The following is a 70,001-nucleotide window of genomic DNA, read 5'->3' as shown; positions in this document are numbered from 1 at the left end:
TTGAATCCTCACTGAGAGGCTGTAGCCACTTTTCATTGCCACTGCACACAACAATATACAAATAGTCCTTTCCTGTACCTGCAAACACCTGAGTACAACTGAACACCCTGCCCACCAAGATATAAAAAAGAAAAATCACGGAACTAACATGACATTGGCAAATTGTCACATTGTTCATTCTGTTTGTAGTATCCGTTCCTCCAGCCCCTTGTCTGTCTTTTCTATTCAGATAGTAAGCTCATCAGGACTGTCTCTTACGCTGTACGGTGCCCAGCACAGGGAGGCCCCAGTTCTGGTTGGGGCCTTCAGGTGCTATTGTAATACAAGTAATGGACAGGAATGTGGGAGGGTCCAGTGTTCTCGAGAGATAAACGCTTTGCTTGTAGTAGAACAGGCGAAATGCTAGGAAACTCTCTGGAGCTGGGAGAAACTGTTTAGAACTGTCTTTCTCCTCCACAGATCCCCTGATGCTAAGAAACGGAAGGCTGTTCCCAATGGACCCCCTGCAAAGAAGTCCAAGAAAGAATCTTCCTCGAGCAGTGATGAGAGCTCCAGTGAAGAAGATGAGAAAACCACAGCCAAGAAGCCAGGTGGGGTTTGCAAAAGGGCGTTGGGCTGGGCAAGTGGGCATGGTAAACTTGGGAAAAGTTCTGAGGTTGGATTCAGAGCTTTGCAGGTTGTGTTTAAGGCTTTGAACAGCAGTCATGAACTGCAGGATCTCAGTTCTGGTAAGATCTGTACCTATCCCCGATCACTTGCACTTTTCACTTTACATACTCATCCTTCATAATGTTTTTTTTCTCAGTTTGATTATAAGTAAAGTACTAAGCTTGCTGTGAGTATAAATCAGGCTTTGTAGCAGCTGGAGGCATATTATATCTGCACATTGGCTGACGCTGGATAGGTGCTTTAACTGCAGTTGTCCTGTGAGCTGCCGGATACCAGAACTGATTACCTATCATGGGGCTTTCTATAGCACTCATCACTGAAGTATGTAGGTAGAATTAGATTCGTGACTGCTCCAATGAGTTCTTCCTGGTAGTTGGTCATGGTAGAACGATCTAAATCATGATTTAAATCACTTGATTTTTGAAAATTTATGTAAATCAGGTCGAGACTTTGTAAAACTAATGGGAAAATTTGGCCTATTGCAATTTTAGTCAAAAATGTATAATGAACTAAATCAGGGGTTCTCAACCTTTTTCTTTCTGAGGCCCCTACAACATACTATAAATACTCCACAGCCCACCTGTGCCACAATAACTAGTTTTCTGCATAGAAAAAGCAGGGCTGGCATTAGGGAGTAGCAAAGAGGGCAGTTGCCTGGGACCCCATGCTGTAGGGGCCACTGCAAAGCTACATTGTTCAGGTTTCAGCTCCAGCCCCAGGTGTCGGGGCTCATGGCCCCCAGCTTCCGCCCTATGAGGTGGAGCTTTGGCTTTCTACACTGGGCCCCAGCGAGTCTAATGTTGGCCCTGCTTGGTGGCCTCCCTGAAGCCTGCTCGCAGCTTCAGGGACCCTGGACTCCTGGTTGAGAACCACTGAACTAAACTATAAATGGTTTTAAATGCCTTTTAAAAATGCCTTTTAAAAGGGTATTTTACATGAGCTGCTATAGGCAAAATACTAAAAATAAAAACCTTGATCTTGCAAATACTTAGGCAGGTACTAACTTTTCTCACATGAAGGGTCCCATTCACTTAACCAGGACTACTCATGCTCCAAGTCAGAGATTCTAAAACTTCATTGCACCACGACCCCCTCTGACAAAAAAAAATTACTACATAACCCAGGACGGAACTGAAGCCTGAGCCCACCCGATCCCTGCCACCCCGAGTGGGGGTGCCAAAGCCCCACTGCCCGGAGGTGGCAGGAAAACGTGCATGAGTATTTGCAGCATTAGAGATTAAAACTGCAACCCTTAGTGGTCTGAAGTCTGTCACTTTAAAACAATTGCTTTATTGTTAATGAAAAGTTTAGATTTCCAGTACACTAACAAAGTTACTTTGAGCTTATCCACAGTCCAGAATTTTCAAAAATAGCTTATTTAGGCTCCTGTGCTCATATTTAGGCACCTAAATGATGCAGGAACACAAGTCCTGTTGATTTCAAACCCTAATGGAGGTGAATAGCAAAGAATTTCACTTGGGGAAGTTTAATGTGTGGGAAGGTGGTGTGATTTGCACCACCTTGCTTTTTAAAATTGCTTATCAATTTTGAGTTGGTGTTCTCACAGTATAGATATTAATGAGGCCCCGGACTTGTCTTTTTCAGCATAGATGAGCATCCACTGTGAAACTTCTTAGCAGAAAACCTTTGGGTTGGGCAAATGACACACCAAGTAACTTGGGAAAAGTTCTTAGGCTGGATTCAGAGCTGGTGCTTTGCAGTTGGTGTTTGGGTCTTTGAATAGCAGTCATGAACTGGCTGATCTCAGTTCTGGTAGGATCTGTGCCATCCACCAACATTTGCACTTTTCACTGTACGTGCTCATGCTGCTAATGTAAAATCTGAAATGTAATTAACAATTAGGAAACTAAAGAAATAAATACAAAACATCAGCTTCAGAAATAGGATCATAAAATGGGAAGAAAGTGAAGAACTAGCATTGTATATAAATAAAAAGCTGATTTAAATTAAAATCATAATTAAGAATTTTTTTTATTTTAAGTTTTGTTATCCAGCTTGCTGGTGCTGGAGTACCAGTTCTTCACTACCCTGAACCTCATTGTGTTTGGACATGCTATTTCAGTCTTCTCCATCCCCTGCCACTGCCCAGTGCTCCTAGGTGCGCTTTCCTCAACTCCTTTTCATGTCTAACTTACTAGGTTTATGATATGAGAGGGAGAATTCCCCTGGTGCTTAAAGTATGCTGTCTTGTTCTGCTGTTGTATAGTGGGTCCAATTCAGCCCTGGCTTAAGTTTTTGCCGGTTAATTGAAGTGAAGAGAAATGTGCCTGCTTATGCTAGGGCTGAGCTGAATTTAAGCCATATCTACACTAGCACTTATGTGGGCAAACCTTATGTTGCTCAGGAGTGTGAAAAAACATACCCCTGAGCAACATAAAGTTTGCCAGCATGAGCACTTGTGTGCACAACATTATGTCAGCAGGAGATGCTCTCCCACCAACATAGCTACCACCACTAGTTGAGCTAGTTTTATTATGTCAAGGGAAGAGCTCTCTCCTGTCAGCATAAGGCGGATAAACAAGCAATCTTAGTTATCTCGGTACAGCTGTGCCGCTGTAAGCTTGTAAGTGTAAACATGGCCTTAGTAACTGCAGTGAGGGCCCTCAAGGAAAGGATTAAATGATCTGAAAATCGGGGAAAAAAAATCTCAAAAGAGGAGAATTGGGCCACAGAGCAGCCAGTCAGGAAGTATTTAGTGAAATTTCCTGCATTAGCTTCCATTGATCAGGCTTGTCTTTGTATTGGCCTGCCTCAAGACCTCCTGGTGGATGGAGGACAGCTGGCGGTCAGCTAAGGAAAACGAAAGCACTGGTGCCTGATGTGTATTCTGTCAAGGATGTGCGACTTCCCCCTCTCTCAAGGTCCTGTGTCCCCTCCAGTGCCCCCCTGGGTTAGGCCCCTCACTTGTAACATGTAGAGTGCTTCCCTTTTCAGCTTTGCTTGGTGTTGCGCCCATATTCTGTCCAGCTCACGGGATGCTCACATTGGTTGTTGCTGTGAACAGATTCACAGGAGATGAGGAGCAGACAGCAAACTCATAGGAGTCGGGGAGGAAGGAATGAAGCAACAGGAAACTGAGCTGAGACTTAATTTGGCCCTTCCCAATCCTGAATTTGACCAAGGCTTTGCTCTTGATCTTCTAAAGAAAGTTAGGAACATGATTTCTAGCTAGACAATTTACACACCGTATCCAGCAGAGGAAGAAAGCACTGGCCAGGAAGGAGTGGATTTGGCTAAAGCAGGTTAAGCCAATGGGCCTGGCAGTTCCATAGGGCCCAGCAATTCAGTGAAGCAGTTTTCATAGAATCATAGAATATCAGGGTTGGAAGGGACCTCAGGATGTCATCTAGTCCAACCCCCTGCTCAAGCAGGACCAATTCCCAACTAAATCATCCCAGCCAGGGCTTTGTCAAGCCTGACCTTAAAAACCTCTAAGGAAGGAGATTCCACCATCTCCCTAGGTAACCCATTCCAGTGCTTCACCACCCTCCTAGTGAAAAAGTTTTTCCTAATATCCAACCTAAACCTCCCCAGCTGCAACTTGAAACAGTTGCTCCTTGTTCTGTCATCAGGTACCACTGAGAACAGTCTAGATCCATCCTCTTTCAGGTAGTTGAAGGCAGCTATCAAATCCCCCCTCATTCTTCTCTTCTGCAGATTAAACAATCCCAGTTCCCTCAGCCTCTCCTCATAAGTCATGTGTTCCAGCCCCCTAATCATTTTTGTTGCCCTCCGCTGGTCTCTTTCCAATTTTTCCACATCCTTCTTGTAGTGTGGGGCCCAAAACTGGACACAGTACTCCAGATGAGGCCTCACCAATGTCGAATAGAAGGGGAATGATCACGTTCCTTGATCTGCTGGCAATGCCCCTACTTATACAGCCCAAAATGCCGTTAGACTTATTGGCAACAAGGGCACACTGTTGACTCATATCTAGCTTCTCATCCACTGTAAACCCTAGGTCCTTTTCTGCAGAACTGCTGCCTAGCCATTCAGTCCCTAGTCTGTAACAGTGCATGGGATTCTTCCGTTCTAAGTGCAGGACTCTGCACTTGTCCTTGTTGAACCTCATCAGGTTTCTTTTGGCCCAATCCTCTAATTTATCTAGGTCCCTCTGTATCCTATCCCTACCCTCCAGCGTATCTACCACTCTTCCCAGTTTAGTGTCATCTGCAAACTTGCTGAGAGTGCAGTCCACGCCATCCTCCACATTATTAATGAAGATATTGAACAAAACCGGCCCCAGGAACCAACCCCTGGGGCACTCCACTTGAAACCAGCTGCCGACTAGACATGGAGCCGTTGATCATTACCTGTTGAGCCTGACGATCTAGCCAGCTTTCTATCCACCTTATAGTCCATTCATCCAGCCCATACTTTTCTTTGGAAACCCATCATCAAAAAGCAGCTCTCTTGGTTTTAAATGATGTGATAAAATACCTGGATCCTGTAATGACCACTCAGTGCAGGGAGTGTCCTTTTCAGTGGCACAGCTTGTGCATGGCAAGAAAGGAGTGGTTTCTGTCCCTTGGCTAGTCATTGTGGAGGCCTCTGCTGCACTCTGTGGGAAGCTGAAGTATATGCCTGAGTCTCTGAACAGGACATGACAGCTGCAGTGAGGCTGGGAATGAATTTGTCATCAGTGTCTGCTCTCCCCAACACAGCAGCTAAGTCAGCGCCTGTGCCGAAGGTGATAGCAAAGGCAGCAGCTCCTGCCAAAAAAGCAGAGAGCAGCAGTGAGGACTCCAGCGATGATTCGGACTCTGAGGAGGAAGAAAAGAAGCCAGCACAGGTCAGCTTTTCCTTCCTGTCCTTTCCAATGCACGTTCCACAGTAATGGAGAATCTTAAATGTGACCAACACTGTGTGGGGACTGGAACTGCTCTTGGGGCTGGGGGTTGGCTACAGAGCATGGGTCCTGGATCACTTATTCTATTTTTCAGGCCTTAATCCAGACTCAGGGTGATTTTTGCTTACACACTAAGCTCTTTGAGGTAGAGGACATGTGTTCTTAGCTCTCTATAAAGCTCTCAGCATGTGACTAGAGCTCTACGAATAAGTTAGTCCTGTAACATGCAATCTGCTGGTGGACTGGTTCTAATGAAAGCAGAGGCAGATCTATAGGGTGCATTTCCCATCTAGTATTGCAATCTGCTTCTCTCCCATGAGACTGAGACAGACTGCTGTGGCCTGCTCCTTTAACCCGAGGGGAAGTGTGCATTTGTTTACACTGCCACCAGAGTAATCAGTGTATAAAATGCTCAGGAGAAAGAGGGTGTTATCCCTAATCACCATCTGTAAATGAAATAGTAGCATGTAACTAGTGCGGGGGGGAGAGTAGTAGTATTTCCTCCCTTTTCCCTTTGTGCTGATGCCACCAAGCTGAGAATTAATATCTGGAGCTGTGTTCTTCATGAGCAAGACACGGAGCTGAGGTACCAGTACCCAATTAAGGCTGAGGACAAGGGCCAAGGTGCCCAGCCAGCACTGTTGAGCCCTCAGACTAGCGCTTTCTCATAGGGAAGGGGACCACCAGGCAGCTACGAACCCCAAATCCATCCCTGTTTGATGGCTCTGGGTTGGGTTCTGAAAATTCACGTGCATGGAAGAGACCCTGGGTGGATTCCAATGGGCCATCTAGGATAATCATCCATGTGTTGGGATTTTCAGACCCAACTTGGAGCCATGCCTTTCTGGTGGTGGTCTTCCCTCTGGGATAGTCACTAGTCTGAGGGCTTAGTGCCCTCTTTGGGCACCCTGACTCTTCGCTCTCCTCATCCTCAAGTCTCTGTTGGGTACATCTGCTCCCTTTCCTGTTAAGTGGGAGAGAGATCATTCCAGCTTGGAAGTGTCGGGGTGCAGAGAAAAGTGTCTCCTGCTGTTGAAACTTGGGGAATTTTCTGTACATTTGGGGTTATGCACCTAAAATAAAGCATCAGCTCTACAGATTAAGAACCCCCAACTCAAGGTTGTCTAACATTTGACTGGAAGTCCGTACAGATAATCGGTATAGAATGGGTGTGCCAGCTGGACTGTTGTCCTGTCTCTCACTCCTCTGGCCCTTTAGGCCTTGTTGACTAGAAAGGTCTCTGATTAGTTTTTCCTCTCTCGATAGAAGGTAACCAAAGCCCAGGCCAAGCCAGCTGCCACCAAAACCCAGCCCCAGAAGACAGCTAAGAGCTCCTCCAGCTCAGACTCCAGCAGTTCAGAGGATGAAAGACCAAAGAAACAGCCGCAGAAGCAAGTGGCAGCCAAAACAGCAGCAAAATCAGGTACCTGGCTGCACTGAGCAGATGTGTGTGAATTGGAAACCCCGGGGAAGAACCTGGGGTCTAGGTGACCAAACAACCCAGTAGAGAAGATACCATCCTAGTATGGCCACTCAGGTGACCCAGTCCAACTTGCTGTTTGGCTAGGATCACTGATGATGGGGACCTGGGGCTGCACTAGCAGCATATATTAGGCTTTGATTTCTGGAAATCCAGATATAAATCTGATCACAGGTTAATTGAATTTGGTCCTAAATGGATAGTTATCTCATGGCCTAACTAGATCCAGTGGTTGTCACCAATCCCTGACTAATTGCTTGGGCCATGTGCTGCTTGTTAATGCTTTCCACTCTTTGAGCCAACACTAACTTAAGTTAAACTTAACCCTCAACCTATAGTTATGGGACTTGGAATCAGTGGTGTCACAATAACTTCCCCCAACTGGTACTAGCCTAGTCGGGTTGTCAGAAAAGTTAACGGTAAGAGACATTTTTTGTTTAAAGTTGGCAGTAGTCTTTTTAAGAAAATTAGGTTGTACAGAATCCAAATATGGTTGTTCCAAAGCTGTATGTTGTGTATAAAGGCCTCTACAGAGAGAACAAAGTAACACGTGGAAATCACTTAAGTCATCTTTATTTACTTTTAGTTTAGGATCAACATATTTTTGTTGGATCTTAATGAGTTGTGGGATGTAATAAGTGATTAAATATGCACAACCTTTTTATAAAGCTATTGAATTTTAGTTTATTTGCAAGAGGTACTGGACATATTTTAATACATTAAACAACCATGAAAGGGCTTGTTTACATGGCTTTTATAACCTGAGCATTCGCACCTTAAAAGAAAAGTGTACAAATAGAACACATAATCTCAAAACATCTGTTTTTAAAAAGTGAAAATATTTTCATGACAAAACATTAGTAAACATTTTAATTCACACAAGTTAAGCACACATGTTAAAGTTGTACAGGCGATCTACAATGCAAGCGGCTGCATCATCCTTGCTGATACTGAGATCTTTGTGGCCAGTGTGTGACAAAGCATCTCCCTGAATTTTCAGTGCAACATATTACCTGTGACAGAAATAGGTCATCTTGGGGGTAGCCATCTGGTCATCTTGGCAAGAATCCATTGTTTGTGAGATGGGTACATATTTATACTTGATTCAAACTAAGAGTTTGTCTCAGCAGCCAATTGATCAGGCAATAAAATGACATAAATCCCTAATAAGAGCTTGGAGTTTTCCAGTGTATGATGATCTACAGCAGATGTAGGAGTGTGGAATTTCCACGCCAGTTTTCTTTGCAAGATTGCAGTAATATTGCCAAGCCATGACCTTGATTGGTTGCATGCTGAAGCTCATTTTGAAGCCAAAGCATTGCTGTGTCAGTAATTTTGGTGCCCTCACTCTTTTTCATCACGGACTTCATAAATGGGATGTAACAAGTCAGGTAGTACTTGCCTTCAGGAGCTATGAGGTCACTTACTCCAGCTAAACAAACACTCATTTTGTGGTCAAATACAGCTGCCTTCATTATCTGTTCATTCATCTTGAGTGTAGTTACAGAAATGAGTCTGTTTAGAGTGCACTTCTTGACAAAGCATACAGCATCTCCAGGCCATGAGTTTCAAAGCATGGGACTGTCTTGTATTTGTTGGGATCACTACAGCTTGCCACATGTGATTATTTCAGTTGCAGATGTTCTTGTTTTCTATAACCTCTCGATTTTGCCTTTGTCAGTGTAATGGGCATAGCAATTTCTGTCTCACATGACTGATATGCTGTTCTGAATGAAAGATGCACTCAATTCTGTCAATGGCCTCTATTTGCTATCTTATTTTTTCTTTGTAATGGCTGTTGCCTCCCTTACTCTGTGCAATCCTTGTTCACCTGCTTCATGCAGGTTTTCTTCACTTGATTCTTGGCAAATAATGCTGAGATTGTAGGAAGCTGGCATGGAGCTCTTGAGACTCCTTCAACTGTAACCAACATGAGTGTCATAAACCACCACCTCATCTAACTAGTGTTGCTCTCTTTATTTGTAAAATACACCCATACCCATACCCATACCCATCACCTCTGTTAACTCTGCTCTAACTTCAGAGTATTATGTATATTAAAACAAGTACTAAGCATGCAAGAAAATGAGCATTATTTCACGTTACAGGAAAAATAACTTATGATTAACTTATTTCTAATATAAGACAAGATGGGTCAGGTAATATCTTTTATTAGACCAATATTACCTCACCCTCCTTGTCTCTCATATCCTGGGACTAACGCGTCTACAACTAGACTGCACACAACTTATTTCTAGTATGATAAAGTGATTACTAAATGCTCTACAGAATTGAATATTAGGGAGCAATAGATGTTAAAACCATAATGTATGTCTCTTCATTTCTGTACTTAGTCGACTGAAAAGGAATTATGCCAAACTGATTTTTGCTCACAAGTTCATGCACATGCTGTTGGTATAGCAAACATTTCTGAGGAATTTTGGTGGCGATCAAGTGTGAGGGTCTAAATGTCAAAATTCAGTTTAGTAACAACCCATTTCTGAAAATAGCAGGTTCAAATTGTGTTGCCGATTTATAATAAAAAATGCCTCTAATCCTCTTTAGAGGTCTATTTGGTCTATAATGAAAAAAGCAGTCTGCAGAGAGGCTGTTTAGAGCTGTCCTGATAAACAGGAGGAGAATGAGTGGCTTCCCAGGAGAGGGCTAGAGAGTCTTGCCTTGTGCAGAGTGGGGAGCTGGTGCTGTCCAGGACATTTTTTGCGTTGAGCGTGATTACCATTCCTTACCTCTCATGTTTTCTAAACCCTTTCTTTGCCTTATCTCCAGCAGGAAGTAAAGCTGCCCGCAAAGCAGCCAATGGCAAGGCAGAAAGCAGCAGCAGCAGTAGCAGTAGTGTGGATTCTGACAAGGAAAAGGCTGCATCAGCAAAGGTAAACGGTGACAAGCATGGATGACTCCATTGGTGTGAGAGAAATCGAAGAGTCCAAGGGTTGTGTAAAGTAACCCCAAAACTGCACAGCAGCTGAGTGCACGCTCATGCAGTCATTGTAGGTTTTTGCAACATCTTGCTGGGGCTTTGTGTCTTAGGAACCCCACCAACAGTCTTCTCTGCTACTGGGTGATCCGTTCCTCTTTTCTGAGCCAGGAATCCCTTTTAGCTTCTGCATGTTGCACCCTCTGTATGGCTTGCTTTCCTGTTGCCAGATGTGCTACTCTACCAGCCTTACAAATTCCTGCACTGCTTCTGCAGTCCCACTGGGGAGAGTGTTAGAGCAACTTCCCTGAAATAGAGCTGGACCCCAACAGGGGGAGCTCTTAGAAACCTCCCCCAGAGAGCTCTGACTTCTCCCAGATACCTCATTGCTAATGTCTCAGCACCCCTGACAGTGAGTGGTGGTGCCCCATCTCTCTTGTTCTCTAGCTACTAATGTTCTGTCTCGCCTCTTCTCAGCCAAAGAGTCTCCCGTGTAGGAATTTAATGTGAAGTAAGAAATCCTGATGCTCTGATGGTGAGGCCTGTAATGTGCTTCCTGGCATTTGAGAAATTTCCCTAGTTCCTGGCTCTATCCTGCAAATCTGATGTCCAGTGAAGAGGGGACTCTCTTAACACAGAGTAGGGGTGATGTCTGGGCAGCACCTATCTCTCAAAGCTCAGTCTCCTTAACGAGGAAGGTATTTGTCTGTCTTCCTTGCAATAAGGCTGTTCCCAAGAAAACACCACTGCCCAAACCTGCAGCCACCCTGGCACCCCCAGGTAAAGCAAGAGCCCCTGCCAAAGAGAGCTCCAGCAGTGAGGACTCTTCTGACAGCTCGGAGGATGAAAAGCCAGCCTCAAAATCAAAGCCGAAGCCCGGTGAGTACCAAAAACCATTGCTGGTACTGTGGAGAGGAGGCCTTCTGCCACTGCTAGCCCTAGAGAGGTTTAGCTGCCCATCTCTGCTTGGTGTGGCCCAGAAGACTGAGTGGTGGTGGCGGCAGCAAGCACAGAACTGCAGGGGCTGTGTTCTAGCTGCAGCCAGGTGAGACATGGCTTAAACCTCAAATCCAGACCTTCTCTTGAGGTGAAAACTATGTTGGTTGCATCTCTTATGTGGTCATTGTCTCTGAGCATCCTGCTCTTCAGAGAGCTATTAGAGGCTGTTCTCGTGCATGATTCCCAGCCTGCCTAGAGTTGGGAAGAAAATTCCCTATGGGTAGATCAGTCCATAATTGTGCATTATAGGGCTTCATGCACCTTACTCTGAAGCATGTAGTGCTGGCCAGTATTAGGCTGGGTAATGAACTAGGTGGACCCCATGCCCTGGTCTAGTATAACAGTTCCTAGGACTCCAGTAAACGGAGAGAAGCAAGCGTGAAATGTAGATGGGTTTCTTTACCTGGCGGGGAGGGGGGTAGTTGAGGCGCAGAGCAGTAAATGAACAATGCACAGTTATCTCTGTTCTTTACCGGACCTAACAGAATAATAACACAAATATGGTGCTCTGCACATTCTTGTCTTTGTTTGTTTCTTTTGCTTTTTTGGTAAAAGTGGTTATCTGTACAACAATTCTGTTATGTCAAAGCATTTTTAAATTTACTTCAGAAGTCCAAATAATGAAAAACATATCTGGGCGGCTTGGGTCTGGGTCTTCACTCCCCTGCCCCACACACCCCCTCTGCCCACCATGAGAACCCCCACTCACTGGGTGACTCACTGCTCACCTCCTCACTCCCCCACTCGTAGCCAGACCCCTGCCCGCCTCCTCACCCTGCTGCTGGCTTGCCGCTCACCTTCTTACTCTCCCGCCACACCTACCCCTGCTTCCTCTCTCACACCCCACTCACCCCCCACTGCTCGCTTCTTCACACACACACCCCACTCACTTCCACATCTTGTTCCGTGTGTTCCACGGTCCACCTGTCTCTCCAGAGAGGTGGCACATGCAGGAACAACAGGGATGCTTTCCCTCCCCTCCACTGCCCAGGAAACTGCTGTGACTGTAGGGAAACCCCCTGGTGGCCGCATGCGGCCTTGGTGCCCGCATTTGAGAAACTGGATTAGGCCACCCAAATCTAAAAGGGAGGAATGCTACGGTGACACCACAGCAAAGGGGAGTGGTGCTGTTGCTGGAGGAGTCAGGAGTGGCAATACTCCGGGGATGTCCCCTCCCACCATACTGAATATAAAACCATTGATCACAACTGTGCAAGTGATTAGGAGCAAGTAGCATAACTGGCTTGTTTTATATCGTTGCCTGGCTAAAACAGAGAAGTCCAGCATGACGCATGCCGTATTTGCCAATGTGCAGGGCTGGTGTGTCTGCATTGGTGCCCCCGCTGATCCTGTGTCTTTGTAGGTCCATACAGTGCGGTGCCACCCCCAAAGGTCTCAGAGCCAAGAAAGGGCAAAGCAAAGCCCTCTCTTGCAAAGGCTCCTGGGAAAAAGGCCGAGAGCAGTGACTCCTCAGACAGCAGCTCAGACAGCAGCGATGAAATGGAGCAGGCGCCCAAGAAGGGAACGACAGGTGGGTAGTGGGGAGAGGGAGGCTAGGAAGGGGTCATATTAGATTGTGCAGGAAGTGTCTGTGTGGGGTGCAGTCAGTTCCTGGCCACAGAGTGGCTTCTGAAATTACCTGACAATTGTGGATTACGCTGCTGTTTTTGCCTTTTTAAAGGTCTCAGAGCAGCTAATATCTGTCCCAAAACAGGCTCCAGGAGCTGAGCTTGAGTTCCCATCTCTAATTTGGACACGAGGTCAAATAAACCGTACTGGAATTCCATTTACTTCGGTGGAGTTATGCCAGGGATGAGTCTGGCCCATTATTGAAGTTGGCAGAGGCCTTGCATTGGGTTAATGTATTGGGTTATGTGAATGAAAATCCCTTCTGTATCTGATCCCCCCGCGTATGTTGAGTAGGGGAGCATGTGCTCATATGCAATGCTGCATTCTCAGCCCAAGAATGGGCTGCAAGTTAGGCCTGGTCTGTAGTGTGCCATGCAAGGGGATAAGGAGCCCTGACATCTGCCTACTCCAGGTGGTTAGGAATCTCAGGGGCTGGGAATCTAGAGTCCTGAGTTCTTTGCAATGCTGCCCACTGGTGAATTGCCTGTCTTTTCTGTCCAAGAGGCTAATAACCCACCCTCTTTTTTTTTTTTTTTTTTTTAGGAGTCCAGTGGCACCTTAAAGATTAACTGATTTATTTGGGCATAAGCTTTCATGGGTAAAAAAACTCACTTCTTCAGATGCATGGAGTGAAAGTTACAGATGCAGGCCCCTGCCTCCCCTGGCAGCCGGAGCCCTGAGACCCCCCACCTCTCCTGTGGCTGGAGCTACGACTCCTTCCCCCCGCCCCCCTCCCTGGTCATTCTATAACAGATTTAAAAGTCGCTATTCTTGAACAAAAAACTTCAGAAACAGACTTCAAAGAGAAACAGCAGAACTAAAATTCATTTGCAAATTGAACACCATTAATCTGGACTTGAATAGGGACTGGGAGTGGCTGGCTCATTACAGAAACAGCTTTGCCTCTCCTGGAATTGACACCTCCTCATCTATCAGGGGGTAGCAGTGTTAGTCTGTATCTACAAAAACAACAAGGAGTCTGGTGGCACCTTAAAGACTCATCTATTATTGGCAGTGGACCACATCCACCCTGATTGAATTGGCCCTGTCAACACTGGTTCTCCACTTGCAAGGTACTCCCTTCTCTTCATGTGTCATTATATAATGCCTGCATCTGTAACTTTCACTCCATGCATCTGAAGAAGTGATTGGGTTTTTTTTACCCACGAAAGCTTATGCCCAAATAAATCTGTTAGTCTTTAAGGTGCCACCGGACTCCTTGTTGTTTTTGCGGATACAGACTAACACGGCTCCCCCCTGATACTTGCTACCCTCCTTTGTAAAGCTCTTGCAGATCCCTGGATGAAAAGTGCTGTGTGAGATTCATGGTAATTATTTCTCTTGCAGCCAAAGCAAGTCTGGCTAAAAAAAAACCTGCCCCAACACCCACTGTGACCATCAAGAAGGGTGGATCCAGTTCGGACAGTGACTCCGGTAAGTGAGGGAGCAGGGATTTGAACTTTTGATGCAGTGACTGCACATGTCCCCTTTCAGCCCAGGGTCACTCAGCAAGGACCCAACCACCTCTTTGCTAGGACTCTTAGTGAGAGTGAGTCTGAGCTCCCTGCAGTGTCCATGGTAAGGTAAAGGGCTGCCTCTGAAAACTGCAGCCTCCTGTATTGATGTGGTGGGAAGCACAAGTGAGTGGGCACAGACAAGAACAGTGACTAGTCCAGGAAGGTCTGCAGATTGCAGGGTGGTGAAGGGTATTCCCTAACAAGTACCTATGGTGGGATTAGGAGTTTTTTTTTTTTGGATCCATTTTTGGGCTTTTCAGGTCCTCCATAAGAGTCATGGCTGGAACCAGGTGTCAATTCTCTAGGTGAAAAATATCCCCCTTATGCCAGGTCCAAGGTGGGGAGAAAGGGGAACCTTTTTAAAATAAATCTTCAATTCCATTTGGACCGCTGCTAAAACACAGTCTGGAGTGTGGAACAGAAAACTCAAATGGTGTCCTTTCCATCTTCCCAAGTTCACTCCAGTCTGTTCCCCTGTTCTTTTTGTCATTGATTCCCTTCTCTCTGTTTCATTCTGTTCTTTGATCCCCACTACACACTTTTTCTTTTCTCTCCGTTATTTCCTTCCTGGCTCTCTCCTTCCTCTTTGCTCTTTCTTTAGTGAAGCCAATACTCTTTCTTCAATCCCCTAGTTTCTACACCACTCCATCCACTCAGCGCCCTCTCACTGCACGCACTCTTACGAAGGGGTGGGCCTACCTCCTGCTGCTGTTCCTCATTCTCCCAGCAAAGAAGAAACATGGAAATCTTTAGGGCACATTCTCAGCCCTAAGTCCTCCAGCTCCTGTTGCCTCCATTCCCTGGGACGGGGGCAGGAACATAGGCAGGAATACATGCTGTGGTGCTCTATTCTGGCCATTCAGAGTGCTTATCGGACTTCTCTGCCCACCCTGCCCCTTCTCTGGCTCTGCTGTTGGCCTCGCCTCACCTCACTTGACGATAGTAGTCCGGTGAGTGGCAGTGGTGCCTCCGTAAAGTGTGAGGCTCAAGGCCACAGCTTTGCCTAAAATGACCACTGTCTGGGGTCCCTGGTGGACTCACTTGGTGGTATGCCCCTGAAACGCACTGACACTTGCGGATGTGCTTCTCTTGTCTAGATTCCAGTTCTGAGGAAGAGAAGGTAGTGACCAAGCTCACTGCCAAATCACTTGCAGCGAAGGGTCCTGCCAAACCGGCGAAGGGTCCTGCCAAGCCAGGACAAGCAAAGAAAGGCTCCAGCTCCTCCTCGGACAGCTCAGGTATCAGGACAGGAAGGGATGGGGATCTCACCCCCACCACTACTGAGCAGGTGTGAGTGCCGTGCCTACCCTCCTAGTCTGTGTTCCCAGCTGTGGTACCAAGAATACAGAGGCACAGGGACACTGTCTAATCAACAGACTTGATATTTGCTGACCAATTCCTGGTGATAAAAGCTAAGCATGCAAAACCAACCCCATGCAAAGTGCCATTCTCTTGGGCATGAAGTGTGGGGAAACAGGTACCCGCTAATGCTTCATCACTCACAACTCCTACACCTCTGCCGCATAGCTGAAATACAGGGTACTGGGGAGCTGTTCGGCATGTATTTTTGTTTGTTGGATGAAAAGCCACAAGGGGGCTGAACTTTATTCTCCAGTGGGAAGCATACAAGGGAAGGAGGAGGACAGTCCCATCTCTAACCCATTTCTCCAACAGCCACTGTCCATAAGAGTGCTTGTAAACCACACTAAAGAGCTGCAGCACTGTTTAAGAGCAGCTAGTGCAGTGTGCTGCCTTGAAATTGTAAACCACCCTTCTGAGGGGTGGGAACAGGAATGGCCCCAACTCAGCTCTGATTTTTAGTGCCATTTGATTCTGTGCTAGTGGCAAGTTCCCAGGGCTCTTCAGCCATGTTGCTAGGGCCCAAAAGTCATTCTTGTTTGGCAGTATGTGTGGTTAAGTCCAGTTCCTAGTGGGCAGGTGTCTGCCACAACCGCTTGTCCCCCTGTGGTTGTCTCAGCAGAGGTAAAGCATCACTTGGAACATGGAGACTGAGCTCCCCGTTGACTTGGAAGAGCCACTTCTGAGGGTCAGAGTTGAGATGTGCTTGTGGGGGGGAAGAGATGGCGGCTGCCCATGCTACACCTGCTCTAAGCAGATCCCATAAATCTCTAAGGCTGATATTCTGTACCTTTCACAGAGTCCCAAACCAAACAGGTTTTGCTTAGGTACTAGTGTGGAAGTTGTCTATTTTGGTCTGGCTGAACAAGTCTGTTCAGTACTTGGCTATTCTCACTGGCATCTTCTTGTATTGGAAACTTCCCTCCCAGATTCTGACAGCTCTGAGGATGAGACCCCTGCAAAGCCTTCAGTCAAACCAGCTCCACCTGCAGCCAAGAAGCCTCCTGCTGTGGCAAAGAAAGCCCAGAGCAGCTCTGACTCAGATAGCAGCTCTGAGGAAGAGAAGAAAGCCCCTCCAGCTAAGCCAGCCAGCAAGACAGCTAAGCCAGGGTCCAAACCCTGCACCCTGGGCCCCAAAGACAGCAGCTCAGATTCTGACAGCTCAAGCAGTGAGGAGGAGCAGAGCAAACCAGCAGTGAAACCAGCCAGCAAATCACCAGGGGGCACTAAAGCTGCTGCAGGGAAGAAAGCAACTGCCGCTAACAGTAGCAGCAGCTCGTCTGACAGTTTCAGTGATGATGACGAGAAGCCCAGAACAGCAGGGACTCCAGTCGCCGGGTTGAAGTCAGGGAATGGGGCACAGAACAGCTCCAGCTTGGTGAAAGAGAAACCAAAGGCTTCATCCACACCTGCAGCCAAATCGCCAGCTACAAAGAAGCCAGAGCCCAAGCCAGCTGGTGGCAGTGAGAGTAGCTCCGAGAGCTCCAGCGAGGAGAAGGGAAAAGCAAATGGAGGTAATCTGTGCCAGCCAGGAAGGGTGTCTGTCAGGCAGTGGGTGTTGGAGGGCAGAGCTTATGTGGAGCCGTCTTCCAGAAGCGGTTTCCTAAACAAAACTCTGCACGTAACCAGCAGCACCTCCACACACTAGAGGATGGTTGCCCAAGAGTTCCTTATCCAGTGCTGCTGCTCTAGATTGGCCATTAGTGGAGTGTCTGTCATTGTTCCTGTACCACCCTACTCCAGACAGCACATGCTCACAGTGTCAGCATACCTCAGTCTGACTTGTGTCCCAGTGGAGAGAGACGCTGCTCCCCTTCCCCAGGTGGAGGCTGGTCCCATTGAAGTCTAACTGCTATTGTTTTTAGTAGGTTCGATTAAGAAGAAGCGGAAGAGCGAAGATGACCAGGAATTGGAGACACCAGACAGTAAGAAGATTAAGACCAAGACCAGAACGCCACACTCATTTCCCAAGGTGAAGCAGGTGAGTGAGGAGAAAACGTGCTGAATCTTTCTTGTCTCTCAGTCCCAGAAATCTGCACTGCTTTCCCTGGTGGTCGAGGCTGCAGGAGATAGTCTCCCCCTCCTCAGCCAGCCTAAGTGCCCCTTATGTGGAGCCCACAGAAGATGCACATTGTGACCCCAGCATCTTTCTGGGTGAGGATGACTGTATAGACTCCCTCTGGATCCCCTCTGTACTGCCCTTACTGTCAAAGGGAAGGATCACAATTTCATGTGGCCTGGAAAACTGGACCAGGGAGCAACTAGAATTTCCCCCAGTTTAGTGTCCTGCATTGTTATGTGGGCCAGCCAAGAGAAGGCCATGTGCAGGTATTGACTTAAGGTGACCTATGTTTTTCTCTAACAGACAGCTGTTCCATTCCGACGAGTAAGAGAGGAAGAGATCGAGGTGGATTCCCGTGTAGCTAACAACTCATTCGATGCAAAGGTAGGGACGAGTCCATCCAGAGCAACAAACTGGCATGTTTTGCCCCTAGAACGCAGGTCATCTGGGAAAGGGTTTTCATGGTGCTTGTGGGGAGCTCTCCAATCTGAATCTCTCCCACCAGGAGGCTCTACTGGGAAATACATGGGCTCTGGCTGTGAGGAGCTGGGTGAAAACTCCTTTAGCCCTTGGAAGTCATTACTGGGTAGTATACAAAGCAGGACGTAGTGTTTGCCATGTTGGCTGTTGAGTGCTGACCTGGCCCCCCCTCTTCCTTATCTCACAGAAAGGAGCTGCAGGCGACTGGGGAGAAAAGGCCCACAACGTACTGAAATTCACCAAAGGCAAATCCTTCCGCCATGAGAAGACAAAGAAGAAAAGAGGCAGTTACTGCGGAGGTGCTATTTCTACCCAGGTCAATTCCATCAAGTTTGAAAGTGACTGAGCTGCAGTTGGCTTGGGAGTCCATACCCCATCCGTCCCCCAAAGCCAGCTGGATGGGCATGTGAACAGAATGGACATGGTAGACCCCAATCCTGCCTGGAACTTAATCCTCCCCGCTCTCTTGTGGGGAGAAGGTAGCCCTTGCCATAGAATGTGGAAGAGTGGCTCGATGCTCCCACGTTATTTCTGACTAATTCTGGCATAGCGCCTGGTAAGAGCCTTCTTAGAGCTGGTGACACCAGATCCTACCCGAGTGTCCTAATTTTGTACAGTTTTATTTTAAAAGGCTGGTGGTGCCATGGAGTTCAGGTTCCCGCCCACCTTGTAAAGCAAAGAAAATTTATATTTTCAATGAATCCGTTTCTTTCTTTTCTAGCCAGTTTAACTGTTGAGACCTGTGAAATTTAAAGTACTGTAGCTTGTTTGGGCTAGGTCTGAGTGACCTGCGGTTACAGCTCCCTCGCTGTGCACCTCCAGCTTTACAAAGCACAGCTCTAGAGGGGCAGAGTTTCTTCTACTTCCCTCTCTTTAAGGCCCCCTCTTTCAGCGACTGTCTCTTCACCCAGGGCAGACCCTGCTGGTGCCATTAGGCAGGGTCGCTAGAGAAGCAAAGTGCTTTTCAGCCAAGAGCATGTTGCCAGCAGCGTGAGAAGCTCAGGGTTCAGGTTGCTAGGACTTCCCTCTCCCTCCTGCACCTTTGGCACTGATGTCAGAAGCTCAAAGCCCCAAACTCTGGGGGAGTTTCAGATGTGGTGTTCTTTCATAGGGAAGGCACAGGCTATGGAAGAAGTGGGGACACTCCTGGCTGCTTGGCCACTTTGGGGTTTGGAGAATCCCTTGGCCCAATAGAAAGGTTAAAGAGGCAGGACAGATAAAGCCTCTGCCCCCAGCCCCCTTCCTCACCTAGCTCTCCACTCCCTTAACTCAGGGATGTTCTGACATCAATGATTTCCCCAAGTCCTCTCTAGGAATCTGACTCCCCAACACATGCTTTGTCCTAGCCATGTGCAATGCAGCTGGTGGGAGGTTGAGATGAATGTAACACGATTTGCCTTAAACTTCTCCCCTTGGCTGGATCAGTTGCCCTTTTCCTGCCTGAGGAGCCCCTTTGCAGAAGTAAAATGCCTGTTGCCCTCTGTGCTTTAGTGTCTGAAAGACCTGGTGCCAGAATGGAGACAGCAAGCAGAAGTTAGTCCTGGCTTTAAATACAAGACAGGCAAGTTGCTGCAGCCTGATCTCCAGCATGGTTGAGAGCCTGAGGGCCAGGTAACCCAGAGCCTCATTTCCATCCTCCCTTTCCCTCCCAGCAGGATGGAGCCCTACAGATCTTAGACAGCTCTGCCCCCAGCGAAGGGCCCTGCTATGGTATGTGTGAGAAGCAGTGCCAGATAATTGAGTGTTGGAGGTGACTAACAAGCCACCCCCGTGCACATTAACTTACTGCAACTTGTTGGAAGGAGTATCCCAGCACCGCACCTTCATGCTTGCATAATAAGCCTCATCACTGGCTTCTTTCCATGCAGCAATGCACATGCTCAGGAAACCAGGGCTATTCTGGAGAGTTGGAGGGTGGGAAGAAAATACCCTCTGCCTTCCTGGGTAGGCTTTTGGAGCAGAGTCCCAGCTGGGACCTGTCAAATACCCTTCTCTGTCCTCCTCACCTGGCACGTGAATGACTGAACTGTCAACATTTTAAAGAGTTTTAAGTTTTGGGGGCGGGGGTTTGATGTGTGAGCACACAAGTGTCTCCTACAATAAAGAAGCTTGTGTTTGTAAGTTATGTGCATTTCACTGATAGGTTTTGACACTCGGAATGGGGGCGGGAAAAGGAGGGGGAAGCTATTTATCTGCGACAAGGTGCACCACCTTGTCTGAGGTGTGGTCAATAGGTCTAACTGCATTTATCTGGATTAGGTAGTGGTTAGTCAGCCTCTAATAGCAGTGTTCTTACCCAAAGGTGGCACTGGACAATGTGAGATAAGGGATGGCCCATGCAGCTGAGAGCTAAGGAAAATAGGTGAGTGGAGGATATCAAGAACAGAAGGATGGGAAAGAATAGAAATGTGTAGGAGTATGCTCTTTGCAGGAATATGAACAGGTGTAATGAGAGTGCACAAGAAGCCTGGGCGCTGGTGAGTGGAGTGAGGAGCCCCTGTGCTATTTGTCTTTACGTAGTGCTGGGACCCCCATTCATGTTCCTGGAGCCCATGGTGCTAGGTGCTGTACAAAGAACAAAAAGGCAGCCCCTGCCCCAAGGGGCTTACTGTCTAAGTAATGCAGGTTATGTCAACGGATCTGGTCAGATACTGGTTCTAACTAACCTTTTATGCAGCGGTGACGTCTCTCTGCTAAATCTGGCTTCCTATGTGCCGCAGTGGAGCAAAACCTGTGTGCAAAGAACATAATGGGGGAAAAAATCCTTAGGTAAATACCCATGTAAAGAAGTTGTCTGCGTGCTTCACCTGCTATCTGAACACATGTGCAGGGAAGAGAAGTTCTTATGCCTGCATTAATTCAAGGGACTGACCAAGGTCTTATGTACTGTGGGTTTGCTGTGCAACAAAAAAGCATCACTACAAGAAGTGCTGCCAGGTGGTGGTGATGGCAACATTCCCTGTAAAGCAGCAATTTTCAATATACTGGGCATGTCACAAACATGCTGCTTGCGACTTTCTCTATTCCCAGGGCAGGAGTGGTGAGGGCTGGGCAGTGACTTAGGCAGAATGGGGCTCTGTGGCTGCTGAGACAAGAGTGGGATCAGAAAGGGCTGAAGCAGCTCCTGAGGAGCAGGTGGGAAACAGGGTGGTCAGGCTAGGGCCAGGCGTAGTGACCCATGGTGAGAGACATGAGCCACCAGGACCTACCTTCCCAGCCTGGAGCCACCCCCACTGCCAAGTCTCAGTACCTCTCCTTGCTCCCCCTCCTATCTGACACCCCAACTGTCCCCTGCTCCCCATTATAGTGCAGCCACCTCTACATCCCCTCTGCTCCAGCCTCCCTGTACTCCCCATTCAGAGCAGCCAGCCTGACTTCACCCCTGCTGCCCTTGACTCTCCCATTGGGCACAGGCTCTGGCCTGGTGGCTGCATCACTTAGCAGCTCCCTGTGATGGAAGTGTTGGTGCAGGGCACCTGTTTGTGCCCTCCCTCTGGGGCTAAGCTGGCCATACTCAGTCCCATCTGGGGCAGGGGAGCAGGGCAGCCAGTAAGCCCCCTCAGTGACCCTCTCCCTTTGTCCACAGTCCAGAAATGGATGTATGGGGGCCTGGACACCAGTCTTCCTAAGGCATGTGGCCTGGGTCCAAAGTTCCCTGTAATCTGCATGCACATCGTGTCCACTTTTGTCTGGTCACCTATGCAGTTGTAGTGTGCTATAGAGGGGTGAAAACACTATCTACTATAGGATAACTACAGGTGTTTTCTTCTCACTTGTAGCCACACCGCAGTAAGTGAGTCCTCGGTAAGACCACATTGGGTGGTGAGGTTAAGGGAATTGGTAAGCCATTTTGGGGTAACACACTTCTAGAGCCCTTTACCTCTGCAGCAGGTTCAGCCCTCTCACATCTCTTAATTTTGGTGTGAAGTCATTAGGGGAGCTGGTCCAATAACACCAGCTGAAGGGCCAGCAGTACATGTCATGTACTGCAATGCCTGGAGATCAGTACCAGGTCAAGCTGAACACATGCAAGACAGCCTTGATGCAGAGGGGAAGAGGGTACTGCTAATTCATCTGTGACAGGTATGGCAATTTCTTGCGATATCTTAGACAAACCTTATTGAACTATGTTTCAGTATCCTAGGAGCTCATTGCATTAAAACTGCAAATGTTTCTTTGAGGTTGTGTGTAACTTGCTTAGGAGCCATGATTAATGCAAGCCTTGGGCAGTGCTACCGGCTGTAAAGGACTCTCTTAAACAATGGGCTAAAGTAAAGAATAAACTGTTAGTTGTTAGGAAATACTTGGGAAGAGGGGAATGTAAAGGTCTGGAGGAGGGCATGATCTTCTAAAGCTTCACCCTTGGGGTGGGACCTTGGTCTAGGAAGTATCTACTCCCTGGAACAAGAGGCCCAAACTGCATAGAGGAGTAACTTCCAGCTTGTAGTGACAGGAAGACACTGTGTGGGGTTTGAAAGACATTCACTGCCACAGCACTTGTTGGGGATGATCTCTGGTGAGCTTATTAGCATGTGTGTAGGTTTTGATTGTTTTCTCTGTAATGCTTTTACAATAAACTCAAATAACTAGAAAGCTGTGTGGTAACTTAACTGTGTCAATGACACAATTAGCTGACTCTGCTTAGGCAGTCTGACTTTGTTGAGGAGCTCACTGTTTGGCAGGGAGCAGTGCAACCTGAAAATACCCTGTTCAGGAGGGGAAGAAAGGTGGGACTTCACCCAAGAGAGGTGATGGTTGGAGAGCCAGAAGACTAAGTGCCTTGGCTGGAGCATAGAAGGGAAATGCAGGTGCCCTGAACTGTAACAGTATCCCTGGCTGGAGGTTTTTGCCCACACCCTTGAGGCACGTTTGGACTCAATGCTTTTTGATCACCAAAAAGCCATCAGTGTGGGGGAAAACCACCACTTGCATGCGTGGCTGGCTGGCTGGAACACTGCTCTGTTGTAGAGGCTGCAGAATTTAGCCACTTGTATATGCATGTTGTGATCAGTCTTGTTCAGCGCACCTAAGAGTGGAGTCACACCCCCTTCAGGAGCACATCGGTTTACAGAAGGAAGCAGCCTGTCTACTAAGTTGTGTACAGTGTAGTGCATTTAGACCCTAGCTTTGCCCTGGTTTCCTGGGGAGCAGAGAACAGTTCTATTTAAAAATCTTTAGTGGCTGTCCCTAATTCTGGAGCTATGCGGGTGGGTGGCTGCAGGACTGGCCTAAGCAGAGCAGGGATCAACTCTACCAGCGCGTGGCCCCTACTGGTGCCCTACCCCGTATCCCCGCCCATGGCCGGAGCTAGCGCCAGACTTCATCTCCACCAGGGTGCTGCTCTGTGCAGCTGCCCAACCAGCATACGATTAACGCCTAAACTCCAGCGCCGCCGTTTCCTCCTCCCGTCGGGCAAAGGGCCGAGCCAGACCTGCCCTTCTTCTCTTCCAAAGGGTGCAGGCAGGGCCGGCTCCAGCATTTCTGCCGCCCCAAGCGCAAAAAAAAAAAAAAAAAAAAAAAAGCCATGATCGGCGGCGGCAATTGGCAAGGGAAAAAAAAGCCGCAATCAGCGGCAGGTCCTTCGCTCCTAGAGGGAGTGAGGGACCTGCCGCCCGAATTGCCGCAGGTGCCGCCCCTCTCCCTTGGCTGCCCCTAAGCACCTGCTTGTTAAACTGGTGACTGGAGCCGGCCCTGGGTGCAGGCGCTGGGCGACCGTAACACACCCCCTGGCCCTAGGGCTGCGCCTGGCTCCCCCTTCCTGCCGAGCTAGTGCCCGAGGCGCTGGGGCAGGGGAAGGGAGGCGCCACCTCCCAGTCCTGTCTCGCCTGATCCCGCCAACGCTGCATCCCCGTGGGCCCTGGCCGCCCCCTAGCGAGGCCCGTGGGCGGGAGGCTCCCAGCTGGGGGCCCGCGGTGTGCGGGGATTCCGGAGCGCGGAGAGGCCGGGCCGCTCCGCTTGCCAATGGGAGCCGGGCGTGTGGGCTGAGAGGCGGGCTCCGCCTGTGCCGGCCGGCCGGGCTGAAAGGGGCCCGAGGGGGAGGCCAATGCCAGTACTAGCCGCCGCATCGCTGCGCGACTCCCTGCTGCTGCACCTGTCCCGGCTGGGTGGAGGGAGGCGGCCGGGACTTGTCTAGTGCCGCGGCCGCCTTTGGAGACGCACAGGTGGGTGAGAGGCGCTGCGGGCTGGTGTATGGCCGGGCCGGGGGGCTGTTCTCTCTCTGGGCCCGGGCCGGTGTTGGGGGGCAGCTTCTCCGTCTCTAGGTCCCCCTGCGGGCCCCGATCGCCCGGCTCTGCGCTAGCCTCCCGGGGACCCGAACAGGCTAGTGGGCTCCACCCCGGACCCCCTCCCCGTCACCCCGGCCGCAGCAAGGGAGCGCCCCCCAGCCCATCAAAGCGGGGGTCGTGATCCGACCGCCTGGCTAATCGCGGCCCCAGGGCTGGGATCGCCCCGGCTCTGGACGGGATCTCAGAGCGCTCCAGATGTTGGAAGGGAAGCCCAGCTCCTGGAGCGGGCTGCAGGGTAGTAGCGAGCTCGGAGCACGTGGGCGAGGTGTGAGCTGGATGAGCTACAGCTTGGGATGTGGCTGTCTGCTCTAGCTGAATTTGCAAACGGCTCGCCCTCCTCAGAGCCCATGTAAAGTAATTCAGCCAATGGTGTTCCCTGTGTTGGCAGGCGTGCCTTTGGCAGCATTGCCCAGGAAATAGGACCTCCATATACGTGCTACCCTTAGCTGGCAAACTGTGCTCTTTTGCTACTGCAGTGAACCAACTAGTACAGTAGCTGGTCCTGTTTTACAAGCCTTAGCCTGGAATCTTACCCTGCTGCTGCAGAGGGGCGGAAGCAGCTCCCTGTCCCCATGGCCTTTCGTTTCCTCTGCAAATGTCTCCTCTCCTGCTGTTGACTGCCTCCTCTGTCTTAATCAAGATGTTAAAATAAATCTGGGCAAATTCCTGCTGAATAACTTGGAAAACTTGGCCCTGTTTTCAGTTTGCAAGTTTTTCCGCAGAGGTGTTGTGAAATTCTCAAATCGGCTAATCAAGATTATTCACCAACTTCTTCCATTAATTCTTCTTGGTGTGAAGTGCCAGGTTTATAATCAAATATATGATTAGAAATGTTCTCACCCTTGGCTGGTTACATAACGGGTGTGGTTTAAGAGCCTAGATGGATAAAGTAGGCAGGGTTGTTTCTCTTCTCTATATGGACTCCTTGCCTAACTAGCTGTGTGTAAACTTTAGTTGTGAATTTAATTCTAAAATTCACAACCTTTGTTGTGGTGTTTGCATCACTTATGAATGTCCCAATGAGACTCTCTTGTGACTAATACTCGTGCACTAAATTTAACATCCTGTAAATTAATAGTAGTAAAAAGTAACCAGAAAAATACTGTTAACATTCAGACTGAAACTCATCTAGACCCTGAGTCTGCAAAGATTATGCCTGAGAGTAGTCTCATTAACTTCAGTGGAACTAAACATGTGCATGAGTCTTTGCAGGACCCGACCCATAGACCATAGTGATCAATGGCTCCATGTCTAGTTGGCAGCCGGTTTCAAGTGAAGTGCCCCAAGGGTCACTCCTGGGGCCAGTTTTGTTCAATATCTTCATTAATGATCTGGAGGATGGCGTGGACTGCACTCTCAGCAAGTTTGCAGCTGACACTAAACTGGGAGGAGTGGTAGATACGCTGGAGGGTAGGGATAGCATACAGAGGGTCCTAGACAAATGAGAAGATTGAGCCAAAAGAAATCTGATGAGGTTCAGCAAGGACAAGTGCCGAGTCCCGCACTTAGGACGGAAGAATCCCATGCACTGCTACAGACTAGGGACCGAATGGCTAGTTCTGCAGAAAAGGACCTAGGGGTTACAGTGGACGAGAAGCTGGATATATGAGTCAACAGTGTGCCCTTGTTGCCAAGAAGGCTAACGGCATTTTGGGCTGTATAAGTAGGAGCATTGCCAGCAGATCGAGGGATGTGAGCATTCCCCTTTATTCAGCACTGGTGAGGCCTCATCTGGAGTACAGTGTCCAGTTTTGGGCCCCACGCTAGAAGAAGGATGTGAAAAAATTGGAAAGAGTCCAACAGAGGGCAACAAAAAGGATTAGGGGGCTGGAGCACATGATTTATGAGGAGAGTCTGAGGGAACTGGGATTATTTAGTCTGCGGAAGAGAAGAAATGGGGGGGGATTCGATAGCTGCTTTCAATAGGGTAACTGTCCCGATATTTAGGTGTTTGTCCCGATATTTCGCTGCATTGCTTTTTTTTTTTGCTCCGCTGATGACGCCCTCCCTCCCCATGTGTCCCGATATTTTCTTCCTCTCATCTGGTCACCCTAGCTTTCAACTACTTGAAAGGGGGTTCCAAAAAGGATGGATCCAGACTGTTCTCAGTGGTAGCAGATGACAGAACAAGGAGTAATGGTCTCAAGTTGCTGTAGGGGAGGTTTAGGTTGGATATTAGGAAAAACTTTTTCACTAGGAGGGTGGTGAAGCACTAGAATGGGTTACCTAGGGAGGTGGTGGAATCTCCTTCCTTAGAGGTTTTTAAGTCCTGGCTTGACACAGCCCTGGCTGAGATGATTTAGTTGGGAATTGGTCCTGCTTTGAACAGGGAGTTGGATTAGATGACCTCCTGAGGTCCCTTCCAACCCTGATATTCTATGATTCTATGAATTTGAACCAATATTCACCAACATTCTTCTTCTATAATTGACAGCTCTACTAAATAAGATTAGGTCTTATCATCCATAGGGTATCCCCTGGACAGTGGCTCCCTATTCAGACCATTTTTCTTTAACCTTTGTTTATGGTAGTTCAGCCAGTTTTCAAGACTGGTGAGCTAATTTGAATAAGCCTTTCTGAGACACAGTATTAACTGCTTTACTAAAATTCAGCTATATCTACTGTTGCCCTAATGTTGTAATGTTCTGTCAAGAGCAATCAAGCTTGTCTGGCAAGTATTATTCTTTATAAATTCTCAGTGCTTCCTACTCATGGTTTCATAACCTTGTAGGATGTTTAATTACTTTTTTTAAAATACACTGTGTTACTACAGAGAAAAGCTGTAATTACAGGGCAGTAATAGATAGGATTGCTTCTTTCCTTTGTTGAAGCTGGACACTCTGGTATCTCCTTAGTTCTTTATGGATTCTAAAAAAAAATATTGTTAGTAATCCAGTAACTTAAATTCTTGAACCCCTTTACTATCCTAGCATACATTTCAGCTGAGCCTGTTGCTTGGATGTGTGAACTTCCAAGTATTCTATTAACTTGCTCTCTATCAAGAGATGTGTTTTCAAGGCTTTTGTCCCTTCCTGTCTTTCTAGACCTTTTTGTCTCTGAGTCCAATATCTCACCTGATTGGTCATTTAATCCCTTTTTTGTTTATTTGACCTACTAGTATCCCCAAGCCAGGTGTAATTTGTAAAATCACGTGTTTGTTAAAAAAAGAAAAAGCCAAAAATATCTGAGCACTTAAAACTGGACAGTATCAGACTGCAAATCCCTGTGATGATTAAACTTGATGATACTCTAAATAAAAAGTGCTTTCAACCATGCTTGTAGCAGTTTCCATCGCCTCACACTGACTCTACAGGCATTCTAGACTTCGGAGTGATGTGTGGTGGGTTTGTTGATTTGTGTGTTGTTATGTTGTGCTGGGAGATTTGTGTGGGTGGCAAATAAGGGTGTGCGCTGCAGTGAAGGGCCTTATGTTTTTGGAGTTGTGTATACTGGTTGTGGTGGGGGACAGGTGGCTGTTGATTTGTATCTAGGGGTGTGTGCTGTGAGACTTGTGCAGATTGCAGTTGGGTTCACAAGTGTGGCACTATCCCTCATACAACCAATGAAACTGTTGCATGCAAATTAGCTGTCGAGAGGAAGGGTGGTGAATGGTTGATTACCTCTGATATCACAATGGTCTAGGTACACGCATGTCTTACTGTAGCTGTACACCACATGCATGTAATTTGTCAAGTAAAAGCGGATGAGAACCTAAAAATTGGATGGTGGTAGACTGTGAAACCCAGTGATGTTTGAAACTGGTCATATTCTGAATAAAAAGAACTCTCGACCATGCTTGTAGTTGCTTCCATCCCTTCACATTGGTTCTACAGACATTTTAGGCTTTAGAATGACACACACAGTGACCTTCTGGAATATTATTCTATAGATTCTCTCTAGTACTTCATTTTTTTTCTGTTCTGCATAAGAAAACGACTATATCTGTGACAGTTTTGTGTTTAAAATCTCCCCCTGCTGCTAGGGTAAATCTAGCCTTGCTTTGCTATAGACCTTTTGCAGGAATGGTTTGTGCAGAATGCTACAGGAGCGTGGGTTCGAGTCTCACATAAGAATCTCGTAAAGTAGTGTCACTGACCGGGTGACTAAGCCAGCCTTGTAAAACGATGGCCTGGAACCAGTGGCAATGAAGTCCACCGAAATATAAAAACATTTGTTCAAAAAGTGAACGTGGGTTACACTTTCCTGCCTGAGAATGTGCTCTGTATGGTATTTTGTCCTGGAGGCTTTTTACTACAGTTTCCTCTTAGTTCCAGAAGTGCCTGTCTGAAGTGAAATATTAGCCTTTTGCCTGTTTATACAGCAGAATTACCCATATTGCTTCAGTTTCTGCAAACTCATGGTAGCCGCACTTGTGACTTTCTTAAGGGAGCTGCTACACCACAACCAGTCCAGTAGCCAAAGCCTGTTATTAGCAAGCTGCTGAAAGCAGCTGCAGTCACTCTTTCTGGATCAAACTAGGGAGAAGAAGCGAACACTAATTTCCCACCCAGGTAAGAGCCTCTGGCATCCTTGAGACAAGTCCTCTCTCTTTCCTTCTGGCTTCAGATGAGCTACAGCTGTGCTGCATCACTTGGCCCACCATTTAAATAGGGAAACCAAAAGGGAAGATATATTCCTTCCTGCTCTGGGGAAGAGTTGGGAAGACAGCAGGCTGCAGCAGAGAGAAATGCTTCAATGCCTTTCGTCCACACAGAGCACAGAAGGGATTCTTGGTGCTGAGGAACTAGACATTAAAGTGCATGGGTGGGTGGAATATTTAAAGGGTCACATCCCAGGCGCCCTGGAGAAAGAGAGGAATGAACTCCCACCTTCTGCATTTAGGAATTCTGCTCTTCTGAAGCCTTTATAGGTAAATGCATTGGGGGGGAGGGGGGGGAACTTTTTTGAAGGAGCAGGAAAGGGCTCAAGCCTACATCTGGTGTGTGAAATATTCTTCTGGGTGTATTTGTCAAACCTCAGACAGATCTGGTATATAAAGTCTCTGGAATTCCTTCTTTTTGCTATAGAGCCCTCTGGAGAACTAGAGTTGAGAGAGGCTCTTTCCCCAACGGTACTTTTAGAGGGAATGGGTGTAGGGAATCTTCTAAGAGCTCTCCTCCCAACCAAGTGTCAGAAACGTGAACTCAGCCAACAGGCTTCAATGCCAATGAAGCAATCTATCTGCCCATGCGCTCCCCCTCACTTGGTGAGAACTGGCATGGCCAAATTCTCCAGTCTTTCTTGGAATCTGTGCACTGAAACAGAGAAGCCAAAACCTGATTTGAAACCAGCCAGAAAAAACTTGTTCTGTATCAAAAATCTAAAGGGGCCTTATTTTGCTTTGTAGTTCACTTTTCTGCTTATTCTTGGATAGGCTATTCCTTTCCTCCATTCTGCTGGTTCAGAGCTGCACTTCAAAAGGCTTAGTAAAATCTTGGCTGACCAAAACAGGTTCTCAGTTTGATCATCATTCTGGAATGTATCAGCGGGAGTGTTGTGAGAGAGAAAGACACGAGAAGTAATTCTTCCGCTCTACTCAGCAGTGATACGGCTTCAACTGGAGAACTATGTTCAGTTGTGGGCACCACATTTCGGGAAAGTTGGAGAAAAATTGGAGAAAGTTCAGAGGAGAGCAATAAAAATGATTAAAGGTCTAGAAAACATGATTAGTGAGGGAAGATTGAAAAAATTGGGTTTGTTCAGTCTGGAGAAGAGAAGACTGAGAGGGGGCAAGTACAGAAAAGGTTGTTATAAAGAGGAGGGAGAAAAATTGTTCTCCTTATCTACTGAGGATCGGACAAGAAGTAATGGACTTAAATTGCAGCAAAGGAGATTTAGGTTGGACATTAGGAAAAACTTCCTGTCGGGATAGTTAAGCACTAGAATAAATTACCTAGGGAAGGGTTGAATCTCCATTATCGGAGGTTTTTAAGAACAGGTTAAACAAACACCTGTCACAGATGGTCTAGATAATACTTAGTCCTGCCTCAGTGCAGGGGACTGGACTAGATGACCAATTGGGATCCCTTCCAGTCCTATGATTTGATGGACTTTTTGGCACTGGGGCGGGGGGGGGGGGGGGGGGGGAGGAAGTGTCTCAAATGTAATAATATCCCCATCTCTAGATTACCTTGTTCCTTTAAATTTTTTAATTCAAGATAAACCAATATTAGGATTAAATAAGATGGTGCAGCCCCCTTTCATGGAAACACTGACTGACAGTTTCTAAATGAATTAAGATAAATTGCTACAATTTTCCTGTGTAGACAAAGCCTAATGGTCAGAGATGCAGCGAATATAGAAAAATAGAGAGATAAACAAAACCTCCTCGTAATAGTTTCTACTCCCAATAAAAATCTGACCTCTGGGCAACCTCTCCTGCTTCCTTTATCTTTGACATTCTCTCCTATGGATCCCGATACTCTGTCTGAGCTATCTAGTATAAACTTGATGGTCAAACACACTTTCAGTGCTTCATACAAGACCGATGCTGTATGCTCCAAGTGACGCTTCCAATCAGGACTGTACAATAACAATGATGAGAGAGATTTTCCTACATGTCCCTGGATCAACCAGTTGATTTGGTGTTGGAATGTTGCTGGCATCCCAGGTACGCAACAAGGCTTAAACCTGAGGTGGTAAAATTCCATGAAGAAACAAAGGCAGTTTTACATTGTGACCTGTTGTGCATGGGCTCTGACAAATCCCCCCCAATCACACAATCTGTGGGGCTCCGATTTTACAGCTTATCATTTTAGGGTATGGGGTTTTGGTTATTATCCTATACAATGAGAAGGGACTTTTCCTCTTCCACCTGTAACCTCATATAGGGAGGCAGGAAAGGCATTGACAGTATTATTCATAGATTCATAGATTCTAGGACTGGAAGGGGCCTCGAGAGGTCATCGAGTCCAGTCCCCTGCCCGCATGGCAGGACCAAATACTGTCTAGACCATCCCTGATAGACATTTATCTAACCTACTCTTAAATATCTCCAGAGACGGAGATTCCACAACCTCCCTAGGCAATTTGTTCCAGTGTTTAACCACCCTGACAGTTAGGAACTTTTTCCTAATGTCCAACCTAGACCTCCCTTGCTGCAGTTTAAACCCATTGTTTCTGGTTCTATCCTTAGAGGCTAAGGTGAACAAGTTCTCTCCCTCCTCCTTATGACACCCTTTTAGATACCTGAAAACTGCTATCATGTCCCCTCTCAGTCTTCTCTTTTCCAAACTAAACAAACCCAATTCTTTCAGCCTTCCTTCATAGGTCATGTTCTCAAGACCTTTAATCATTCTTGTTGCTCTTCTTTGGACCCTTTCCAATTTCTCCACATCTTTTTTAAAATGCGGCGCCCAGAACTGGACACAATACTCCAGCTGAGGCCTAACCAGAGCAGAGTAGAGCGGAAGAATGACTTCTCGTGTCTTGCTCACAACACACCTGTTAATACATCCCAGAATCATGTTTGCTTTTTTTGCAACAGCATCACACTGTTGACTCATATTTAGCTTGTGGTCCACTATAACCCCTAGATCCCTTTCTGCCGTACTCCTTCCTAGACAGTCTTTTCCCATTCTGTATGTGTGAAATTGATTTTTCCTTCCTAAGTGGAGCACTTTGCATTTGTCTTTGTTAAACTTCATCCTGTTTAACTCAGACCATTTCTCCAATTTGTCCAGATCATTTTGAATTATGACCCTGTCCTCCAAAGTAGTTGCAATCCCTCCCAGTTTGGTATCATCCGCAAACTTAATAAGCGTACTTTCTATGCCAATATCTAAGTCGTTGATGAAGATATTGAACAGAGCCGGTCCCAAAACAGACCCCTGCGGTACCCCACTCGTTACGCCTTTCCAGCAGGATTGGGAACCATTAATAACAACTCTCTGAGTACGGTTATCCAGCCAGTTATGCACACACCTTATAGTAGCCCCATCTAAGTTGTATTTGCCTAGTTTATCGATAAGAATATCATGCGAGACCGTATCAAATGCCTTACTAAAGTCTAGGTATACCACATCCACCGCTTCACCCTTATCCACAAGGCTCGTTATCCTATCAAAGAAAGCTATCAGATTGGTTTGACATGATTTGTTCTTCACAAATCCATGCTGGCTGTTCCCTATCACCTTACCACCTTCCAAGTGTTTGCAGATGATTTCCTTAATTACTTGCTCCATTATCTTCCCTGGCACAGAAGTTAAACTAACTGGTCTGTAGTTTCCTGGGTTGTTTTTATTTCCCTTTTTATAGATGGGCACTATATTTGCCCTTTTCCAGTCTTCTGGAATCTCTCCCGTCTCCCATGACTTTCCAAAGATAATAGCTAGAGGCTCAGATACCTCTTCTATTAGCTCCTTGAGTATTCTAGGATGCATTTCATCAGGCCCGGGTGACTTGCAGGCATCTAACTTTTCTAAGTGATTTTTAACTTGTTCTTTTTTTATTTATCCGCTAAACCTACCCCCTTCCCATTAGCATTCACTATGTTAGGCATTCCATCAGACTTCTCAGTGAAGACCGAAATAAAGAAGTCATTAAGCATCTCTGCCATTTCCAAGTTTCCTGTTACTGTTTCTCCCTCTTCACTAAGGAGTGGGCCTACCCTGTCTTTGGTCTTCCTCTTGCTTCTAATGTATTGATAAAAAGTCTTCTTGTTTCCTTTTATTCCCGTAGCTAGTTTGAGCTCATTTTGTGCTTTTGCCTTTCTAATCTTGCCCCTGCATTCCTGTGTTGTTTGCCTATATTCATCCTTTGTAATCTGTCCTAGTTTCCATTTTTTATATGACTCCTTTTTATTTTTTAGATCGTGCAAGATCTCGTGGTTAAGCCAAGGTGGTCTTTTGCCACATTTTCTATCTTTCCTAACCAGCGGAATAGCTTGCTTTTGGGCCCTTAATAGTGTCCCTTTGAAAAACTGCCAACTCTCCTCAGTTGTTTTTCCCCTCAGTCTTGATTCCCATGGGACCTTACCTATCAGCTCTCTGAGCTTCCCAAAATCTGCCTTCCTGAAATCCATTGTCTCTATTTTGCTGTTCTCCCTTCTACCCTTCCTTAGAATTGCAAACTCTATGATTTCATGATCACTTTCACCCAGGCTGCCTTCTACTTTCACATTCTCAACGAGTTCCTCCCTATTTGTTAAAATCAAGTCTAGAACAGCTTCCCCCCTAGTAGCTTTTTCAACCTTCTGAAATAAAAAGTTGTCTCCAATGCAGTCCAAGAATTTGTTGGATAGTCTGTGCCCCGCTGTGTTATTTTCCCAACATATATCTGGATAGTTGAAGTCCCCCATCACCACCAAATCTTGGGCTTTGGATGATTTTGTTAGTTGCTTGAAAAAAGCCTCATCCACCTCTTCCACCTGGTTAGGTGGCCTGTAGTAGACTCCTAGCATGACATCTCCCTTGTTTTTTGCCCCTTTTAGCCTAACCCAGAGACTCTCAACACTTCCGTCTCCTATGTCCATCTCTACCTCAGTCCAAGTGTGTACATTTTTAATATATAAGGCAACACCACCTCCCTTTTTCCCCTGTCTATCCTTCCTGAGCAAGCTGTACCCATCCACACCAACATTCCAATCATGTGTATTATCCCACCAAGTTTCAGTGATGCCAACAATGTCATAGTTGTATTTATTTATTAGCACTTCCAGTTCTTCCTGCTTATTCCCCATACTTCTCGCATTTGTATATAGGCATCTAAGATACTGGTTTGATCTTTCCTCCCAGTTTTGTCCTGACTCTCCTTTCTCTCTGCCAATATAGCCCACACTCCCTCTCGTTTCCGACCCATCTCCCCGGTCTCCATGTTCCCCACTTACCTGTGGGCTTTGCTCACCTGTCCCCGTCGAACCTAGTTTAAAGCCCTCCTCACTAGGTTAGCCAGTCTGTGTCCGAATAGGGTCTTTCCTCTCCTCGAAAGGTGAACGCCATCTCTGTCTAGCAGTCCTTCCTCGAATAGCATCCCGTGGTCTAGGAAGCCAAAGCCCTCCTGGCGACACCATCTTCGCAGCCAGGCATTCACCTCCATGATGCATCTGTCTCTGCCTGGGCCCCTACCTTTGACAGGAAGAATTGAAGAGAATACTACCTGCGCTCCAAACTCCTTCACCCGTACTCCCAGAGCCCTGTAGTCACTCTTGATCCGCTCAGTGTCACACCGCGCAGTATCATTTGTGCCCACATGGATGAATAGCATGGGGTAGTAGTCAGAGGGCTGGATAATCCTCGACAATGTCTCCGTAACGTCTCGGATACGGGCCCCCGGCAGGCAGCATACCTCCCGAGATGAAATGTCAGGGCGACAGATGGGCGCCTCCGTCCCCCTCAGCAGAGAGTCTCCGACCACCACTACCCTACGTTTCCTATTCGCAGTGGTGGCAGCAGACTCTCCAGCCTTAGGGGTACGAGGCTTCTACTCCTTTACTGTAGGGAGTGATTCCTTCTTTCCTGTATCAAGAAGAGCATAACGGTTACCTATAACCACGGCAGGAGGGTTCGGAGCAAGGGTGGAGCGCTGCCCGCTGCCAGAAGTAACCAGCTGCCAGTGTCCACCCTGAGCCATCTCCTCCTCCACCAGTGGTGTATCAGCAGTCCTGTGTACTGGGACAGCTACCTCAGCTGTCTCCACATGGACACTGTCGAGGAATTGCTCGTGGATACGGATGCTCCTCAACCTAGCCACCTCCTCCTGTAGCTCTCCCACCTGCTGCCTGAGAGATTCCACCAGCAGGCACCTCTCACATTGGATGGTCCCCGCAGCCTGGATATCAGTAAGTGGAAATTGCAAGTTACAGTCTTTGCAGAACCACACCAGGATCTGGGTAGAGGCATCCATGCTCAGGCACTCTGTCTGGCTACAGGCACAGGTGGAGGAGACAGTAGCAGTGCTGGCACAGGTGTTGCGGGTCTTCCTAACCATCGTAAGCCTCCCTCTGTCAAACTCCCATCTGCAGCCCCCTGTCAGCCCAAAAGGGTGCTGTATTGCTCCTCCTTCACCTGGAGAACTCCTTGCGAAACTCCCTGTTAGCAGCCCCTGTTCGCAAAAATAGATTCAAAGATCTTACAGCCAGAAGGGACCAAGATGGTTGTCTAGACTGACCTCCTGCATAACATAGGCCAAAGAATTCCTCTCAGTTACTATGAAACGTGAGCCCTTCGTATTACCCATTTTGGCTCTCTAACTCATTCTTTTTGCTGCTCTTTTTCCCGCAAGCCTTAGCGAGGTGTTTTGGGTGGGGGTTTTTTTCTGTTTCCTGTATAGATTTGTTTTAATTATCTTATTGAAAGCAATCTCTCATGAAGTCACAGTGGCCTCCTCCTTTTTCCTTGCATTCCCTGTTGGAATCTGTTATTACTGGCCTATGTACAGTACAGACCTGGACTGATGCGTTGGGCCCCCCAGTAATGCCCCCAGGTGCTAGCCTCACTATAGACTGAAAGACAAGGCAGATGAGGTACTATTTTTTTATTAGAGCAGCTTCCGTTGGTGATAGAGACAATCTTTCGAGCCACACAGCTCTCTTCTGTAAAGGTTCTAGTGTGCAGGGTGCAGTACCATCTGCTGCCACTAGAGAACTCCTTGCAGCTCCAATGAGATACACCTGGCTGCCCCTAGGGGGCGGGCAGCTGCTCCACCAGAAGTCCCTGCAGGCAGCAGGCTCGGAATTCAGGCCGGAGTGGGGTTAATCTGGATTAGCAGAGCTAGCTACAGTCCCTCTACTCCTGCATCTCCAGGGCCAGTGAGGTGCTGGGAGGGGGTGGGCTGGGACTGAGTTGGTGGGGTGTCTTAGTCTTGTAGAGGGGAGGGGATTGTCTGAGCTGGGTGCATGTGGGATCCGGGCCTGGAGAGGGCTAGGTTGGGAGAGAGGAGTGGAGGGAAAATAATGGGGTGTGTGGGGCAAACACGACTGGACAGGGAGAAGAGACCCGAACTGGGGAGAAAGTGGCATGTGACCCTTTCCCATAACCTCCCCCTGGCCCTTTGCTGTAGAGCATCCAGCTCGTCAGTACAAAAAGGGGCTGGGCTCTCTTTCCCACCCCCCACAGACCCCTCCCCTCTAATACCCCCATCGCAGGTTCCCAGCACTGAACTTGTCAAATATGACCACCCAGCCTGCAGAGTGAGGATGGGGGGGGTGGGTACCTGCAGCCATGACCCCGGACGGGGGGACTGGTTGTCAGGCGCTCAGATGCTGTGGTGACGTGCATGGTACAGATAGAAGGGGTTCCATAGGTGCAGTTAGCAGGAAGCCTGGCCTAAGACATGCCTCTTGCTTCATGCTCTAAACCTAGTTCCGCTCGCACTGTGGGCTGCAGACAGTTCTCAAGCCAGGGCCCATCGTGAGCACCTGGGGAGTGCGGAGTTTTGGCAGGGCAGAGTTGAGTCAGTTGTGAGGAGGGCGGAGGAGTATCTGGCTGGTGGGAACACATGGGGCCGTCTCAGGGAGAAGGGGAGGATTCCAGTAGATCCCATCATGCCTTGCTGAAGGGCCTGTGGAGAGATTGGAGAGTCCTGGGTCTGGAGGCTGATCCCTCCCATTGCTAGGGATTGATCCCCCAAAGAGGGGATGCCAGCACCACCTGCCAGGCCCCTGGGTCAGCAACAGCCCCCTGCTCTGACACTCACACCAAAAGCTTATTTATTTGGGTCACCCCAGAGATAAGGGCTCCCTTGTACTTGCGGCTGTACAAGGCTGTTTGTCCCTACCTTACAGCGCTATCTCAGGAGACAAGGCAGACAAAGGAGTATCAGTGTGTCTAAAAAACCATATCTTTAATTTCCTTGATTTACATGGCAACTCACATCAGCCAAGTCCCCTCCTCAAGTTATACTCCCTTTCTGACCTGTTATCCCCATACACGCCCTCAGAAAACCCATCCCCTCTCCCAGCCCTCCCTGCATGTTCTCCAAGACACTTGTCCAGCCCAGGCTCCGCAAGCTCACATTCACACACCCTCCCCTCTAACCAAACCTCCCTCCCCAACCCTAGTCTTCCCAGAAAGTTTTCCCAGAAAGTATCCCCAGTGCTTGTATGTTCTCTTCCGCGTGGCAGGCTGGAAGGAGTCTTGCTCTGACTTGGCAAAATTGACATGACTCCTTGGCCGACTGATCCTCCTTCCCCTGGTGTTCCCTGGGGAATCGGGGCTCTGGATGGGATGCTGTAGCCCAGTGAGTTGAGGATCGGGCTGGCTTCATTTCCTGGGTGAGGGGATGCTGCCCTGTCATTTTGCTGACTGTCGATTGTTCTTTTTTCTGCAGCTCTACCAGGAGAGAAGAGCCCCTTTCATTCAGTAAAACGCAGGTAAGCGGGGGAGTAGGACGTGGTGTGGGGACGTCTCCTTTCAGACTCTTGCACAGCTCCGTGGTGCAACCCCCATCCTCTGCCTTTACTGTGTGCCTGTCCAAGCTCCCCTTTAGTGTCTGCACCTTCCCGGTTGTCTAGACCTGGTGTGAGCCCCACTCCCAACCTAATCCTCTTCCTTCCCCCTCCTCCAAGCAAACATTTAATTTTCCCCAGTGCAGTCACCACAGCTGTCTCCCCCACCTCCGCTCCCCTCCCCTCCTGCTTTCCAGAGTGGGGTCATGATAATTCCCCCCCACTTGCATCTGTGTGGCATGGTGCCAGGGAAGGGTCCTGGCAAGCAGCTGCCAAGGCTCTCTGAATGGGCTGTAGTCATGTGTTGCTGACGGAAGTTGGCCACGGAACATTGGCGAGAGAATTTCCCATCCCCACATCCCCTTCACCTTTCTGGGCTGCATTCACCTTTCAGCACAAATCCTTATTAGGTGGCACCAGAATTGGATGCAGGTTGCATTTAGCAGGGGCTTGTTTGTTTGCCTCTTTTTGGGGTGGGGGGGAAGGAGAGAGGGGGTTGATCAAGTTAGTGTGTGAGGCCTGGATAAGATCTTAGGCCAACTTCTGCTCTGTCATGACCCTGCAGTTCCACTGACTTCCATGGGGTTTGGTGGATGTGAATGAGGGCAGGAATCTAAACAGTCAAAAATTCCGTCATTTCTATTCTGTTTGTAACATCTCTGAGGGCCCGTTCCTCCCAAGCCTCTGCGCTGGATCTGCCTCAGGATAGTCACTTGCTTATGAACGTTTCCAGATAGGGTCCCCTTTCCCAGAACGTGAGCTCTGGCCAAGGCCTCATGTCTTGAGGCACATTGGTTTCCGGTGATGCCCCTGGATTTGTGCAGTGGTGCTGTGCTGAACGTTGCTTCCAATTGGGAATTATGTAACAATATGAAGGCATTCCCTGGGGGAGGGGGTGTCTTAGAAATGCTGTATTGCAGCCACGGCTTTGTGAGTCCCTCCAACCCCTGCAAGTCCTGTGGGCCCCTTCTGCTGCTCCTTCCACAGCTGGCTTTCCCCTTCCTCCAGCCAGCTGTACAACCCTGTACACCCTCTTTTGGTGTTCCTATGGCCACAGGAGAAGCTGCTGTGTGGCTCCTCAGATGTTCAAACTGTGCTGAGGCCCAGTTGCCTCGTGAGCAGGTCTGGTTGGGCCACAATCTTGCACCCTCTCTGCTCGCCACAGTCGGGGTCTCATTGCTTAGTGCTCTCTCCTTTGAGAGTGTAGCTCCTCTCTGGGAAACAGGCTGAACACTTGTTCTGTCTCAGCCTTGTTCGGCTGAGTAGTAGCCGCTGGCCCTGCAACGTGTAGCCTGGGATCTGAGGGGCGAGCCGAGCGCTTTCCCTCATGTGCATCATCACCAGTAATAAAGGAGTTGCAGGCCAAACTGTGCCGTTGGCGCAGCCTCTGTGAGCCTGCTGTCCTTTCAGCAGGCTTGCGTGGACATCGCGGATTGGAGCTTCGTAAACAGGCCTGCTGTAGGTACATAAGCCAGGGTAGAATCCAGCTTCCTTACCAAGCTGCACTGGCTCTGCCCATGTGTAAATGGCAGTAAAGACTTATCAGACACATCCAGGGAGCTGGTCTGCTGTGAGGGAAAGTGCTGCTTTTCCAGAGCAGCTCCAGGCTTTAAAAAGTAGTGGTGAGGGGAAGAGGCAGGGGAAATCCACTTAGGACCTCCTTGTGGGGAAACTACAGAACACAGAAACAGATGAGGAGGAAGAGGGGGAAACGATGCATGGAGAAGCCTGAGTCATATTAAACATGTGACCCTGCCTGTGGAAAGTCTCCATCAGTAGATGGTGACCACACAGGGCACCTTCCCTTCTCCACAGCCCACAGAGACAGTGTCCAGGACCTACAGCACGAGTCGGTCAGTAACTGCCCATTTCTCTCTCTGCAGCGATGGAGATGAGGCTCCCGCCGCACCCTGTTGCTGTCCTCCTCATGGTGGCTGCTTTCAGTCTGGACTGTTGCCATGGTGCCAAAGTGCTGGTGATGCCCACCATCGTCTTTGACAGCCACCTTCGGGTCTTCATGCGGGTGGCGGAGGCACTGAATGACCGGGGTCACAACGCCACACTTCTCCTCCACGAGGGTCGGGAATCTGAGCCCTTCCTGCCAGGCCTCCGAGTGCAAACGTACAGGGGGATCTTCAGCACGGAGAGCGCGGACGCCTGGGTGCAGGAGAAGATAAAGCGTGTCTTCCAGGGGAAGAAGACCTCCCTGGAGATCTTCTCCTTCCTGGAAAAGTACTTGGAAAACTGTGATCTAGTGCTGGGGGATGCAGCCCTCCTGCAGCAGCTCCAGGGTGAGGGCTTTGACTTGTTCTTGGTAGACCCCAATGAGATGTGTGGCTTCATTCTGGCCCACCTCCTTGGTGTCAAATACGCCGTGATCTCCACCGGCTTCTGGTACCCAGCTGAGATCGGCGCCACTTCCCCCGTCGCCTATGTCCCCGAGTTCAACTCCCTGATGACGGACAGGATGGGGCTGGTGGGCCGGACTTGGAATCTCCTGGTCTACGTGATCACTCGCATCGCCACCAAGCTGGTCATCCTGCCCAAGTTCGACCGCCTCATGCAGAAACACGGGGTGGAGCCGCAGAAGTCCATGCTGGAGCTTGTCTATGGGACCAGCCTCTTCTTCCTGTGCAACGATGTGGTGCTAGACTTTCCCAGGCCCACACTCCCACATGTCATTTTCACTGGGGGAATCCTCGCTGAGCCTGAAAAGCCCCTTCCTGTGGTAAGTACAGGAGGAGGGGCTGCTTACAGGGGCTGCTGGCTTTAGAGTTCTGAGGTTAACTTTTCTGGTCCTGGCCAGGGCGTCTAAGGGCTGTAATCAGAGATCAATCCAGGGTGTCTTTTCCCTTGAGGGACCTGATCAGCACCCCTGAGCTTCACAAATTGTGCCACAGGCTGTGAAACCTGTACGGCAACTCTCTGCAGTTCACAAGTGTGTGTTGGGGTTGAGGGGGAGGTGGGATGCAGTTTTGGGTCCCCCATCCCATGTCGGGAGCCTGTAACGCTGCCTCCATCTGACAGTGCTGGGGAGTTCTGCACTGGCAATGATAATCCCTATACCGACCTGGGAAAAGCCCAATATTGACTTCTTCTGGGCTTTGAACTGAGCAGTCTCCTCTCTGTTGTCCTATTGCTTCACCAGTCTTTGAAGCCTCCCCAAGTTTTCCTTTTAATCCTGTTCCCTCAATCCTCCCGGCCTCCATAAGTGACCTTTTTACAATAAAAACTTTGCCCGGGCTTCCTGCTTATTCTCACTCTGATCCCATATTGAATCTGCTCCGTTTACAAGTTAAAAGAAAGTTTCTCCCCTCCCCCAGCTGCCAGCCCCGCAAATAGCGGGGACTCAGTGACAGATGATGGATCACTTGAAATTGCCCTGTTCTGTTCATTCCCTCTGAAGCATCTGTCACCAGCCACCACTGGAAGACAGGATGTTGGGCTAGATGGGCCATGGGTCTGACCCAGTATGGCTGTTCCTATGTAGCATAACCAGTACTAGATTCTGGAAGCCAGACTTTGCTCCTCAGTTTCCCCTGTGCTAATCCTGTTCTCTTCCCTGGGGTTGTACAGATGTGACACTTCCCTGCAATTGGAATTGAGTGTCAGGAGACCTGACTACACTAGAGTTCCCATAGCTGCTACCACTGGTGGAGCTCTGCTACTTGGAGGAATGCTGGAAATCTTCAGAGAGAACAGGCTAAGGTGGCCTGGCTTGCCAGGAGGGTCCCCACGCCCAGCCAATGAATTGAAATTGAGACAAAATGCCAGCCTCAGATGACAGGCTTGGTTAAGATTGTTGATAAATATCAATGAAATCATGAGTGGTAGAATGTTAGGTGCAACACTCTTTTTAAATTGAGAACTTTGGAATAAAAATTCCACAACTATCCTTGACTCTGCCCCTGTGGGTAACCACCCTTCCTCATGGTGCCTGAGTAACGTGGGGAGGCTACAGATACAGTTCAGAACAGCCCACGTATATATGAGAGGGTGGATGAGGCCTGGGGCCAATCCTGCCAGGTGCTGAGCCAAATCCAGCAAAGCATTTAAGCACGTGCTTACCTTTAAATGTGAGTTGTCCAGTTGCCTTCCATGGGATTACTGGTGTGCTTAAGCATTCTATTCTGGATCAGCCATATGCCCAGCATCTTGCAAGACTTGGCCTGTAGTGGAACACTGGCTGTGAGATGCTGTACTCAAAGGGTTAAGAGATGAGATGGTTGGTGGTTCAGCTGTTTGCATTTGGGTTGTAGGATGCTAGGGCTTGGGAGAGGAAGGCATTTGTAGACCTGTATGTAGATTAAGATATTTCCATTTTGAACTGGGGCCCAAACCCTGATGTCCCAGTATGGAAGCAATCCCAGTAGCTCTGGATCTTTATATCCTTATTGTTTTTAAGGTAGCTGAGAGTTTGTGGTCTGTGCTGGAAATGTGGATTAGTATTTGTGTTAAAGGACATTCTTGGTGAGTGGGTGGGCATTGATACAAGGTCGGCTGCATTTCCAGAGAGAGCTTTAACGATGAAATTCCGGAACTTCTGATGTTGGGTTTTTATTATGATGTGGGTAATTTATCTATTTACAGGATTTATAGCTACTTCTTAAATACCCAGAATTTCCTCAAACAACAAGGAGTCCGGTGGCACCTTAAAGACTAACAGATTTATTTGGGCATAAGCTTTCGTGGGTAAAAAACATCACTTCTTCAGATGCATAGAGTGAAAGTTACAGATGCAGGCATTATATACTGACACATGAAGAGAAGGGAGTTACCTCGCAAGTGGAGAACCAGTGCTGGCAGGGCCAATTCAATCAGGGTGGATGTGGTCCACTCCCAATAATAGATGAGTCTTTAAGGTGCCACCAGACTCCTTGTTGTTTTTGTAGATACAGACTAACACGGCTACCCCCTGATAGATGAGGAGGTGTCAATTCCAGGAGAGGCAAAGCTGCTTCTGTAATGAGACAGCCACTCCCAGTCCCTATTCAAGCCCAGATTAATGGTGTTAAATTTGCAAATGAATTTTAGTTCTGCTGTTTCTCTTTGAAGTCTGTTTCTGAAGTTTTTTTGTTCAAGAATAGTGACTTTTAAATCTGTAACAGAATGACCAGGGAGATTGAAGTGTTTGCCTACTGGCTTTTGTATGTTACCATTCCTGATGTCCAATTTGTGTCCATTTATTCTTTTACATAGTTACTGTCTGGTTTGGCCAATGTACATGGCAGGGGGGCATTGCTGGCACATGATGGCATATATAACATTAGTAGATGTGCAGGTGAATAAGCCCTTGATGGTGTGGCTGATGTGGTTGGTCCTCTGATGGTGTCGCCAGAGTAGATATGGGGACAGAGTAGGCAACGAGGTTTGCTACAGGGATTGATTCCTGGGTTGGGGTCTCTGTGGTGTGGTGTGTAGTTGCTGGTGAGTATTTGCTTCAGGTTGGGGGGTTGTCTGTAAGCGAGAACTGGCCTGCATCCCAAGGTCTGTGAGAGTGTGAGATCGTTTTCCAAGATAGGCTATAGATCATGGATAATGCGCTGGAGAGGTTTTAGCTGGGGGCTGTACGTGATGGCCAGTGGTGTTCTGTTGTTTTCCTTGTTGGGCCTGTCCTGTAGTAGGTGATTTCTGGGTATCCGTCTTGCTCTGTTAATCTGTTTCCTCACTTCCCCACGTGGGTATTGTAGTTTTAAGAATGCTTGAAAAAGATCCTGTAGGTGTTTGTCTCTGTCTGAGGGATTGGAGCAAATTTGGTTGTATCTTAGGGCTTGGCTATAGACAATGGATTGTGTGATGTGTCCTGGATGGAAGCTGAAGGCATGTAGGTAAGTATAGTTGTCAGTAGGTTTCCAGTATAGGGTGGTGTTTATGTGACTATCACTTATTTGCACTGTAGTGTCCAGGAAGTGGATCTCTTGTGTGGACTGGTCCAGGCTGAGGTTGATGGTTGGCTAGAAATTGTTGAAAGCTTCAAGGTAGAATTCTTCAAGGACCTCCTTTCCGTGGGTCCATATGATGAAGATGTCATCAATGTATCACAAGTAGAGGAGGGGCACCAGAATTTCCTGTTCCTTTAAAAATGTAGGTTTTACAAACAGTTGCACCTCCAAAAGAAAACATTTCCTTCACATTCAAGAGAATCTCCAATCATTTAATTTAATTTCTGACCTTCTTGCTGACAGAATGACCCACGCGGTCAAGAAAGGGTTAAAAACCCAACCAGCACTTGCCAAGGGTCTTAAAGGGTCAGATACTGTATGAGAATAACTCTGGAATAGACCCTTTCAGCTGCTGACACATCATACTCTGACAGTAGGCCTTTTTGAGGGCAAATACAAGATTTGCAGTTTCTAGATGAAGTTGCTTTTTCCCCCCCTTGAATCTTCCCTCATACCCCATTCTTTTGGGGGGGGGGTTTGAAAACTGGAAGAGAGGGGGGGGGGAAATTCCCCACACATATTAACTAAGCCCTTGTCAAACATTTTGTTTTTAAGGAAGTTGGAGGTTAGAGAGAGATTTTTCAAAGGTGCTTGATGGGAATTGGACATCCCCTTCCTTGAAGTAGTTTTGAAAACCTTCCCCTGAAATCCTCTTATGTTAGGAGAAGGGCCATGGGAAACCTGAGGGGTCAAGGAGGTGGAGATAAGAACTGAGATCAGTCCAAATCAATCTAAGGGAAAACTGGTTCCCTATGTTGGCTACTGCAGCTCCATAATGAGCCAGCTGGCTAAATTCCCTTTGCTAAAGAGAGTCCGGGGTGTGTGCGTGCGTGTGTATACTCAGAGCCTTTTGGCAGCCTGGAAAACCTACCTACACCCAGGAGTGCTGGGACAATTTTTATAGTGAGGGTGCCAATGTGTTTTTTCACACCCCTGAGCGCAGCAAGTTGCAGCGCTGTACATCGCCAGTGTAGCCAAGGCCAAAATACCTTTTGAGGATCTGGGCCTGAAGGACTAAATCAATTAGCCAGCGATCGGTACTAAAGACAAGGATGGGCGCTTCTCATCAGCAAAATCCTAATGAGACCCTGAGATCCGCAGCCACTGCTGGGAGAGGGGCGTTGCTGGGATTTCTGTCAGGTGCTGTCCCTAGGCCCTGCTTCAGGGGCTCCTTTCATATCTGCATCTGGCTAGTAAGTCCTTTCTGATGCTGGGATGGAAAAGGTGCCCAGTTCTCCTCACATCCCTTCCAGACCTGCCTGGTTTCTAGAAGAGGACAAGTCTCCACTCCTATCCAGGCTTGGGCCTGTATTTTTGGGGTCTTCTTCACTGGTTAGTGACTCCAGTCCCCGCTCCTGCTGCTCAGAGCTTTTCAAAGCAGCATCATGAAACTGGCTCTCTTGATAGTTCCCAACACCAGCTGAGAGGCTGACCAGCGCCCGGGTAACTTTGCTCTTGCCTGGCAAAGCTATGATCCGAAAACACAGCTGTTTTCTAGAACCATATGCCAGCTCAGTGAGACCACCTTGTGCGGAGTGCAGTGGGGAAGGCGTTCTTTATAGCCAGATTGTGTCCATGAAAGCAGAAGTTCTACAGATACTGATGGGTGAAGTTTCCCCCTCTGCAGGGAGGGCTTTCCCATGGTGGTGGTGGGGTGTCCAAGCCCTCTGGAGGACAGGCTGTGAGGCACAGCTGTGCGTGTTCACCTGCAGGGCCTGCGCCGCTGGGTGGAAGCTGCGGATGCTGGTGTTGTCGTCGTCTCCTTTGGCATTGGGATCCGAGCGCTCCCGAGCAACTTGGTGGAGAAGATGGCTGGGGCGTTTGCACGCCTTCCTCAGAGGGTCGTGTGGAGGTGAGGGGGCACCTTTATCTCTGGATGTAGTTTGGTGGGGAATTGGGTTTCCCAGGGTGATTCCAGCTCAGTGTGTTTTCTCTTGGTTTCCCTTCTCTGTTTTTTCTGGCAGATACTTTGGTCAGAAGCCAAATAACCTGGGTGAGAATACGCTGATGATGGAGTGGCTGCCCCAGAACGACCTGCTGGGTAAGACAGGGAGAGAAATGCTGTAATTCAGGGTTTTACTCACAACCAGAGCAAAGAAAATGCCACTGTAGTGTGTGTCATCCAGAGCGCGTCTGATCAGAAAACAATCGCTTCCTTATCTAGTGAAACCAACCTCCACCCCTTCTGCTTCTTCAGGGTCTGACCAGCTCAGTGTCATGTAGAGTGACCAGATGCCTGATTTTTATAGGGACAGTCCCAATATTTGGGGCATTGTCATATATAGGCACCTATTACCCCCCACGTTCTGTCCCAATTTTTCATACTTGCTGTCTGATCAGCCTAGTGTCATGGCAGGAGATGGTGGGATCCTTCAGGGTTCTGCACCCTCCTCCTATCCCCAAGACATGCCCTGTTTCTCCCAAACCTGTACGGGTACAGCAAGTGTTTGTATGGAGAAGGCCTGAGCAAATTGGGGCATCTGCAGGGGGATCACCGTCTCTTGCTTCTCTGTAGGTCACTCCAACGTGAAAGCCTTCATCAGCCACTGTGGGATGAATGGCATATTCGAAGCAATTTATCACGGAGTGCCAGTTGTGGGGTTCCCTTTCTATGGGGACCAGTTCGACATCATGACAAGAGTTCAGGCAAAAGGGATGGGGATTCTCATGGACTGGAGCCGAGTAAGCGAAGAGGACCTTTACCAGGCCATAGTCACCGTTCTCTCCAACCCCAGGTGAGGTTCTCTGAGTGATGGAGCTGTTGGGTTAAAGGGGAGCAGATGAACAGTTGGTTGCATCCTCCTTTTGGAAGCCCATAACATTGGCTCAAGCAGTGGTTCCACCAGGTGCATCGCTCACTTGCCTGGACACTCCAGTGCCTTCTGATTTTTAAGACTGATGTCAGCAGCAGCCAAAACCATAGGTCTGCCCGTCTTTATGGTGAAGGGGAAACTGATCTGATTTTATTTGGGTTTCTCTTGGAATGCTCCCTGAGATGCTGCTGTTCAAAACTCCTCCCCTCTCAATAGCAGCATGTTATCGGGTCCACCTAAGGCCTCTCTTTGCCATCTGTTTGGTCGTGCCTAAACTACCTTTATGTGGAGACTAGTAAGTACAGACAGTGCTAGGGCTTGTATCTATTAGATACTATTCTTCACCTGCTTTTTAAGACCCTTGGGCTAGCAAGTGACTTCTGGGTGATACTGGCTAGAATGCTCCTGAGAGGACTTGGCAGGATCCTGTGATTGAAGTGTTGTCATATTGCCTGCTCCCTTAAATTACTAAGTACTCTCAACTGCTGTTGACGTCAGGGTGCTTGGCACTAGGCAGAATCAAGCCCAGAGTCAGAAAAGGGCCTCTGCCACCTGCCTGCTCCCCCTAGGATGTGAGAATCCAGCCGGGTCCTTCAAGCCTCTGATGGTGATGCCTGCTACAAAGATTCTGTCACTAGAATTTAGCTGACCGCTCCGCTCATGATGCATGAGGCAGAACAGACTCTGGCTGGCATGGCCATAGCTGCATCGGCTCTGCAGGGCTAACAGGAGTAAAACTATCAGTGACGGTGATTGTAAGGACCTGGGGAACAGATCTAGAGCCTGCTCATGAGAGGTGAGAGTTGAGGCTGCTTGGTTCCTTGTAGGCTTCGGGCCCGTCATGAGTCAGAAGGGGCTATTCTACCCAGAGAAGTGACTGTGAAATAACAGTGGGTGACTTTTTTGCTTCCCCTCTTGCAGCTACAATAAAGCAGCCAAGCAGATCTCAGCCCTGCACCGAGACACGCCTATGCACGCTCTGAACCGCACGGTGTACTGGCTGGAGTACATCCTCCGCCACGACGGGGCACCGTACCTTCGCCCAGCCGTCTACGACCTCTCCTTCTACGAGTACTTCTGCCTGGATATCCTTGCTCTCTTCCTTCTCTGTCTGGCGTGTGTTGCCTATGCCCTGTACAAAGCCATTGTGTGGTACTGGGGAAAGAGTGCCAGTCCCATGCATCTGAACGGCAACTGTCTGAATGGCCATCTGATGGAGGGGAAGAAGGCGCAGTAGTGCGCAGTGTGCTTGGGGCACGAAAGAGACTCCAGTGCGAGCGCACACACCGCCCAGGTGCTCACAGAGACTCAAGCTTGTCCATCGGTCTGGTTGCTGCTCGTGTGGCTGGGAAGAGGGGGAAAGTGGCGCAAAGGCCAGTGTGTGCCTCTGTGTACAGCACGCCTGGGTAGGGACATGGATCTAGGCGTGGGTGGATGCATTTGGCCAGGACTGTGGGAGCGTTGAGGTGGGACATGAGTGGGTAGGTTTCTGGGGAGGAATGTGGGGTTGCTCCCTTTTTTTTATGCGCGATGGTTTCGATGCTGGTGTTACCCTTCTGGCTTGCTAGGGTCTGCGGTGAGGCATAGGGGGCAGGAGTGGCGCTTTGTCTGGGGCAGTCATCGTTTCTCCCTTGCTCCGTTAGCGAGGCCCTGGGAACTCGGGACTCCTTCAGGTGCAGCGGGGCAGCCGACTTTGGGCAGGGGAGGGCACCCTAAAGGTAGTTTAAAAATCGGTCTTTGTTTTAAATTTCTTGGGCAGATGTTCTGACTGCTTCCCTTGGTGCTCTGTACTGTAGGCTGTGTTTGTGCTAACTTATTTTTTAATAAACTGTCTTCTTTCCCCTGAGCAGTGGTGTTTGGTCTGTGTGAGGAGCGCCTCCTCCGAGGCAGAGGCGGCTGTAGCTTTAGTGGGGTCTTACTAAAGGCAGCACGATTGGGGATCTTGCCCGCTGCTGTACAAGCCCCTGCTGCCTCCCCACACGTCTCTGTACGTCCTGCCTTGCTCCTCAGCCAATTCTTCCCTCCCTGCCATGTTGCACGCTCCTCCGCTGGGTTTTCAGGCAACACTCCCATCCTCCCCTATTTGTGAGACTTTGTGGTCTGTGAGGCCAGTCGCGCACACTCCACATGGAAGATGGAAGATGCAGAGCAGAGAGATGGAGGCAGGAGCTCCAGTCTGCAGGGGAGAGGAGATTCGTGTGAGAGAGCAGCTAGCTCAGTACGGCTCGAGGGCCAGCCCAGTGGCCTTAAAGCCAGCGCTCTTTAAAGGCAACAATACGCTTCATAAAGGAAACCAAGCCTCAGATGTGACTGGACCTGCCTGTTCCCCACCCTGAGGGCGTGGTATGGAGGTAACGCCAAAGACCAAGTGCCTGCAGCCACCTGAGCTGTGCGATTGGAAGCCAAGCCATGCTCTAGTCTTACAATCCACCTGCAGTTGTATGGAAAATGCACTTGGCGATGCCTTGGAACAAGCATGAATGTTTCTGCGCTGGCAGCTTGGCCAAGCCTGTCACAGCTCTTGTAATAGTTGCCCTGTTATCCCCCCTCTGCCAGTTGTTCTGCTGTGTTTCCTGGGCACATCTCCCAGTCTGCCCTTATCTGAGTATATCTGTGGGACAGCACCTAGATTGCTGTCCTGAGTGTCCTGTATTGGAACCGGGCCCCGCTGCTGAATGGGTAGGGGCACTTGGCGCTAACTTGGATTTTAGCTGGCTCAGACTCCAGTGTCAACCTTCATGTCCTTCCGATGCTGTTCGTGTTCCTATGAGGCATGAGTAATCACCCTGTGTACAACAGGCCAAATTCTAGCCCCTCCCTTACACCTTCTTGACATCACTGGGGTGATGGAGAAGAGATGGTCAGCTGCTGTCCTCTGCTCTCTAGGACAAATCTCGAGGGCAAATGAGGGCATCTGTGCCCCCCTTCGGTTACACAGTGAGAGATGCTAAAGTAGACCCTTGTCTGCTTACTGACGTGTGATTTATGCTTCACAGGGATTCTTGCACTTTCCTGATGCACCTGTTCCTCGCTGCTGTCTGAGACCGACAACGGGGCTACCTTGGACCCTACTGATTTCATTCTCTGTCAGCACTATGTAACTTACATCTGACTTGGGACTGCTGAGTCTCAGTGGGTGTAACTTGCATGCTGATGGGGCAGACGAGGAGCGTGGCAAGACAAGCAACTAACAGGAGGTGTATGGAAGAAGAATAACCTGCTCCTAGCTGGTAGTAGAGGAAGGAGGACTATGAGAGCCGAGAGCACTGGCTACCCCTGGCCTTCATGCCTTGGCCTAGAGATGGTTGAGATAAAAGGGCTAAATGGCTTTTCAAAAACACAGTGTAACAAGTTTCACAACATGCCTGTCCTAGTGCAGCTGTTTCCAATACATCAACTATGAGTCACTGGTCACTCTAGAGCAACTTGGAATGCATGGGTGTCTCATGGTGGGAGGGAAGGTGGAGGGGAGCTCATGTACTTCGTTCAGCTCTTCGGCCCCTGAGGGGTGGGCCGTCGGTAGTTCCTCTGCAGCCCATGTCGTACCTCAGCAACTTAGTTCAGTGCAGCAAGGCTGGGGTCCATGGCTTAGCTGAGTTCCATATGCTGTTTCTAGCCTGAGCCAGCGAGGAGGCCAATGCTCAGTACTGGTTCCCAGTAAGCCTTGCTGCTTGGACGGAGTCTCTTGCTGTGTGCCAGGTCTGTTTTCACTGTCCACTCGCATTCCAGGTGCAGAGCTAGTGCTGTGGAGCAGAGAGGCAGGGCTAGCCTCGTTTTCCTCCACAGCACCCTCTTTGGCCAACAAAGGAACTGCAGGAGTGAGCGCCAAAGTCCGTTCTAGCTCGTATTCATCCTGGAAAGATGTTGGTCACAGTCTTTCCTGGGGCCGGAACGCTGTGTGCAGGGAGTGGGCTCAGCCAGGGAAGGGATGTGCCCATTTCCCTCTGGGAGTAAAAGGGCAGCATGTTTGACCCAAATGTTCCCTTTGTGACCTGCAGGGGGTTAAGCAAGAACCCAGCTTCTCCCATGACTTGCTGTGTCACTGTCGGCAAGTCACTTAACTTCTTCTCTAAATCAATTGATTGTCTGTGAAATGGTGCCCTCCTTTGTCGAGAGCTACAGAGGACAACGTGCTGTTGTATATCAAGCCAAAGCTATGATTTGTGGGGTACCAAGCAATAGAGGTGCCCACTGAGAGACATGCCTCCCTATTCCTATTCTGGGGTGAAGAGGGACATGGCGGCTAAGTTCAGGAGCTGGGAATCTGCTCTGGGCCCCATGCCGCTATTTTGTATACAAAGCTGGCCTTCTGTCTGGCCCTCTGGGTTTTTGGAACAGAGTGCTTCAGGGAAATGCTGAAATGGTAGCATTCTTGCTGGTGTATGCAAAATCCCTCAGCAGGGACTGTGGGCCTCTTTAGGGGTGGGGATGTGCGTGGGGAGTGAATTAACTTGCTTTTCAAGTTTAGCTTGCATGGTCAGGTTCTTCAGAACCTCGCCTGGCAATGAGGAAAGACCAGCTTGTGAACAGAGATTGCATCTCAAGAGACAGTGGGAAAGTTAATTTGGAAAGGACCAGTACAACCCTACACAGGCACTGCAGAAACTCTGGTTGGGGGAGTGTGCAGCTACTCCATTTTCTAGGCATCTCCGTGCAGCATTGGCAATGCAGCCATGCTCTAACTACTGGGCCTTTCTGCAGCTTTCAACACCATAGACTCCAAGGTACTGCTAACCTGGCTAGCGCAGCTGGAGAAGTCAGTGCATTGCTACAGTGGCTCCAAGAGATCCTTTCCAGCAGGCGCAGAGAGCGGTGAATAGCTGCTGCTTCTCCCACAGGCCTTTTAGGCTGGGTCTCTGCAGCGCAGCACAGCACATCTCCCCTTCTGCATATACACAGATGCCATGGGCTCTGCTGCCAACAATGTGATGCTGGCACTTTGTTGGGTGCCTCATTTTTCACAGCTGCAACCAGGGGCACTAAGCCGTCCATGTTTAGAGAAAGCAGCTCTTGCCTGAAGAGCAGCAGCTCTAGTTCTGCACAAGCAAGGATGAAGCTACACAAGCTGGTTGGAAGGGGGAAACATGTGGACAACCTTCCAGTGGCAACGCTTCCCTGAGTGGTACAAAGAATCAGGCCCTTTGTCTCCTCCATTTAGCCTCAATAAGCTGCTAGAGTATAACTAAAGTCTCCCCCCTCCAGCTTGCTTGGAAACTTTCCTTCCTCCTAGCTGACCAGTGCGCACACTGGAGTCTCTGCAGGTGCACCATCCCCCCTCCCTCCACCATGCCTTAGGCTGCTGTGAGATCATCACCGCTGTGTTGTAGTGTGGTGCTTTTTTGGGCACCCAGGGCTGAGAGTCACCTTGTCGCCAGCTGCCTTCAGCAGGAGGGAGTCGTGCCTGTGCCAGCTGGGTGTTAGCTTCTAGCACAAACCAGCCTGTCAGCCACTCAAGCACTCTTCTCCGGGCTCTGCCATCTGACAGTAGATGCACCCCTGCCAAGCATCTGCCTATGGTATCCAGCCCCTGCTCATTGGCTACCCCAGAAACCCCAGCTCCTCTGTTCCCAAAGGAATAGTGTACCCCAGTTGATAAGTTTCATCTTAGCCCACCGCTCCTGTGTCACACACAGCACGTGAGCTTGATTGTAGTAAAACAAAAGGCAATGTATTTTAAAAAGATTCAAATGGAAACAAGGGCAAGTGATGGAAACAAATGGTCAATTAGAAACCCAAATCCTCAAACACAAACTATGGCCCACCCTTATAAATTATCTTTTGTAGCTAATAGATTCTAACCCAAAAGTTCAGTCTTTTGCAGCCTTGGCTGGTCCCAAGGACCTAGGCCCTAGTCTTTTACATAACATCCCTGCCCATCCCTTGACAGCTGGCACTACTGGGCCTCCATGTCACAAGGAGTCCCCGCACTAGCTCCCAGGCAAAAATTTTGACTCTCTGTATAAGGCACAATGCAAGACCCTCCTCTTTGATGCTTTTTCCACTGTAACCAGAATATTATTTATTTGTTACCCTCCCCTATCTCCAGCAAGAAACCCTAGCCCAGCCAAGAATTCTGTTCCCAGTACCCCCACTCTAACCACTAGGTGGCACTGCCTCCTAGAAAACCTGCTTGAGTGCAAGCTGGGATGAGCTCAGAACTGTCCCTGCCTCTCCCACCAGGAGTCAGACACTGGGGACAATCGTTGGAGGAATGGAGTCTTCCAATCTAAGCCATCCTTTGGCAATAGGGATAATGTTCTGTTTCTCTAGCCTGGTGTCTCCTGTTCAGGGGAGTGGGGAAATGCTAAGCTAGTCCCACCAGTAGGGGTCATGGCAGGACAGTGACTCAATTTTGTTTTGTCCATGACCTACGAAATGGCCAAAAACTTTGTCCCGTGACCCACCAGATCCTCCAATCCTTCCTGCTCTGTGAGCCTGGTTTGTCAGCCATTTTGTGGACGGGAGGAATTGATAGGCGATGGTGCTGCTGCTGTCCCAGTCTCTCCCATCACTGGGTACTGTACATGGCAGAGGAATGGTGGTGGTGGAAACCAGAGCTAATCTATTTCTTCTAGCGGGAGTCACTGTAGGGTGTCCTGAACAGAGATGTCTTCATTCTGACCTCCTGCAGCCGGGAATGAACAAGAGGAGGGATGGCGGAGCTTTTCCCCATAGGCAGTGAGGGAGCTGGAGTGGGCTATGTGAAACTCTTTCCATCTCTGCTGTCCCTTGTAGGCAGGACTGGGCAGAATGACTTGAGGATGTGCCGATGCCCAGCCATTCCCTGGAGGAGGAATGAGGCTGTCAGCCATAAGAACATAAGAATGGCCATACTGGGTCAGATCAAAGGTCCATCCAGTCCAGTATCCTGTCTGCCGACAGTGGCCAATACCAGGTGCCCCAGAGGGAGTGAACCTAACAGGTAATGATCAAGTGATCTCTCTCCTACCATCCATCTCCACCCTGTGACAAACAGAGGCTAGGGACACCATTCCTTTAGCTGCGTGGGAATGCAGTGATGCTGTTCCCAGCAGCAAATGCACACTGAGGAAAAGAGTGAAAGGGAGCTCTGTGGTTCTCCACTCCCAGCAGGAGACGCTCTGTGACAGTGTTGTGGGGGTAGGCAGGCTGCAATCAGGTGCTATGTGGGAGGGGACGGGGGGACTGGCATGTATAAACAAAGTTAGTCTTTATCTTGTGCTCAGTAAACCAAAACTAGGGCAGTTACACAGAGAAGGGCACAAAGGAGGCGGGCCTCTGTGTGTAACAAGATCAGCTAATTTAAAGATGTTTGGGGTGGGGAAGGGAATCTCACACTGACTGAGTCTTCAGGGAGTGTTGCTGGCTGCATGGACAAGGCGGCATCAACTGCAATGGACACAAGAACGTCATTAGGAGGAAAATGCACATGTACATTCACTGCAACTGTCAGCTGGGGGAGAGGGGGAGATAATGTCACCCTGACTTCTGGCTGCTGTGAGGTGCAGGGTATTATGTGGCTTTGGTCAGATAGCACTAGCTCTCTCCCAATTGCCAACTGCAAGAGTTAAAAAATCCTGAGTCAGACCCCCCCACAAATCATGAGATTGACTCCCAAATCACCCACTTCACCCGCTGGCACTGCTTCCTTGGTTCCACCACTCCTCTACCCAGTCCCAGCAGCACCACTTTCCTGACTCTCTGCCTCCTGCTGCTCCAGGACCCTCGCTTTGCTATAGGACCATATGTGAAGGCAGCACAGGTCTGTGTTCTCAGCTCTGAGGCTCTTGCCCAGAGTGTTATGCTTATAAGAAGCACTCCGGATCATTTTCAGGGGAAAAGGCAGTAGATTCCTGGTATTCTGGGTTGCTCTTCAGCTGCTACCAACTTTTCCTGATTTTCTGAAAGACAAAAAGAATATGTTTCTACCCCATTTGGGGTGGCAGATTATTGCTTAAAATATCCCCCCCCCCTTTTTTTTTTTTTTTTTTTACAAATACCCTTGCTGATTGCAGGCAAAACAGAGGAATTACCCCCATACTTTTCTGTGTTTTTGTTCTATAGGCAGGCCATGTTTTAATGGCTTCTACCTTTTAAGGGTGAATTATCCCACTGTTCAGTTATTAAATTCATGAGGTAGTGTACCTCAGTTTTCCTTCTTATACAGCAGACCAAGTTTGTAATGTTTTGTTTTGTTTTCTGTGCTAAGCTCTAAGTTTATTCACAGGTAATAGCTGAGAAGCATCATTACCATATGTCCTTAAAGGTTTTTTCCAAAAATCATACACACTATACATTGTTACAGGGTACTTATTAACATTAAGTTTATCCCAGTGTTTAATATTAACATCAAATCTATTAAAAGTATCTTGTTATACCATGCTTTTTATTCAGACAATTTGTTTTTGAGACCAGTGTGTTCAATGTCCTCTTGAAATCTTTGCATAGGCTTTTTAACGTAATTATATCCTTGGGGTTTGGGTGAATTAAAAGATAGGGGTGTCATGCATATAAGCAAACCTCTTTTGTACCTGTCTTCAGATTTCAGCACTGCATACACACACACAAAGTATATTTTTCCTACTTAGAGTTAACCTGTCACTCTCTTATTCTTAGGTTTGACTCCTTTTACCACCTTCCTCTGAAGGGTCATAATTTGAGTCTTTTAGTTTCAGGTAGTTTGTTTGCTTACCAGGTATGTCCTTTATCTGTGGCTCCTTTGTGCTGCCATTTATGGGTAGTTCTCTCCTTCCTCTATCAATTAGGTAATTTGCATCAACACAGGTGCTTTCTGGCTTGCTTTTGGATCCAAAGCCATCAGTAGCTCAGAGCCTCTGTCTTAAAAGGTTTCAGAGTAGCAGCTGTGTTAGTCTGTATCCACAAAAAGAACAGGCGTACTTGTGGCACCTTAGAGACTAACAAATTTATTTGAGCATAAGCTTTCGTGGGCTACAGCCACTTCTTCGGATGCATAGGGACACAATCAACTTCCACCAGAGTTTTGATTTTTTTTTCCTCTTTCAACTCCTGCTTCCAAAACACACAGCGATCTGAAAAAGAAAACACAACCTATTGTGGCTCCCTTTGGAGCCCTAATAAGATTTTAATTAAGTAGCATGTTTTGTTTGCATTTCTTTTACCCTTTCTACAATATACACTGCCCACGTCCTGGGAAAAATGCACATTCCTTTCATAGTTTAACTTCTATAACATTAGCCATATCAATTTTTACATAAGGTGTAACTGTTTCTTTTGTGCTCACAGAGTTCTCATGCACCCTTATCAAAGTGACAGCTGATTACTCAGAGCCACCTTAAGGCGTTTTACAAAGAGTTTTACAAACCAGGAGTGTTGCTTTAGGTCCTAAATACTCCACATATTTACACAATATATTTATACACACAGATACATACATACTCTTTTGCTTAACAGCCCTTACACGGCTTTAATTTTTACACAGCTGTACATAGATTACATCTGTATACATTTGGGGGCAGTTAAGTTCCAATAGAAACCCCTTATGTTCTTTTAGCAAATGTGACTAAATTGTAAATAGTCCAGGCAAAGAGACAATCTGATTGAAATCATCTGACTATGAACAGACATTCCTTTGGAAAAGGGGCCCATTTTCCCTTCAGAATGGTTGCAAAGAAACCAAGAATTCTCTTTCTATAACACATTTCCTTTTTAACATTTTTACAACGTTCAGCTGCTTAATTCCCTCCAGCCTCTGCAGAGTTAACTTCTCACTCTCTTTCCTTAAATCACTTGCTTATCTCCCAAAATGACACCTTCATGAAAAAGTCTATAAGCACTAAAAACTCTGCCTGACAGAGCAGGAGGGGAAAACGCTAAGCCCCCTACCTTTTGGGCTCAATCCTGCTAGGACAGAGGGTATATTCACCTATGCAATTTTTCCCCGACAGGCAGATATGAGCAATGACTCTAATCCTCCCCCTTATGGGCAGGCACCCCTATGACCAGGGGTGTGTATACCTAGACAGTTTGTATATATCTTCTCTGTATAATTTTCCCCAACAGACAGGTTGGAGCGAGAACTCTAATCCTCCCCCTATTGCCCGGCACTTCTATGACCGGGGGTGTGCACATCTGAATGATTGATCCCTTTGTAAGTATGGTATACCTTTTAGCAATATTTAGCAGTATTTTCAAATATCACAAGTGCATGTCTTGCCCCCTTGCCCACATTCTCCACCAAAAATGTTATGCTTATAAGAAGCACACGGGATCTTTTTCAGGGGAAAAGGCAATATGCCTGGTTTATTGAAGATACAACACTTAGCATATGCATTCAATCATACCCCCCCCACACACACACACATACACACATTGCCCCGCCAGTTGATGTTATAGTTACCAGTCCAGAGTCTGGATCAATCTAGTGGCCAGCTATATTGATGATGGGTAGGTAGGAGTCAGGTTCTGTCGGTCGCAACATGGTGCTCCAGGGAAGTCTTGGCAGGATGAACCCAAAATTTCATGGCAAGGCACCCTGTTTATATAGTGATTTTTCCTTCATTGGGACCAATGAGTTTTGGACCATCATGCTGTAATCAATTGTTGTTTAACAAGTACTTGTTTTTTTTAAATTGTCCTTCTCATCATTTATCTTGTTCTTTCATCAAGTCTCTCAGAGAGTTATCTCATGCTAGTTTTGATCACAGCTATCTTGTCCCCATTGATATGTGCCTGTCTCATCTTTAGAGTCATTAATCTGCCCTCCTCTGACATTTCAATAGGGGCGTGTTGCACTCTCCTGGCACCCTTGCTTCTGTCTCTGGTTCCTCTCTAGAACATCTGGTTCAGTGATGGCCTTTACACTTATCTCTTAACATCCATTCCTCATTCACACATAAAACAGAATTAATTTACACAGAACATTTTGAACAGGAACATCAAATTGCAATGCAGAAGAAAAACAATCATGGCATTCTTTTACTCATTTTAAAATGCTAAGCCTACAACAACGTGGTGACCGTCAAAGGTCTGTTACTGCTTTGAAATCAGCCCAGACACAAATTGATTCTGGCTGATGCATCTCTACCAATGGCCCATTAGGCCATTCCTTTCTGCTATTCAAAAAGGGTGGCTGGCAGGATATGGTCAAATCATACATCAATACATTTAATGCAGGCTACATTATCTTATTATTCCTTATCCTTCATTCTAAATTATACATGTTCCTCTCCATGGAAAACATAAAATCCTACTACTACAAGAGCTCTGCCCAAATGCCCAGCCTTGGAAATCACAGGACCAGAGGAACATCTCATGCCATCGTGACAGCTCCTCCTACAGGCACCAAAATCCCGGCACTTGTGGTCACTTCACAAAGTCGGCGATCCTGCAACACTGCCTTCCCCTGGCTGCTGGGAGGGGACCCCTCACCCCCACACTGCACCCAGGCTGTGGGAGAAGCCATGTTAGCCCCTCCATCTCCCACTCCCATCACTGTCCTCTGCACCTGTGACCCAGGGTGCCTGGGGTAGCCCTCACTGGAAATGCCAAGGTCAGGGCAGGCTGCAAAAAGGAGAGTGGATACTCCCAAAACTAGTAGTTAACACTGAAGTTAAACTTCCCAACCAGCCACAAAGTGAGCTCCTGATCCCCCACATTGGTTATCAAGAAGCAAAAAAAGGAAATCACACAGTCCCCTTTATTGCATTCCAGTTCTTGCTCCCAATCAGCACCTAGGAGCAGTAAGTTGAGGAGTTATTTAAAAACTCTGCTCGCTATATAAAATGTTTTTCTGACCTCCAAAGGGTCAGCCACATTGCCAGGTCAATATTAGGTTGGATCCTACCCAAATTACCATGTTGCCAGCCAATCCTTTAACATCTAAAACTAAAGGTTTATTACAAAGAAAAAAGAAAGAACAAGAAGAGAGTTGTTAAATGATGAAGTAGTCACATACATACAAAGACTTCAAAGTCCATATATCAGGTTCTTAGCCATATTGGTGAGTTTGCTGGCTTGATAGTCCCTCTGGTCCACATCCACAGGTTGGATGGGTCATTCAATCCTTTGTTCAGAGCTTCAGTTTGTAGAAAAGTTATTCCAGAGGTAAGAAGCAGGATTGAAGACAAAATGGAGATGATGCGGCTGCCTTTTATAGTCTTTTGCCATGCGGCTTGTACTTCCTTTGTCCCAAACACAAGCTACCCAGCACATGGCATGGAAGCCTTAGAGTTCTGTCCATAAGCATACCACATGTCTTGCTGACTCATAAGGAGTCTTCCCTATCTTTTCTTTCAATGGGTTCATTGTACAGTTGATGACCCTTGATGGGCCATCGAACAGGCTAGGTGGTGCTGATGCCAATCTGCCTGGGGGTGTCACCCAAAAACACAGTACAAGTTTGGAAATACAGCTATACCATGCATATCTAGAACTAACAATACAAAGGCGATACAAACATATAAAGAAGATTATCATACTTGGCGATTTATAACATTTTTGCAGATACCTTACAAGGCATATCTGGTCAGATTCCTTGCAATTTTATAATATTGGTGTCAATAATATAAAGTGTCTCCCATATTCCATATAGCATCATAGCTCCCCCTCAGCCCACAACATCCTCCTGCATGCTCCTCAGCCCCCCTACCCCCACATCTAGGCTGTACCCCTTAAATCTGCCTCCTGCCCCCATCACTCCCCCATCCCCCTTTCACAGGGTCTCTGCTGCTCCTCACAGCCTGTGTCCTGTCCAGCCCCTGAGCCCTAGACTGACAGCCATTTTGCCTGTGAGTGGTGTCAGCCTCACTGAAAACAGTGGAACGTGGCAACCAACTGTACTAAGGGCAGACTCCCTTCCCCATATGGCTGTGGGGGATGGCACCCGTCACGCTGGCTTCAGCCCATTGAGGAGATGGCGGCCATCTTGAATAAGGGAAAATTCACACATCAACAACTTTCATTGTGTTTTCATGAGGCAGGTGAAACTACCCAGAATGGCTGGAGTGGCCCTGCTGCTGCCACCATCCCAGCCACTCAGCTGGGCAGGGAGGAGGCAGTAGCAGTTGCAGCCTCTAGCTACTGCCTCTTAGCGAGGGTGGAAAAACCCCTACATTACAGCTGTCATGGCTGCAGTATAGACATGGCAATTAGTGAATTGCTTGCTTCTGCCCTGACAGCTGCAGTGCAATGGGAAATTGGCTTTAGAGTTGCGCTGTAGGTTACAAGCAGAACAAGCTCCAATGTTAAGTACTGCTGCCACTCGTTCTCCTTGCTTGCTGCCACACAGGGCCTGTTACCTTCTGTGGCATGGTCTCAGGCGGCTCCTTTTGCTCCAACTCATGCAGAGGGAAATAGTTGCCATTATTTCAGTTCCTGGGAACATTTTGTGCTTGGTCTGTCATGCTATTACACACAGAGGCCAGGGAGAGGAACAGCGTAGAGAAAATGCTTAGCTTTTACACACTGCCTTGTAAAAAGGCTGCATCTCAGTGTAAAACTGTGGGTGCTTCATTTTGCAACAATTTCAAGCGCAAAGATCACTCGTGTAAAACTACTCATGGCCTGCAGCATTGCCATGCCAGTCTGTAGGAAGCATGACAGTTCCAGGCAATTATGGATTGCTTCAGGATGCATGAGGGGGCCGTGTTTCTTGTTGGCTACGATTTGGGTAAAATAACAGCAATCACATGCCGCCCTCCAGCACCGGGGCAGTTTTAATGGAGCTCAGGCTGATGCCTGTGCAGCTCAACTGAGCGACTGTTGGCCTAGCTCTCTGGGCTGGCAGTTCGTCAGGGATGTGATGGGGAAGGTTCGGGAGGAGTGGGGTGCTGACTGTGAGGGGGCACAGACTGGCAGTTAGCCAGAGAGATGGAGGAGTGGAAGGTTCTAGATTCACACCCACGCAGCAATCCAGGTGGCCTGAGCCCACCGGCTGGTGGCTCTAAGGCACCGCAAACAGCTGACGTGGGTGAGCGGGGGTTGTGCTGGGAGATTGGTGTTGATTTGTGCGGGCGATGAAGGAGGGGTGTGTGTTGCAGTAAGGGGCTGCATGTGTGTTGGGGTTTGTGGTGTGGGTGGCAATGTTGATGTGTGGGGTCAGTTTGTGTTAAGTTGTAGGGATGTCTAATCAACCTTTGCGAAGCTGTGGCCAAGTAACCCACCAACAGTGCAGTCTCCCTCATTTCATTGATCAATGCAACCTGTGAAACTGTTATATGCAAATTAGCTGCAGAGGAAGGGTGGTGATTGGTTGAATGACCTATGATGTCACAAATGTCTAGGACCGTTGCTGCAGATAGCTACATGGCTTATTGTTTTATTATATGGAGATTCTCTCTCTCTTCCTGACATAAATGAGCATGAGCTGTAGTTCTGAGTCAATGCCTGTGGAAATGGAGTGGATTTGAACAGTGCCCTAATCTCTCACCAGCAGCAAACTCTCACCCTTGCTGGTCTTCAGAATGTTGTCGAGAGGCAGAACTGCAACACTTTCCCATTTTAAAATTCTATAGACAATTCTCCTGCCTTGCACATGGGCCATAGCAGTTCTCTTTCTCCACCGCCCACACCGCATTCCTTCATTGCCATTTGATTGGACAAGTGTTTCCAGGGTTTCTTCTAGAATCATGGTATCAATAGTGGCTTTAAGTAAGAAGGAAATTCACTCCCCTCTCTTCCAGGAAAATTCTGCTGATCAATTCAGGGCTCTGTATAGAGTGCTGGACTTCACATTGGTACAGTTTCCACAGTATCTTGGTGTCATGGCCCTTTTTCAGGGGAGTCAGGGACCACCCTGTCTCTGACTTGCTCCTGAAAGTGAGAATGAGCCAACTTAGACCCCTCTAGAAGTAATTAAATCCCTAGGTGGCTGGTTGGCAGTTAATGAGCCTGATAAAGGGTTACCAGGACTCAGCTGAGTGGATCCAAGAAACAGGAAATGCCTGAGGAGAATGGCTCACCAGAGCAAGAAGCCTGGAAGGTGTGCTCCTGGAGAAAGGAGCTTTCCTAGAGATGACAACAGCAGCTGGTGCTGACTGGAGAAAGCAGTTGCAGGTGAGTGGTGTAAGGAATAAAGGTAAATTTTGAACTGAACTTAGCCCCAAGAAGGAGGGCTGAGGATTCTGGACTCAAGGAGAATGAGGCATTTGAGTGACAGTCAGAGGCTGGACCAGAGAGAAGGAAGAGACTTTGTTTTTGAGTTTCTTTGGACTGTGTGGGGTTATTTAAGGAGCACTGAAGAGGGTAAACTGAGACTGCTAGGGGTGTGTGCTTGAGGTGCTGTCCCCATGACTCTTGGATTTGTGATAAACAGACCTGTGGTTTTAGAGAAGTCAGGCAATGAACCCCATTAGGTGTAAATCTAATCTCAGAACGTTAATAAAGATAAGGATTATCATAAAGGGAAACTAGTGGTGCAACACAACCAAAACTCCCATTCTTAGTGAAGACTATTAGGGACACTGATCTCATGCACGGACAAGTTTCAATGAACCAAAGTTTACATGAGCCTTATCCAATATCTCACTCCCTATTTGCATGTCATACCATCACATCTGTTAGCAGAGGTCAAGATTCTATTGTCCGTTCTCCTTTCCCTCAGCTGGTGAATGCAGAGAATCACCACAAAGAGATCCACCCATTCATAAGCCAGGGAGAGCGATCCTTCTGTCAGATGCCAGCTGGAGGAGGGCTCGCTTAGGTCCCAGCCCAATCCAGGGGATGGGTAATAGAAAGTGAGCATAGCACACAGTAGCTGGAATACCTATGTGAGATCTGAGCACTTCCTTCCATGTCTGAGAGACTTGTTCTGGTGGTGACAGTAAACATGTCTGATGGGGTTTGGATAAATTGGGAACAACATGATCAGCCCAATCCCAGAGAGAATTCACCTGTCCTAGGCAGAGTAGAGTTTCCTATCTCTAGGTGCACTACCCATCAAGGGGAAGGTTAGCACCCAGGCTTCCATGGCAGAATTTGGACTAAGCAGGGTGGAACCTGTACTCAGAAATATCCTCATTCATTGTAAGTCAATTTGATTGGCTGATAAGTGACCTCTTTGTATCAAGAAGCAGGAACACAGTACCCTGATGCCTCTCAGTGTGTGTGTCGGGACCAAAGATACAAAGTGCGGTATGATCTCTCACCAGGGCCGGCTCCAGGCACCAGCTCACCAAGCAGGTGCTTGAAGCAGCCATACCAGAGAGGGGCGGCACGTCCGGCTCTTCGGCGGCAATTCGGCAGTGGGTCCCTCACTCCCGCTCAGAGCGAAGGACCTCCTGCCGAAGTGCCGCAGATCGCGATCGTGGCTTTTTTGTTTGTTTTTTGTTTTGCAAGGGGGTGGGTGGCTGCTTGGGGCGGCAAAAACCCTGGAACCGGCCCTGTCTCTCGCAAAGCTGGGCGAGGTTTCTGCAGCATGTCCTCCTGTCTTTGCTGCTGCTCTTGCTCCCCGGACTATACAAGAGATCAGGAGAGTGCCAGTGATAGTTTGTCCTGACTGAAGAAGCTGAGATTCTCAACTTGATTGACCTAGCATTGGACCGGCTGCTGTGTGAGGAGGCAAAAAACAATCCTATAGACAGGATCAAAATGGGCACTTGGATGAGATGATTATGCCAATCACAGATCTTAGAAAAAGGTCAAATAGAACTTATCCTACTGGCAGAAGCAAAGTCCATAGTTTAATTGCCACACTGAAGTGAAACAGCTTTGAAGCCCTCTAGCAGGGCTCTAATGTTGGTATATGAGTGTCCATCTGAAATGGTCCATTCTGTCCATTCTCAGCATGTTCAAGAAAAGGAAGTTTGGTGCAAGCCCCTGGCATTAGAACCTTAGAACCTCATTCTGGTCCGTACCTGCCACACAGGTTCAACTGTGTCATACTTCCTAGCTATTAAAACAGGCCTCCTGGGAGCTACTACCAGATGAGTTCATGAAGCTGCACACTCTCTCAGCTTTTAATTCAGACAAGTTGTCCTTAAGTGTCAGAGCATTCATTCCCAAAATAAATGTAAGAAATATTTTTCTGTCAAGCATCAAAATCCAGTTTGTAGGAGCACTGACTATGTCAAGGCAGAAAAGGCACATCTCCTGTATTAAGATCTACTAAGTGGCCATCAATAGCTATTCACCAAATTCTACATACTGCTCATCAGTTATTATCCATTACCATTTTTTTTTTTTTGGCAGAAGTCTTTTCTGTGCCTCAGTGGCCATGCCTCCGTGGTGGGTAGATAAATAACTTACCCCACTGTGGCTGTCCCCTGCAATAAAGCTACCAGCACCCTGCCTGCAAATAGAAAGTGATCATTTCTAGGCCCAGTACATCCCTGCTTGCCTTCAGCCAGGAAAAACAAAGGCCCAAACTCACAGGTAGCAGTACGGAGCTTCCCAATACTTCAGTGACCAGCACTAACTCAGACTAAAGCAGAGGAGATGTTTGTTTGTCCCTTCAAGATGATATTTGTCCATAGCATTCGCTGACTCAGGCCAAATCTGAGCAATTTTATGTGCAATGTGAGAGGAAAATTCAGTATGAAGAACTGTCTCTAAAAGAGGGGAGGCATCCCCCCTCAATGCAGCCTGTTCATGCACTGACTTCTTCACTCTCCGACGGTTCAACATTAAGACTGGTCCTTTGCCCCATTGGGACTGGTGCACCCCAAGCCAAAGTTCATGTTCTGCCCATTCCAGGGGGGGTAATAGCCATCCCTCCAACTTCCACTCCCAGCCTGGACACCAGAGCCAAAGTGCGCTCTGCCTAAGGAGTGGAGTTTACAAGTACCCAAAACAGTCCCATGGTTGTCATGGCAACCATTAAATAGACCAGTTCAGAAGATTACTGTATATAGGCCCTGAAGACTCCATGCATGAGCAGCATTGGCAGCTCCCATGCCACTTTAGTGAGAAAGCTGATCAGCCCAGGTAGGGTCGCGGTGTTGGAGCTGGGCAACCCTCTTTTCACTGGTGAGCTTCCAGGTGGGAGACATCTGGACACTCAGTCGGGGTAGCTTTGCAGGGGGAGCCCATACATTCAAGGATAAATGAAAAAAACATAACTGCCGGCCAATTATTTTAAACCTCCTTATTGACTTGCAGAGTCCCATGGAACAGCCTTCTCTGCGCTCCCCCCCCCCCCCCCCAATCAATGTTTGCTACAGACCCAATTACTGAGGAAGAAGTATAGAGATGGAGGTGGGAGGCTAGAGTTACTCTGCTCTGGGAACTCTGGTTGTTAGCAATACAAAGGTCCAGTGCAACTGAATGCAATTATCTAGATTACACCTCAGGAGTGGGGGCAATTAAAGTAACTTTTGGTTCAAACTCCCAACCATAAACTTAATAACTCCTAGATTCTGTAGAATGATGTAAAACCCTGCTCATCTTTAATGGTATTCCTTTTTCCACTTGGCGGCTGTCTGTAATACAGTGTGCTTTGCCCTTAGAATAGAGCCACCCATGTATGTATAGCCAAAAATGACATTAAAAGAGCATTAAGAATGTTAAGGCTGCAGCATCAAGCATTCAAAAGTTAGAAAATGCCAAACCAGGACTGGCCTTAGGAGTGGGCGATGTGGGCAACCTCCCAGGGTGCCATGGTCAGGGGGGCACAGTAGCCCATGTGATGTCCTGCCTCGATGGAAGGGGTGGGTGATCGCCATTTTCCCTATGGCCGGCTCTGTGCCGGAATTAAAGTTAGCTGGGCAACCTATTGCAGCCCCATTATGTGTATGCATGATGATACAATCTCTAATTACAGGATCATATACTCTGTTCCACAGGACCCCTGCCTCGTTCAGTGCATAGGATGGGCTGTGCACCGGGAGCAGCTATTCAGTATTTTGACTTATCCCCATTGCCCAGTGTGTGGCCCTACGCCTTATTTATTGGATGCTGATTAAACTCTGCTCTGAAGACATAACTTAATTTCCTCATAGGCTTTTCTGTGGTGCTCATCACTGTGGTATCTGAGTGCTTCACAACCCTCCAGAATTTATCTTCAAAATGCCCCTGTAAAGTGAGAGTTGGTATTATCCCCTATGTAGAGGTGGGCAGTTGAGGCACAAAGGCCCAGATCTTCAAAGGTAGTTAGGCACCGAACTCCCATTGATTTCAACAGGCACCTAAACACCTTTGAGGATCTGGGCCAAAGAGATTAAGATCAATAGTATCCATCAACTTTGGATGCCCAAGTTGAGACCCTTGGGACCTGATTTTTTCAAAGCACTTATGAAGTGATAGATCATTATTATTATTAATCAGGGCAGTGCCTAATGGCCAGCCAAAAAGGGAGCCCGTTGTGTTAGGTGCTGTACAAACACACAGTAGTAGATGGCCTCTGCCCCAAAGAAAATAGAAATGAAATACACCAGACAGACACCGGGTGGGGAAGAGGTAGAACACAAGCAAATGGACCAACATGATGGCAGCAAATGCCATGTTAGTGCCACAATTTGGGGGTGGGATGGACTTAGGAGGGGATCAGCTAAATGGAAAGAAAAGGGAAGAGGGTGAGGGAGACAGAGAACTTTCTACAGTTTTGACTGGAATGTCCAAAGGTGAGAAAGGTCCCTGATTTGGTTGCTTCTGTTCCTACTATGAGCTACGTTCAAAGCCCAGCACCCATTGACTTCAGTTGCACTTACAAGTGCTCAACACTTCTGCAAATCAGACCCCAGAGTCTCAAGGTAGGTGCCCAGAAAATGAGGCGCACCTCTGAAAAGTTTGGTTTGCGATTTGCCCAGCATCACAGAGGCAGGGATAGAATCCAGTTCCCCAGCGCAGCATTCAACTGCCTTAACCATGTGACCATCCTTTCTTGCTGCAGTCCCCTGCCTCATTCACTACTGTCCTTCCAATTTCTGTAACAAATAGGGCAAGGGTCCTACAGACAACAGTCTCCTTGACTATACATCCCTGATTCACCCCCAGAGCAAGTCCAACCTGTGGTCTGAGTGAGGCAGGGGTCCTGTGGAAAATACAGCATGTGCCTGTGGTTAGATGTTCGGCTGTGTGTGTGTGTGTGTGTTCTTCCTGTGTGCTGTCCCAACTCTGCACAAACAGCTGACACAGCAGACCTCGAGTGACCCACCCAATGACCACAAGATCTGTTAAGGCACAAAGGCACCCAGCCAGGTTTATTGTCGACAAAGCACAGTACTAGTGTCCCACAGACTCTAGTGGATCACTAGTACGTGTATGTTCGTAACAATGGATGTAGCTCAGTCAATGGCAGGACTTTCCACTGCCCCCTAAGCTGGCCAAAGACACTCCCTCTGAGACTCCATTTTATACATCAGTACAAACAAGTTACATATTGCCCCTCTGACGTAGTTAGCTGACACCCTCTGACATAGTCGGTTACCACCCATCACCTTGTACATCTCTATCCAGCACACTGTCATCCTGACCTTATCTTTAGGAGGGGTCAATGTATTCCTGTTATCTTTGGGGAATGTGTTTGTACCATTCTTGGTATGGGGTGTTCTGGTACTACCCTTCTGGAATGTGTTTGCATGTGTGTTTTGTGCCTAACGCGTCTTAGAAATGTGTGTTTCTGCAATATCAGCCCTGTTTTTGCCAGATTCTGTGAGCAAGGCCTGGCTCTTGCTCACAACTTAACTTTGCTTTATAGCAGCAAAGTTTTGATGGCTACTTTAGCCCACACCTCAAGCCTCATACTAGGCTTCTGATACAAGGACTTATGTTCTTCAAGTGGTTTCCCTGTGGGTGCTCCACTTCAGGTGGTGGTGCATCCTGTTGCCATTGGAGATTTTTGCTAGCAGTGTCTGATCAGGAGGCGCGTGCACAGGAGCTGTCTCTCTGCGCCGCCGGCGCCTTTTCTGGCAGGTGCATGCCCCGACCCCTCAGTTTCTTCTCAATTGTCCTTGACAACCAGCATCTTTTCCACAGCAAAAGCACTGAAAAAAGTAAAACACAAATCTTTTCAGTGGAATCCCCTTGTATATGGCATGTATTTCTCAAATATTTATTGGCGACCGCTTATCTGGATTGGTATGAATTGATGTAATTGTTGATATAAATCAACATTTTATTTTCTTATTCATATCCAGTGTTCAGTTTGAATTATGTATATTGCTGTTGGCACTTGAGAGCTTATTCCCTGAGTAAAATACATTTTTATTTCCCAGGCTGACAATCACAGCATTCTACTCATGAAAGTCACTCTCGTCGGTCATGTGTTATCATTGGGAGTGATGGGTCCAGCAGCTTTTTTGCACCTGTCTTGCACTTCTGACACTTACACAAGCAGGGCTGGCTCCAGGCACCAGGCACCCAAGCACATGCTTGGGGCGGCACCTGGTAAGGGGCAGTGGGGGGAGCGCAGTGCGGCGCGGCATTCCGCAGGCGAGGGGTGCTCCGGCGGCGCGGCGCTCGGCGGGAGGGCAGCGCTCGGGGGGGGGGGGCTCAGGCGGCGCTCGGCGCGGGTGGGCTCCGGCACGGCGCTCGGTGGGGAGGGGAGGCTCGGGGCTCGGCGGGGGGGTTCCGGCGACGCTCGGCAAGGGGGGGCGGGCTCCGGCGCGCGGCACTCGGCGGGGGGCGGCGCGGGCGCAGTGCTGGAGTGGGGTTCCGGCAGCACTCGGCAGGGGGCGGGCTCCAGCAGTGCGGGGCTCGGCGGGGGGTTCCGGCAGCGCTTGGCGCAGGGGGGGGGGGGCGGGCTGTGGCGCTCGGCGGGGGGGCGGGGCGGTGCTTGGGGGGCGGCGCTTTTTTTTGCTGCTTGAGCCGGTCCTGTACAAGTCTGGGCAGGAAAGCCCAGCAGCAAGACAGGAACCTCTCCCTGTTTGACATTTCACATGTTTGCAGACACAATGAACTGCCTGCAGCTAGGGTGACCAGATAGGAAGTGTGAAAAATTGGGACAGGGGGTGGAGGGTAATAAGAGCCCATATAAAAAAAAGCCCCAAATATCAGCCCTGTCCCTATAAAATCGGGACATCAGGTCACCCTACCTGCAATATACTGCCTGGAGCTGGACTTCTCGTCACCCAGCTGATGGCAAGCTCCTTGTTTTCTAAATGCCAACCAGGCCCAACAGAGGAAGGAGCATTCATCCTGTTAACAAGAGAGTGCCTCATTCTAGCTGCCAAGTAATTTGCCCACTTGCTGTGTTGGTGTAGAGCAGCGCATGGTGATGGCATGCTCTGTTCATTCAGCAAAGATGATACTGGGCAGAGCACCTTGTATGTATCAGGCATCACTGATATCCTGTGACAGAGCTTGGCCATACAGGTGGACACACTTTCCTCAAGGACAAGGAACGTCGAGTGTTGAAGTGTGAAATCTTCAGGGTCTGTGAGAGCATCAAGGAGCTCTTCACCCTCAGAAGCCACAGGTTCAGCCGATCGCGGCTCCCAGTGGCCGCGGTTCGCTGCTCCAGGCCAATAGGAGCTGCTGGAAGCTGCATGGGCCGAAGGACATACTGGCTGCCGCTTCCAGTGGCTCCCACTGGCCTGGAGCAGCGAACCGCAGCCACTGGGAGCCGCGATCGGCCAAACCTACGGATGCGGCAGGTACGCAAACCGGCCCGGCCTGCCAGGGGCTTTCCCCGCACAAGCGGCGGAACAAGTTTGGGAACCACTGGTTTATAGTATTAGTAAGTTGCCATGTTCCATGGACCAGCCACTGGAGGGGGATCACATATTTGCTGGCAGCAGAGGAATGGTGAGATTCAGGGATTGCATTCCAGGTTCCAGAGGAGAGTGTGCTCTAGTGATCAAACCCTTCTGACTCTGTTCCTTCTAGCTTAACCTTGTCCCAGTCCCATCTCTTCCCCCCAACCTCACTGGCTCCTCATTCCTCTACCACAGCCTGCAGTGTCCTTCTCCCAGTCTTCTACTCTGCTAAACTGACCTGCTGCAAGGCCTCGATTACTGCTCCGTCAAAAGGGCAACACTAACAACATTCCTGTTATTTATTTCCTTACGTGATCTGTGTTCTCAGCTCAGCCCCTGTGTTGCTCATCTGTGGAGGTAATTATGGCTCTGATCTGGTCAGTCCTGGACTCCCACAAATAGAGATTCCATCTTGGAGGTCTAAACTCTCCTCTAACTGTGTAAGCTGAGTTTCTTTGTCCCTAACAGAGGAGGCTAAGGACTCCTAGCTAGACACAGGTAGGGCTAGCTGCTGGTCCTATTAATCCCAAGAGGAAGGCACCACAAGCAGTGACTCCACTCTTATAGAAATTGCAGCATTAGCTCTTTTCAGCGACTGATATTGACTAACTGAACCCTCTTGAGCAGGGCCAGCTCTAGGCACCAGCTTACCAAGCAGGTGCTTGGGGTGGCCACACCAGAGAGGGGCAGCACGTCCGGCTCTTCAGCGGCAATTCAGCAGTGGGTCCCTCACTCCAGCTTGGAGCGAAGGACCTCCTGCCAAAGTGCCGCAGATCACGATCGTGGCTTTTTTGTTTGTTTGTTTTTTGTTTTGGGGGGGTGGCCGCTTGGGGCGGCAAAAACCCTGGAGCCGGCCCTGCTCTTGAGTCCACTCTTACTGCCAGGGCCGGCTCCAGGCACCAGGCAACCAAGCACATGCTTGGGGCGGCACCTGGTAAGGGGCAGCCAATCTTGGGGTGGCAGGGTGCAGCGCGGCGCTGCACTTGGCG

General features: G+C 48.4%; 2 protein-coding genes and 1 long non-coding RNA gene across 10 annotated transcripts in view; 2 read left to right on the top strand and 1 right to left on the bottom strand.

Moving 5' to 3' along the window:
* NOLC1 (nucleolar and coiled-body phosphoprotein 1) overlaps positions 1-18,701 on the top strand; it is a 22,593-nt gene extending 3,892 nt beyond the window's left edge. The window contains exons 3-14 of one of the 7 annotated variants that reach the window (XM_008171358.4): positions 460-590; positions 5,355-5,482; positions 6,806-6,962; positions 9,807-9,910; positions 10,680-10,833; positions 12,317-12,484; positions 13,930-14,016; positions 15,197-15,337; positions 16,388-16,972; positions 17,327-17,439; positions 17,824-17,904; positions 18,188-18,701. In XM_008171358.4, coding sequence (XP_008169580.2) covers positions 460-590; positions 5,355-5,482; positions 6,806-6,962; positions 9,807-9,910; positions 10,680-10,833; positions 12,317-12,484; positions 13,930-14,016; positions 15,197-15,337; positions 16,388-16,972; positions 17,327-17,439; positions 17,824-17,904; positions 18,188-18,346 — 2,008 coding nt within the window. In that variant the 3' untranslated portion in view covers positions 18,347-18,701. Of the gene's footprint in view, positions 1-459; positions 591-5,354; positions 5,483-6,805; positions 6,963-9,806; positions 9,911-10,679; positions 10,834-12,316; positions 12,485-13,929; positions 14,017-15,196; positions 15,338-16,387; positions 16,973-17,323; positions 17,440-17,823; positions 17,905-18,187 lie in introns of all 7 variants that reach the window. The other 6 variants (XM_065551588.1, XM_008171357.4, XM_065551591.1 and 3 more) reach the window with 6 other exon arrangements.
* A 5,284-nt stretch (positions 18,702-23,985) lies between these two features.
* On the top strand, positions 23,986-48,269 carry LOC101945157 (2-hydroxyacylsphingosine 1-beta-galactosyltransferase-like). 2 transcript variants are annotated; one of them, XM_005285521.5, is made up of 7 exons: positions 23,986-24,161; positions 37,551-37,593; positions 39,552-40,396; positions 45,323-45,462; positions 45,575-45,651; positions 46,126-46,345; positions 47,345-48,269. In XM_005285521.5, exons 3-7 carry the CDS (start codon positions 39,554-39,556, stop codon positions 47,658-47,660), a joined length of 1,596 nt encoding a protein of 531 aa, XP_005285578.1. In that variant the 5' UTR covers positions 23,986-24,161; positions 37,551-37,593; positions 39,552-39,553; the 3' UTR covers positions 47,661-48,269. The 2 variants fall into 2 exon arrangements, with proteins under 2 accessions (XP_005285578.1, XP_023963722.1); XM_024107954.3 differs by lacking the exon at positions 23,986-24,161 and adding an exon at positions 28,686-28,795.
* A 3,800-nt stretch (positions 48,270-52,069) lies between these two features.
* LOC122173701 (uncharacterized) lies at positions 52,070-55,496 on the bottom strand. Its single transcript, XR_006174403.2, has 2 exons — positions 55,095-55,496; positions 52,070-54,303 (listed from the first exon to the last, which is right to left on the bottom strand). It is a non-coding gene; the product is annotated as an uncharacterized LOC122173701 (long non-coding RNA).
* Positions 55,497-70,001: the final 14,505 nt, after the last annotated feature.

The sequence above is a fragment of the Chrysemys picta genome, chromosome 7 (assembly GCF_011386835.1).
Source record: "Chrysemys picta bellii isolate R12L10 chromosome 7, ASM1138683v2, whole genome shotgun sequence".
Lineage (NCBI taxonomy): Eukaryota > Metazoa > Chordata > Testudines > Emydidae > Chrysemys > Chrysemys picta.
The sequence above is the reverse complement of the archived record's forward strand: the minus strand, read 5'-3'. Positions and strand labels throughout refer to the sequence as shown.

Coding starts and splice junctions, on each gene's coding strand:
- LOC101945157 (XM_005285521.5), top strand. CDS start 39,554: ATGGAGATGAGGCTCCCGCCGCACCCTGTTGCTGTCCTCCTCATGGTG. Junction 45,463..45,574: donor CCTCAGAGGGTCGTGTGGAG/GTGAGGGGGCAC, acceptor TTTTTCTGGCAG/ATACTTTGGTCAGAAGCCAA. Junction 46,346..47,344: donor ACCGTTCTCTCCAACCCCAG/GTGAGGTTCTCT, acceptor CCCCTCTTGCAG/CTACAATAAAGCAGCCAAGC.